The 72,089-nt window shown below is 36.7% G+C and overlaps 1 protein-coding gene across 1 annotated transcript; it reads right to left on the minus strand.

Annotated features, from left to right (window-relative positions):
- Positions 1 to 34,302: 34,302 nt before the first annotated feature.
- On the minus strand, positions 34,303 to 48,061 carry LOC133545562 (uncharacterized). Its single transcript, XM_061891266.1, has 4 exons — positions 47,454 to 48,061; positions 47,324 to 47,371; positions 34,526 to 34,651; positions 34,303 to 34,431 (listed from the first exon to the last, which is right to left on the minus strand). Exons 1-3 carry the CDS (start codon positions 48,016 to 48,018, stop codon positions 34,539 to 34,541), a joined length of 726 nt encoding a protein of 241 aa, XP_061747250.1. The 5' UTR covers positions 48,019 to 48,061; the 3' UTR covers positions 34,303 to 34,431; positions 34,526 to 34,538.
- Positions 48,062 to 72,089: the final 24,028 nt, after the last annotated feature.

The raw sequence follows: 72,089 nt of genomic DNA on the forward strand, positions 1-72,089 counted from the left end.
TAAAAAAATATGTTGTCATATTTACAAGATCTTTGGCAAGTTGTGTTATTTTTTCAGCGGACTTTTAAACCCCGCAAAAATATCCTGTCATATAAACAAGATCTTTGACAAGTTGTGTTATTTTTTCAGCAGATTTTTAAACCCCGCTAAAATATCTTGTCATATATACAAGATCTTTGACAAGTTGTGTTAGTTTTTCAGCAGGCGTTTAAACCCAGCAAAAATATCCTGTCATATAAACAAGATCTTTGACAAGTTGTGTTATTTTTTCAGCAGATTTTTAAACCCCGCAAAATTATCTTGGCATATAATCAAGATATTTGACAAGTTGTGTTATTTTTCCAGCAGGTTTTCAAAACTAGCAAAACTATCCTGTCATATATACAAGATCTTTGACAAGTTGTGTTAGTTTTTCAGCAGGCGTTTAAACCCAGCAAAAAGATCCTGTCATATATACAAGATCTTTGACAAGTTGTGTTTTATTTTTTTCAGCAGATTTTTAAACCCCGCAAAATTATCTTGGCATATAATCAAGATATTTGACAAGTTGTGTTATTTTTCCAGCAGGTTTTCAAAACTAGCAAAACTATCCTGTCATATTTACAAGATCTTTGACAAGTTGTGTTATTTTTTTCTGCAGATTTTTAAACCCAGCAAAAATATGTTGTCAAATAAACAAGATCTTTGAAATGTTGTGTTATTTTTTGAGCAGATTTTTAAACCCAGCTAAAAGATTGTCATATATACACAATCTTTGACAAGTTGAGTTATTTTTTTCAGCAGATGTTTAAACCCTGCAAAAATATCCTGTCCTATAAACAAGATGTTTGACAAGTTTTGTTATTTTTCCAGCAGGTTTTCAAAACTAGCAAAAATATCCTGTCATTTATACAAGATCTTTAACAAGTTGTGTTAGTTTTTCAGGAGGTTTTTAAACCCCGCAAAAATATCTTGTCATATATACAAGATCTTTGACAAGTTGTGTTTTTTTTTAAGCAGATGTTTAAACCATAAAAAAATATGTTGTCATATATACAAGATCTTTGACAAGTTGTGTTATTTTTTCAGCGGACTTTTAAACCCAGCAAAAATATCCTGTCATATAAACAAGATCTTTGAAATGTTGTGTTATTTTTTGAGCAGATTTTTAAACCCAGCTAAAAGATTGTCATATATACACAATCTTTGACAAGTTGAGTTATTTTTTTCAGCAGATTTTTAAACCCTGCAAAAATATCCTGTCCTATAAACAAGATGTTTGACAAGTTTTGTTATTTTTCCAGCAGGTTTTCAAAACTAGCAAAAATATCCTGTCATTTATACAAGATCTTTAACAAGTTGTGTTAGTTTTTCAGCAGGTTTTTAAACCCCGCAAAAATATCTTGTCATATATAAAAGATCTTTGACAAGTTGTGTTATTTTTTCAGCAGGTTTTTAAACCCCGCAAAAATATCTTGTCATATATAAAAGATCTTTGACAAGTTGTGTTATTTTTTCAGCAGGTTTTTAAACCCCGCAAAAATATCTTGTCATATATAAAAGATCTTTGACAAGTTGTGTTATTTTTTCAGCAGGTTTTTAAACCCCGCAAAAATATCTTGTCATATATAAAAGATCTTTGACAAGTTGTGTTATTTTTTCAGCAGGTTTTTAAACCCCGCAAAAATATCTTGTCATATATACAAGATCTTTAACAAGTTGTGTTAGTTTTTCAGCAGGTTTTTAAACCCCGCAAAAATATCTTGTCATATATAAAAGATCTTTGACAAGTTGTGTTATTTTTTCAGCAGGTTTTTAAACCCCGCAAAAATATCTTGTCATATATAAAAGATCTTTGACAAGTTGTGTTATTTTTTCAGCAGATTTTTAAACCCCGCAAAAATATCTTGTCATATATAAAAGATCTTTGACAAGTTGTGTTATTTTTTCAACAGGTTTTTAAACCCCGCAAAAATATCTTGTCATATATAAAAGATCTTTGACAAGTTGTGTTATTTTTTCAGCAGGTTTTTAAACCCCGCAAAAATATCTTGTCATATATAAAAGATCTTTGACAAGTTGTGTTATTTTTTCAGCAGGTTTTTAAACCCAGCAAAAATATCTTGTCATATATAAAAGATCTTTGACAAGTTGTGTTATTTTTTCAACAGGTTTTTAAACCCCGCAAAAATATCTTGTCATATATAAAAGATCTTTGACAAGTTGTGTTATTTTTTCAGCAGGTTTTTAAACCCCGCAAAAATATTTTGTCATATATAAAAGATCTTTGACAAGTTGTGTTATTTTTTCAGCAGGTTTTTAAACCCCGCAAAAATATCTTGTCATATATAAAAGATCTTTGACAAGTTGTGTTATTTTTTCAGCAGGTTTTTAAACCCCGCAAAAATATCTTGTCATATATAAAAGATCTTTGACAAGTTGTGTTATTTTTTCAGCAGGTTTTTAAACCCAGCAAAAATATCTTGTCATATATAAAAGATCTTTGACAAGTTGTGTTATTTTTTCAACAGGTTTTTAAACCCCGCAAAAATATCTTGTCATATATAAAAGATCTTTGACAAGTTGTGTTATTTTTTCAGCAGGTTTTTAAACCCCGCAAAAATATTTTGTCATATATAAAAGATCTTTGACAAGTTGTGTTATTTTTTCAGCAGGTTTTTAAACCCCGCAAAAATATCTTGTCATATATACAAGATCTTTGACAAGTTGTGTTTTTTTTTAAGCAGATGTTTAAACCCAGCAAAAAAATCCTGTCATATATACAAGATCTTTGACAAGTTGTGTTATTTTTTCAGCAGATTTTTAAACCCCGCTAAAATATATTGTCATATATACAAGATCTTTGATAAGTTGTGTTATTTTTTTTCAGCAGATTTTTGAACCCTGCAAAAATATCTTGTCATATAAACAAGATCTTTGACAAGTTGTGTTAGTTTTTCAGCAGGCGTTTAAACCCAGCAAAAAGATCCTGTCATATATACAAGATCTTTGACAAGTTGTGTTTTATTTTTTTCAGCAGATTTTTAAACCCCGCAAAATTATCTTGGCATATAATCAAGATATTTGACAAGTTGTGTTATTTTTCCAGCAGGTTTTCAAAACTAGCAAAACTATCCTGTCATTTATACAAGATCTTTGACAAGTTATGTTAGTTTTTCAGCAGGTTTTTAAACCATAAAAAAAATATGTTGTCATATTTACAAGATCTTTGACAAGTTGTGTTATTTTTTCAGCAGATTTTTAAACCCCGCTAAAATATATTGTCATATATACAAGATCTTTGACAAGTTGTGTTATTTTTTCAGCAGATTTTTAAACCCCGCTAAAATATATTGTCATATATACAAGATCTTTGACAAGTTGTGTTATTTTTTTTCAGCAGATTTTTGAACCCTGCAAAAATATCTTGTCATATATACAAGATCTTTGACAAGTTGTGTTAGTTTTTCAGCAGGCGTTTAAACCCAGCAAAATTATCTTGGCATATAATCAAGATATTTGACAAGTTGTGTTATTTTTCCAGCAGGTTTTCAAAACTAGCAAAACTATCCTGTCATATATACAAGATCTTTGACAAGTTATGTTAGTTTTTCAGCAGGTTTTTAAACCATAAAAAAATATGTTGTCATATTTACAAGATCTTTGACAAGTTGTGTTTTATTTTTTTCAGCAGATTTTTAAACCCCGCAAAATTATCTTGGCATATAATCAAGATATTTGACAAGTTGTGTTATTTTTCCAGCAGGTTTTCAAAACTAGCAAAACTATCCTGTCATATATACAAGATCTTTGACAAGTTATGTTAGTTTTTCAGCAGGTTTTTAAACCATAAAAAAATATGTTGTCATATTTACAAGATCTTTGACAAGTTGTGTTATTTTTTTCTGCAGATTTTTAAACCCAGCAAAAATATGTTGTCAAATAAACAAGATCTTTGAAATGTTGTGTTATTTTTTGAGCAGATTTTTAAACCCAGCTAAAAGATTGTCATATATACACAATCTTTGACAAGTTGAGTTATTTTTTTCAGCAGATGTTTAAACCCTGCAAAAATATCCTGTCCTATAAACAAGATGTTTGACAAGTTTTGTTATTTTTCCAGCAGGTTTTCAAAACTAGCAAAAATATCCTGTCATTTATACAAGATCTTTAACAAGTTGTGTTAGTTTTTCAGGAGGTTTTTAAACCCCGCAAAAATATCTTGTCATATATACAAGATCTTTGACAAGTTGTGTTATTTTTTCAGCAGGTTTTTAAACCCCGCAAAAATATCCTGTCATATATACAAGATCTTTGACAAGTTGTGTTATTTTTTTTCAGCAGATTTTTGAACCCTGCAAAAATATCTTGTCATATATACAAGATCTTTGACAAGTTGTGTTAGTTTTTCAGCAGGCGTTTAAACCCAGCAAAAAGATCCTGTCATATATACAAGATCTTTGACAAGTTGTGTTTTTTTTTAAGCAGATGTTTAAACCATAAAAAAATATGTTGTCATATATACAAGATCTTTGACAAGTTGTGTTATTTTTTTTCAGCAGATTTTTGAACCCTGCAAAAATATCTTGTCATATATACAAGATCTTTGACAAGTTGTGTTATTTTTTTTCAGCAGATTTTTGAACCCTGCAAAAATATCTTGTCATATATACAAGATCTTTGACAAGTTGTGTTAGTTTTTCAGCAGGCGTTTAAACCCAGCAAAAAGATCCTGTCATATATACAAGATCTTTGACAAGTTGTGTTTTATTTTTTTCAGCAGATTTTTAAACCCCGCAAAATTATCTTGGCATATAATCAAGATATTTGACAAGTTGTGTTATTTTTCCAGCAGGTTTTCAAAACTAGCAAAACTATCCTGTCATTTATACAAGATCTTTGACAAGTTATGTTAGTTTTTCAGCAGGTTTTTAAACCATACAAAAATATGTTGTCATATTTACAAGATCTTTGGCAAGTTGTGTTATTTTTTCAGCGGACTTTTAAACCCCGCAAAAATATCCTGTCATATAAACAAGATCTTTGACAAGTTGTGTTATTTTTTCAGCAGATTTTTAAACCCCGCTAAAATATCTTGTCATATATACAAGATCTTTGACAAGTTGTGTTAGTTTTTCAGCAGGCGTTTAAACCCAGCAAAAATATCCTGTCATATAAACAAGATCTTTGACAAGTTGTGTTATTTTTTCAGCAGATTTTTAAACCCCGCTAAAATATCTTGTCATATAAACAAGATCTTTGACAAGTTGTGTTAGTTTTTCAGCAGGCGTTTAAACCCAGCAAAAAGATCCTGTCATATATACAAGATCTTTGACAAGTTGTGTTTTATTTTTTTCAGCAGATTTTTAAACCCCGCAAAATTATCTTGGCATATAATCAAGATATTTGACAAGTTGTGTTATTTTTCCAGCAGGTTTTCAAAACTAGCAAAACTATCCTGTCATATATACAAGATCTTTGACAAGTTATGTTAGTTTTTCAGCAGGTTTTTAAACCATAAAAAAATATGTTGTCATATTTACAAGATCTTTGACAAGTTGTGTTATTTTTTCAGCAGGTTTTTAAACCATAAAAAAATATGTTGTCATATTTACAAGATCTTTGGCAAGTTGTGTTATTTTTTCAGCGGACTTTTAAACCCCGCAAAAATATCCTGTCATATAAACAAGATCTTTGACAAGTTGTGTTATTTTTTCAGCAGATTTTTAAACCCCGCTAAAATATCTTGTCATATATACAAGATCTTTGACAAGTTGTGTTAGTTTTTCAGCAGGCGTTTAAACCCAGCAAAAATATCCTGTCATATAAACAAGATCTTTGACAAGTTGTGTTATTTTTTCAGCAGATTTTTAAACCCCGCTAAAATATCTTGTCATATATACAAGATCTTTGACAAGTTGTGTTAGTTTTTCAGCAGGCGTTTAAACCCAGCAAAAATATCTTGTCATATAAACAAGATCTTTGACAAGTTGTGTTAGTTTTTCAGCAGGCGTTTAAACCCAGCAAAAAGATCCTGTCATATATACAAGATCTTTGACAAGTTGTGTTTTATTTTTTTCAGCAGATTTTTAAACCCCGCAAAATTATCTTGGCATATAATCAAGATATTTGACAAGTTGTGTTATTTTTCCAGCAGGTTTTCAAAACTAGCAAAACTATCCTGTCATTTATACAAGATCTTTGACAAGTTATGTTAGTTTTTCAGCAGGTTTTTAAACCATAAAAAAATATGTTGTCATATTTACAAGATCTTTGGCAAGTTGTGTTATTTTTTCAGCGGACTTTTAAACCCCGCAAAAATATCCTGTCATATAAACAAGATCTTTGACAAGTTGTGTTATTTTTTCAGCAGATTTTTAAACCCCGCTAAAATATCTTGTCATATATACAAGATCTTTGACAAGTTGTGTTAGTTTTTCAGCAGGCGTTTAAACCCAGCAAAAATATCCTGTCATATAAACAAGATCTTTGACAAGTTGTGTTATTTTTTCAGCAGATTTTTAAACCCCGCTAAAATATCTTGTCATATAAACAAGATCTTTGACAAGTTGTGTTAGTTTTTCAGCAGGCGTTTAAACCCAGCAAAAAGATCCTGTCATATATACAAGATCTTTGACAAGTTGTGTTTTATTTTTTTCAGCAGATTTTTAAACCCCGCAAAATTATCTTGGCATATAATCAAGATATTTGACAAGTTGTGTTATTTTTCCAGCAGGTTTTCAAAACTAGCAAAACTATCCTGTCATATTTACAAGATCTTTGACAAGTTGTGTTATTTTTTTCTGCAGATTTTTAAACCCAGCAAAAATATGTTGTCAAATAAACAAGATCTTTGAAATGTTGTGTTATTTTTTGAGCAGATTTTTAAACCCAGCTAAAAGATTGTCATATATACACAATCTTTGACAAGTTGAGTTATTTTTTTCAGCAGATGTTTAAACCCTGCAAAAATATCCTGTCCTATAAACAAGATGTTTGACAAGTTTTGTTATTTTTCCAGCAGGTTTTCAAAACTAGCAAAAATATCCTGTCATTTATACAAGATCTTTAACAAGTTGTGTTAGTTTTTCAGGAGGTTTTTAAACCCCGCAAAAATATCTTGTCATATATACAAGATCTTTGACAAGTTGTGTTTTTTTTTAAGCAGATGTTTAAACCATAAAAAAATATGTTGTCATATATACAAGATCTTTGACAAGTTGTGTTATTTTTTCAGCGGACTTTTAAACCCAGCAAAAATATCCTGTCATATAAACAAGATCTTTGAAATGTTGTGTTATTTTTTGAGCAGATTTTTAAACCCAGCTAAAAGATTGTCATATATACACAATCTTTGACAAGTTGAGTTATTTTTTTCAGCAGATTTTTAAACCCTGCAAAAATATCCTGTCCTATAAACAAGATGTTTGACAAGTTTTGTTATTTTTCCAGCAGGTTTTCAAAACTAGCAAAAATATCCTGTCATTTATACAAGATCTTTAACAAGTTGTGTTAGTTTTTCAGCAGGTTTTTAAACCCCGCAAAAATATCTTGTCATATATAAAAGATCTTTGACAAGTTGTGTTATTTTTTCAGCAGGTTTTTAAACCCCGCAAAAATATCTTGTCATATATAAAAGATCTTTGACAAGTTGTGTTATTTTTTCAGCAGGTTTTTAAACCCCGCAAAAATATCTTGTCATATATAAAAGATCTTTGACAAGTTGTGTTATTTTTTCAGCAGGTTTTTAAACCCCGCAAAAATATCTTGTCATATATAAAAGATCTTTGACAAGTTGTGTTATTTTTTCAGCAGGTTTTTAAACCCCGCAAAAATATCTTGTCATATATACAAGATCTTTAACAAGTTGTGTTAGTTTTTCAGCAGGTTTTTAAACCCCGCAAAAATATCTTGTCATATATAAAAGATCTTTGACAAGTTGTGTTATTTTTTCAGCAGGTTTTTAAACCCCGCAAAAATATCTTGTCATATATAAAAGATCTTTGACAAGTTGTGTTATTTTTTCAGCAGATTTTTAAACCCCGCAAAAATATCTTGTCATATATAAAAGATCTTTGACAAGTTGTGTTATTTTTTCAACAGGTTTTTAAACCCCGCAAAAATATCTTGTCATATATAAAAGATCTTTGACAAGTTGTGTTATTTTTTCAGCAGGTTTTTAAACCCCGCAAAAATATCTTGTCATATATAAAAGATCTTTGACAAGTTGTGTTATTTTTTCAGCAGGTTTTTAAACCCAGCAAAAATATCTTGTCATATATAAAAGATCTTTGACAAGTTGTGTTATTTTTTCAGCAGATTTTTAAACCCCGCAAAAATATCTTGTCATATATAAAAGATCTTTGACAAGTTGTGTTATTTTTTCAACAGGTTTTTAAACCCCGCAAAAATATCTTGTCATATATAAAAGATCTTTGACAAGTTGTGTTATTTTTTCAGCAGGTTTTTAAACCCCGCAAAAATATTTTGTCATATATAAAAGATCTTTGACAAGTTGTGTTATTTTTTCAGCAGGTTTTTAAACCCCGCAAAAATATCTTGTCATATATACAAGATCTTTGACAAGTTGTGTTTTTTTTTAAGCAGATGTTTAAACCCAGCAAAAAAATCCTGTCATATATACAAGATCTTTGACAAGTTGTGTTATTTTTTCAGCAGATTTTTAAACCCCGCTAAAATATATTGTCATATATACAAGATCTTTGATAAGTTGTGTTATTTTTTTTCAGCAGATTTTTGAACCCTGCAAAAATATCTTGTCATATAAACAAGATCTTTGACAAGTTGTGTTAGTTTTTCAGCAGGCGTTTAAACCCAGCAAAAAGATCCTGTCATATATACAAGATCTTTGACAAGTTGTGTTTTATTTTTTTCAGCAGATTTTTAAACCCCGCAAAATTATCTTGGCATATAATCAAGATATTTGACAAGTTGTGTTATTTTTCCAGCAGGTTTTCAAAACTAGCAAAACTATCCTGTCATTTATACAAGATCTTTGACAAGTTATGTTAGTTTTTCAGCAGGTTTTTAAACCATAAAAAAAATATGTTGTCATATTTACAAGATCTTTGACAAGTTGTGTTATTTTTTCAGCAGATTTTTAAACCCCGCTAAAATATATTGTCATATATACAAGATCTTTGACAAGTTGTGTTATTTTTTCAGCAGATTTTTAAACCCCGCTAAAATATATTGTCATATATACAAGATCTTTGACAAGTTGTGTTATTTTTTTTCAGCAGATTTTTAAACCCTGCAAAAATATCTTGTCATATATACAAGATCTTTGACAAGTTGTGTTAGTTTTTCAGCAGGCGTTTAAACCCAGCAAAAAGATCCTGTCATATATACAAGATCTTTGACAAGTTGTGTTTTATTTTTTTCAGCAGATTTTTAAACCCCGCAAAATTATCTTGGCATATAATCAAGATATTTGACAAGTTGTGTTATTTTTCCAGCAGGTTTTCAAAACTAGCAAAACTATCCTGTCATTTATACAAGATCTTTGACAAGTTATGTTAGTTTTTCAGCAGGTTTTTAAACCATAAAAAAATATGTTGTCATATTTACAAGATCTTTGGCAAGTTGTGTTATTTTTTCAGCGGACTTTTAAACCCCGCTAAAATATCTTGTCATATATACAAGATCTTTGACAAGTTGTGTTATTTTTTCAGCAGATTTTTAAACCCCGCTAAAATATCTTGTCATATATACAAGATCTTTGACAAGTTGTGTTAGTTTTTCAGCAGGCGTTTAAACCCAGCAAAAAGATCCTGTCATATATACAAGATCTTTGACAAGTTGTGTTTTATTTTTTTCAGCAGATTTTTAAACCCCGCAAAATTGTCTTGGCATATAATCAAGATATTTGTCAAGTTGTGTTATTTTTCCAGCAGGTTTTCAAAACTAGCAAAACTATCCTGTCATTTATACAAGATCTTTGACAAGTTATGTTAGTTTTTCAGCAGGTTTTTAAACCATAAAAAAATATGTTGTCATATTTACAAGATCTTTGACAAGTTGTGTTATTTTTTTCTGCAGATTTTTAAACCCAGCAAAAATATGTTGTCAAATAAACAAGATCTTTGAAATGTTGTGTTATTTTTTGAGCAGATTTTTAAACCCAGCTAAAAGATTGTCATATATACACAATCTTTGACAAGTTGAGTTATTTTTTTCAGCAGATGTTTAAACCCTGCAAAAATATCCTGTCCTATAAACAAGATGTTTGACAAGTTTTGTTATTTTTCCAGCAGGTTTTCAAAACTAGCAAAAATATCCTGTCATTTATACAAGATCTTTAACAAGTTGTGTTAGTTTTTCAGGAGGTTTTTAAACCCCGCAAAAATATCTTGTCATATATACAAGATCTTTGACAAGTTGTGTTTTTTTTTAAGCAGATGTTTAAACCCTGCAAAAATATCCTGTCATATATACAAGATCTTTGACAAGTTGTGTTAGTTTTTCAGCAGGTTTTTAAACCATAAAAAAATATGTTGTCATATATACAAGATCTTTGACAAGTTGTGTTATTTTTTCAGCGGACTTTTAAACCCAGCAAAAATATCCTGTCATATAAACAAGATCTTTGAAATGTTGTGTTATTTTTTGAGCAGATTTTTAAACCCAGCTAAAAGATTGTCATATATACACAATCTTTGACAAGTTGAGTTATTTTTTTCAGCAGATTTTTAAACCCTGCAAAAATATCCTGTCCTATAAACAAGATGTTTGACAAGTTTTGTTATTTTTCCAGCAGGTTTTCAAAACTAGCAAAAATATCCTGTCATTTATACAAGATCTTTAACAAGTTGTGTTAGTTTTTCAGCAGGTTTTTAAACCCCGCAAAAATATCTTGTCATATATAAAAGATCTTTGACAAGTTGTGTTATTTTTTCAGCAGGTTTTTAAACCCCGCAAAAATATCTTGTCATATATAAAAGATCTTTGACAAGTTGTGTTATTTTTTCAGCAGGTTTTTAAACCCCGCAAAAATATCTTGTCATATATAAAAGATCTTTGACAAGTTGTGTTATTTTTTCAGCAGGTTTTTAAACCCCGCAAAAATATCTTGTCATATATAAAAGATCTTTGACAAGTTGTGTTATTTTTTCAGCAGGTTTTTAAACCCCGCAAAAATATCTTGTCATATATACAAGATCTTTAACAAGTTGTGTTAGTTTTTCAGCAGGTTTTTAAACCCCGCAAAAATATCTTGTCATATATAAAAGATCTTTGACAAGTTGTGTTATTTTTTCAGCAGGTTTTTAAACCCCGCAAAAATATCTTGTCATATATAAAAGATCTTTGACAAGTTGTGTTATTTTTTCAGCAGATTTTTAAACCCCGCAAAAATATCTTGTCATATATAAAAGATCTTTGACAAGTTGTGTTATTTTTTCAACAGGTTTTTAAACCCCGCAAAAATATCTTGTCATATATAAAAGATCTTTGACAAGTTGTGTTATTTTTTCAGCAGGTTTTTAAACCCCGCAAAAATATCTTGTCATATATAAAAGATCTTTGACAAGTTGTGTTATTTTTTCAGCAGGTTTTTAAACCCAGCAAAAATATCTTGTCATATATAAAAGATCTTTGACAAGTTGTGTTATTTTTTCAACAGGTTTTTAAACCCCGCAAAAATATCTTGTCATATATAAAAGATCTTTGACAAGTTGTGTTATTTTTTCAGCAGGTTTTTAAACCCCGCAAAAATATTTTGTCATATATAAAAGATCTTTGACAAGTTGTGTTATTTTTTCAGCAGGTTTTTAAACCCCGCAAAAATATCTTGTCATATATAAAAGATCTTTGACAAGTTGTGTTATTTTTTCAGCAGGTTTTTAAACCCCGCAAAAATATCTTGTCATATATAAAAGATCTTTGACAAGTTGTGTTATTTTTTCAGCAGGTTTTTAAACCCAGCAAAAATATCTTGTCATATATAAAAGATCTTTGACAAGTTGTGTTATTTTTTCAACAGGTTTTTAAACCCCGCAAAAATATCTTGTCATATATAAAAGATCTTTGACAAGTTGTGTTATTTTTTCAGCAGGTTTTTAAACCCCGCAAAAATATTTTGTCATATATAAAAGATCTTTGACAAGTTGTGTTATTTTTTCAGCAGGTTTTTAAACCCCGCAAAAATATCTTGTCATATATACAAGATCTTTGACAAGTTGTGTTTTTTTTTAAGCAGATGTTTAAACCCAGCAAAAAAATCCTGTCATATATACAAGATCTTTGACAAGTTGTGTTATTTTTTCAGCAGATTTTTAAACCCCGCTAAAATATATTGTCATATATACAAGATCTTTGATAAGTTGTGTTATTTTTTTTCAGCAGATTTTTGAACCCTGCAAAAATATCTTGTCATATAAACAAGATCTTTGACAAGTTGTGTTAGTTTTTCAGCAGGCGTTTAAACCCAGCAAAAAGATCCTGTCATATATACAAGATCTTTGACAAGTTGTGTTTTATTTTTTTCAGCAGATTTTTAAACCCCGCAAAATTATCTTGGCATATAATCAAGATATTTGACAAGTTGTGTTATTTTTCCAGCAGGTTTTCAAAACTAGCAAAACTATCCTGTCATTTATACAAGATCTTTGACAAGTTATGTTAGTTTTTCAGCAGGTTTTTAAACCATAAAAAAAATATGTTGTCATATTTACAAGATCTTTGACAAGTTGTGTTATTTTTTCAGCAGATTTTTAAACCCCGCTAAAATATATTGTCATATATACAAGATCTTTGACAAGTTGTGTTATTTTTTCAGCAGATTTTTAAACCCCGCTAAAATATATTGTCATATATACAAGATCTTTGACAAGTTGTGTTATTTTTTTTCAGCAGATTTTTGAACCCTGCAAAAATATCTTGTCATATATACAAGATCTTTGACAAGTTGTGTTAGTTTTTCAGCAGGCGTTTAAACCCAGCAAAATTATCTTGGCATATAATCAAGATATTTGACAAGTTGTGTTATTTTTCCAGCAGGTTTTCAAAACTAGCAAAACTATCCTGTCATATATACAAGATCTTTGACAAGTTATGTTAGTTTTTCAGCAGGTTTTTAAACCATAAAAAAATATGTTGTCATATTTACAAGATCTTTGACAAGTTGTGTTTTATTTTTTTCAGCAGATTTTTAAACCCCGCAAAATTATCTTGGCATATAATCAAGATATTTGACAAGTTGTGTTATTTTTCCAGCAGGTTTTCAAAACTAGCAAAACTATCCTGTCATATATACAAGATCTTTGACAAGTTATGTTAGTTTTTCAGCAGGTTTTTAAACCATAAAAAAATATGTTGTCATATTTACAAGATCTTTGACAAGTTGTGTTATTTTTTTCTGCAGATTTTTAAACCCAGCAAAAATATGTTGTCAAATAAACAAGATCTTTGAAATGTTGTGTTATTTTTTGAGCAGATTTTTAAACCCAGCTAAAAGATTGTCATATATACACAATCTTTGACAAGTTGAGTTATTTTTTTCAGCAGATGTTTAAACCCTGCAAAAATATCCTGTCCTATAAACAAGATGTTTGACAAGTTTTGTTATTTTTCCAGCAGGTTTTCAAAACTAGCAAAAATATCCTGTCATTTATACAAGATCTTTAACAAGTTGTGTTAGTTTTTCAGGAGGTTTTTAAACCCCGCAAAAATATCTTGTCATATATACAAGATCTTTGACAAGTTGTGTTATTTTTTCAGCAGGTTTTTAAACCCCGCAAAAATATCCTGTCATATATACAAGATCTTTGACAAGTTGTGTTATTTTTTTTCAGCAGATTTTTGAACCCTGCAAAAATATCTTGTCATATATACAAGATCTTTGACAAGTTGTGTTAGTTTTTCAGCAGGCGTTTAAACCCAGCAAAAAGATCCTGTCATATATACAAGATCTTTGACAAGTTGTGTTTTTTTTTAAGCAGATGTTTAAACCATAAAAAAATATGTTGTCATATATACAAGATCTTTGACAAGTTGTGTTATTTTTTTTCAGCAGATTTTTGAACCCTGCAAAAATATCTTGTCATATATACAAGATCTTTGACAAGTTGTGTTATTTTTTTTCAGCAGATTTTTGAACCCTGCAAAAATATCTTGTCATATATACAAGATCTTTGACAAGTTGTGTTAGTTTTTCAGCAGGCGTTTAAACCCAGCAAAAAGATCCTGTCATATATACAAGATCTTTGACAAGTTGTGTTTTATTTTTTTCAGCAGATTTTTAAACCCCGCAAAATTATCTTGGCATATAATCAAGATATTTGACAAGTTGTGTTATTTTTCCAGCAGGTTTTCAAAACTAGCAAAACTATCCTGTCATTTATACAAGATCTTTGACAAGTTATGTTAGTTTTTCAGCAGGTTTTTAAACCATACAAAAATATGTTGTCATATTTACAAGATCTTTGGCAAGTTGTGTTATTTTTTCAGCGGACTTTTAAACCCCGCAAAAATATCCTGTCATATAAACAAGATCTTTGACAAGTTGTGTTATTTTTTCAGCAGATTTTTAAACCCCGCTAAAATATCTTGTCATATATACAAGATCTTTGACAAGTTGTGTTAGTTTTTCAGCAGGCGTTTAAACCCAGCAAAAATATCCTGTCATATAAACAAGATCTTTGACAAGTTGTGTTATTTTTTCAGCAGATTTTTAAACCCCGCTAAAATATCTTGTCATATAAACAAGATCTTTGACAAGTTGTGTTAGTTTTTCAGCAGGCGTTTAAACCCAGCAAAAAGATCCTGTCATATATACAAGATCTTTGACAAGTTGTGTTTTATTTTTTTCAGCAGATTTTTAAACCCCGCAAAATTATCTTGGCATATAATCAAGATATTTGACAAGTTGTGTTATTTTTCCAGCAGGTTTTCAAAACTAGCAAAACTATCCTGTCATATATACAAGATCTTTGACAAGTTATGTTAGTTTTTCAGCAGGTTTTTAAACCATAAAAAAATATGTTGTCATATTTACAAGATCTTTGACAAGTTGTGTTATTTTTTCAGCAGGTTTTTAAACCATAAAAAAATATGTTGTCATATTTACAAGATCTTTGGCAAGTTGTGTTATTTTTTCAGCGGACTTTTAAACCCCGCAAAAATATCCTGTCATATAAACAAGATCTTTGACAAGTTGTGTTATTTTTTCAGCAGATTTTTAAACCCCGCTAAAATATCTTGTCATATATACAAGATCTTTGACAAGTTGTGTTAGTTTTTCAGCAGGCGTTTAAACCCAGCAAAAATATCCTGTCATATAAACAAGATCTTTGACAAGTTGTGTTATTTTTTCAGCAGATTTTTAAACCCCGCTAAAATATCTTGTCATATATACAAGATCTTTGACAAGTTGTGTTAGTTTTTCAGCAGGCGTTTAAACCCAGCAAAAATATCTTGTCATATAAACAAGATCTTTGACAAGTTGTGTTAGTTTTTCAGCAGGCGTTTAAACCCAGCAAAAAGATCCTGTCATATATACAAGATCTTTGACAAGTTGTGTTTTATTTTTTTCAGCAGATTTTTAAACCCCGCAAAATTATCTTGGCATATAATCAAGATATTTGACAAGTTGTGTTATTTTTCCAGCAGGTTTTCAAAACTAGCAAAACTATCCTGTCATTTATACAAGATCTTTGACAAGTTATGTTAGTTTTTCAGCAGGTTTTTAAACCATAAAAAAATATGTTGTCATATTTACAAGATCTTTGGCAAGTTGTGTTATTTTTTCAGCGGACTTTTAAACCCCGCAAAAATATCCTGTCATATAAACAAGATCTTTGACAAGTTGTGTTATTTTTTCAGCAGATTTTTAAACCCCGCTAAAATATCTTGTCATATATACAAGATCTTTGACAAGTTGTGTTAGTTTTTCAGCAGGCGTTTAAACCCAGCAAAAATATCCTGTCATATAAACAAGATCTTTGACAAGTTGTGTTATTTTTTCAGCAGATTTTTAAACCCCGCTAAAATATCTTGTCATATAAACAAGATCTTTGACAAGTTGTGTTAGTTTTTCAGCAGGCGTTTAAACCCAGCAAAAAGATCCTGTCATATATACAAGATCTTTGACAAGTTGTGTTTTATTTTTTTCAGCAGATTTTTAAACCCCGCAAAATTATCTTGGCATATAATCAAGATATTTGACAAGTTGTGTTATTTTTCCAGCAGGTTTTCAAAACTAGCAAAACTATCCTGTCATATTTACAAGATCTTTGACAAGTTGTGTTATTTTTTTCTGCAGATTTTTAAACCCAGCAAAAATATGTTGTCAAATAAACAAGATCTTTGAAATGTTGTGTTATTTTTTGAGCAGATTTTTAAACCCAGCTAAAAGATTGTCATATATACACAATCTTTGACAAGTTGAGTTATTTTTTTCAGCAGATGTTTAAACCCTGCAAAAATATCCTGTCCTATAAACAAGATGTTTGACAAGTTTTGTTATTTTTCCAGCAGGTTTTCAAAACTAGCAAAAATATCCTGTCATTTATACAAGATCTTTAACAAGTTGTGTTAGTTTTTCAGGAGGTTTTTAAACCCCGCAAAAATATCTTGTCATATATACAAGATCTTTGACAAGTTGTGTTTTTTTTTAAGCAGATGTTTAAACCATAAAAAAATATGTTGTCATATATACAAGATCTTTGACAAGTTGTGTTATTTTTTCAGCGGACTTTTAAACCCAGCAAAAATATCCTGTCATATAAACAAGATCTTTGAAATGTTGTGTTATTTTTTGAGCAGATTTTTAAACCCAGCTAAAAGATTGTCATATATACACAATCTTTGACAAGTTGAGTTATTTTTTTCAGCAGATTTTTAAACCCTGCAAAAATATCCTGTCCTATAAACAAGATGTTTGACAAGTTTTGTTATTTTTCCAGCAGGTTTTCAAAACTAGCAAAAATATCCTGTCATTTATACAAGATCTTTAACAAGTTGTGTTAGTTTTTCAGCAGGTTTTTAAACCCCGCAAAAATATCTTGTCATATATAAAAGATCTTTGACAAGTTGTGTTATTTTTTCAGCAGGTTTTTAAACCCCGCAAAAATATCTTGTCATATATAAAAGATCTTTGACAAGTTGTGTTATTTTTTCAGCAGGTTTTTAAACCCCGCAAAAATATCTTGTCATATATAAAAGATCTTTGACAAGTTGTGTTATTTTTTCAGCAGGTTTTTAAACCCCGCAAAAATATCTTGTCATATATAAAAGATCTTTGACAAGTTGTGTTATTTTTTCAGCAGGTTTTTAAACCCCGCAAAAATATCTTGTCATATATACAAGATCTTTAACAAGTTGTGTTAGTTTTTCAGCAGGTTTTTAAACCCCGCAAAAATATCTTGTCATATATAAAAGATCTTTGACAAGTTGTGTTATTTTTTCAGCAGGTTTTTAAACCCCGCAAAAATATCTTGTCATATATAAAAGATCTTTGACAAGTTGTGTTATTTTTTCAGCAGATTTTTAAACCCCGCAAAAATATCTTGTCATATATAAAAGATCTTTGACAAGTTGTGTTATTTTTTCAACAGGTTTTTAAACCCCGCAAAAATATCTTGTCATATATAAAAGATCTTTGACAAGTTGTGTTATTTTTTCAGCAGGTTTTTAAACCCCGCAAAAATATCTTGTCATATATAAAAGATCTTTGACAAGTTGTGTTATTTTTTCAGCAGGTTTTTAAACCCAGCAAAAATATCTTGTCATATATAAAAGATCTTTGACAAGTTGTGTTATTTTTTCAGCAGATTTTTAAACCCCGCAAAAATATCTTGTCATATATAAAAGATCTTTGACAAGTTGTGTTATTTTTTCAACAGGTTTTTAAACCCCGCAAAAATATCTTGTCATATATAAAAGATCTTTGACAAGTTGTGTTATTTTTTCAGCAGGTTTTTAAACCCCGCAAAAATATTTTGTCATATATAAAAGATCTTTGACAAGTTGTGTTATTTTTTCAGCAGGTTTTTAAACCCCGCAAAAATATCTTGTCATATATACAAGATCTTTGACAAGTTGTGTTTTTTTTTAAGCAGATGTTTAAACCCAGCAAAAAAATCCTGTCATATATACAAGATCTTTGACAAGTTGTGTTATTTTTTCAGCAGATTTTTAAACCCCGCTAAAATATATTGTCATATATACAAGATCTTTGATAAGTTGTGTTATTTTTTTTCAGCAGATTTTTGAACCCTGCAAAAATATCTTGTCATATAAACAAGATCTTTGACAAGTTGTGTTAGTTTTTCAGCAGGCGTTTAAACCCAGCAAAAAGATCCTGTCATATATACAAGATCTTTGACAAGTTGTGTTTTATTTTTTTCAGCAGATTTTTAAACCCCGCAAAATTATCTTGGCATATAATCAAGATATTTGACAAGTTGTGTTATTTTTCCAGCAGGTTTTCAAAACTAGCAAAACTATCCTGTCATTTATACAAGATCTTTGACAAGTTATGTTAGTTTTTCAGCAGGTTTTTAAACCATAAAAAAAATATGTTGTCATATTTACAAGATCTTTGACAAGTTGTGTTATTTTTTCAGCAGATTTTTAAACCCCGCTAAAATATATTGTCATATATACAAGATCTTTGACAAGTTGTGTTATTTTTTCAGCAGATTTTTAAACCCCGCTAAAATATATTGTCATATATACAAGATCTTTGACAAGTTGTGTTATTTTTTTTCAGCAGATTTTTAAACCCTGCAAAAATATCTTGTCATATATACAAGATCTTTGACAAGTTGTGTTAGTTTTTCAGCAGGCGTTTAAACCCAGCAAAAAGATCCTGTCATATATACAAGATCTTTGACAAGTTGTGTTTTATTTTTTTCAGCAGATTTTTAAACCCCGCAAAATTATCTTGGCATATAATCAAGATATTTGACAAGTTGTGTTATTTTTCCAGCAGGTTTTCAAAACTAGCAAAACTATCCTGTCATTTATACAAGATCTTTGACAAGTTATGTTAGTTTTTCAGCAGGTTTTTAAACCATAAAAAAATATGTTGTCATATTTACAAGATCTTTGGCAAGTTGTGTTATTTTTTCAGCGGACTTTTAAACCCCGCTAAAATATCTTGTCATATATACAAGATCTTTGACAAGTTGTGTTATTTTTTCAGCAGATTTTTAAACCCCGCTAAAATATCTTGTCATATATACAAGATCTTTGACAAGTTGTGTTAGTTTTTCAGCAGGCGTTTAAACCCAGCAAAAAGATCCTGTCATATATACAAGATCTTTGACAAGTTGTGTTTTATTTTTTTCAGCAGATTTTTAAACCCCGCAAAATTGTCTTGGCATATAATCAAGATATTTGTCAAGTTGTGTTATTTTTCCAGCAGGTTTTCAAAACTAGCAAAACTATCCTGTCATTTATACAAGATCTTTGACAAGTTATGTTAGTTTTTCAGCAGGTTTTTAAACCATAAAAAAATATGTTGTCATATTTACAAGATCTTTGACAAGTTGTGTTATTTTTTTCTGCAGATTTTTAAACCCAGCAAAAATATGTTGTCAAATAAACAAGATCTTTGAAATGTTGTGTTATTTTTTGAGCAGATTTTTAAACCCAGCTAAAAGATTGTCATATATACACAATCTTTGACAAGTTGAGTTATTTTTTTCAGCAGATGTTTAAACCCTGCAAAAATATCCTGTCCTATAAACAAGATGTTTGACAAGTTTTGTTATTTTTCCAGCAGGTTTTCAAAACTAGCAAAAATATCCTGTCATTTATACAAGATCTTTAACAAGTTGTGTTAGTTTTTCAGGAGGTTTTTAAACCCCGCAAAAATATCTTGTCATATATACAAGATCTTTGACAAGTTGTGTTTTTTTTTAAGCAGATGTTTAAACCCTGCAAAAATATCCTGTCATATATACAAGATCTTTGACAAGTTGTGTTAGTTTTTCAGCAGGTTTTTAAACCATAAAAAAATATGTTGTCATATATACAAGATCTTTGACAAGTTGTGTTATTTTTTCAGCGGACTTTTAAACCCAGCAAAAATATCCTGTCATATAAACAAGATCTTTGAAATGTTGTGTTATTTTTTGAGCAGATTTTTAAACCCAGCTAAAAGATTGTCATATATACACAATCTTTGACAAGTTGAGTTATTTTTTTCAGCAGATTTTTAAACCCTGCAAAAATATCCTGTCCTATAAACAAGATGTTTGACAAGTTTTGTTATTTTTCCAGCAGGTTTTCAAAACTAGCAAAAATATCCTGTCATTTATACAAGATCTTTAACAAGTTGTGTTAGTTTTTCAGCAGGTTTTTAAACCCCGCAAAAATATCTTGTCATATATAAAAGATCTTTGACAAGTTGTGTTATTTTTTCAGCAGGTTTTTAAACCCCGCAAAAATATCTTGTCATATATAAAAGATCTTTGACAAGTTGTGTTATTTTTTCAGCAGATTTTTAAACCCCGCAAAAATATCTTGTCATATATAAAAGATCTTTGACAAGTTGTGTTATTTTTTCAACAGGTTTTTAAACCCCGCAAAAATATCTTGTCATATATAAAAGATCTTTGACAAGTTGTGTTATTTTTTCAGCAGGTTTTTAAACCCCGCAAAAATATCTTGTCATATATAAAAGATCTTTGACAAGTTGTGTTATTTTTTCAGCAGGTTTTTAAACCCAGCAAAAATATCTTGTCATATATAAAAGATCTTTGACAAGTTGTGTTATTTTTTCAGCAGATTTTTAAACCCCGCAAAAATATCTTGTCATATATAAAAGATCTTTGACAAGTTGTGTTATTTTTTCAACAGGTTTTTAAACCCCGCAAAAATATCTTGTCATATATAAAAGATCTTTGACAAGTTATGTTATTTTTTCAGCAGGTTTTTAAACCCCGCAAAAATATCTTGTCATATATAAAAGATCTTTGACAAGTTGTGTTATTTTTTCAGCAGGTTTTTAAACCCCGCAAAAATATCTTGTCATATATAAAAGATCTTTGACAAGTTGTGTTATTTTTTCAGCAGGTTTTTAAACCCCGCAAAAATATCTTGTCATATATACAAGATCTTTGACAAGTTGTGTTTTTTTTTAAGCAGATGTTTAAACCCAGCAAAAAAATCCTGTCATATATACAAGATCTTTGACAAGTTATGTTAGTTTTTCAGCAGGTTTTTAAACCATAAAAAAATATGTTGTCATATATACAAGATCTTTGACAAGTTGTGTTATTTTTTCAGCAGATTTTTAAACCCCGCTAAAATATATTGTCATATATACAAGATCTTTGATAAGTTGTGTTATTTTTTTTCAGCAGATTTTTGAACCCTGCAAAAATATCTTGTCATATAAACAAGATCTTTGACAAGTTGTGTTAGTTTTTCAGCAGGCGTTTAAACCCAGCAAAAAGATCCTGTCATATATACAAGATCTTTGACAAGTTGTGTTTTATTTTTTTCAGCAGATTTTTAAACCCCGCAAAATTATCTTGGCATATAATCAAGATATTTGACAAGTTGTGTTATTTTTCCAGCAGGTTTTCAAAACTAGCAAAACTATCCTGTCATTTATACAAGATCTTTGACAAGTTATGTTAGTTTTTCAGCAGGTTTTTAAACCATAAAAAAAATATGTTGTCATATTTACAAGATCTTTGACAAGTTGTGTTATTTTTTCAGCAGATTTTTAAACCCCGCAAAAATATCCTGTCCTATAAACAAGATCTTTGACAAGTTGTGTTATTTTTTCAGCAGATTTTTAAACCCCGCTAAAATATATTGTCATATATACAAGATCTTTGATAAGTTGTGTTATTTTTTTTCAGCAGATTTTTGAACCCTGCAAAAATATCTTGTCATATAAACAAGATCTTTGACAAGTTGTGTTAGTTTTTCAGCAGGCGTTTAAACCCAGCAAAAAGATCCTGTCATATATACAAGATCTTTGACAAGTTATGTTTTTTTTTTCGGTAGATTTTTAAACCCCGCAAAAATATCTTGTCATATATACAAGATCTTTGACAAGTTGTGTTATTTTTTCAGCAGATTTCTAAACCCTGCAAAAATATCTTGTCATATATACAAGATCTTTGACAAGTTGTGTTAGTTTTTCAGCAGGCGTTTAAACCCAGCAAAAAGATCCTGTCATATATACAAGATCTTTGACAAGTTGTGTTTTATTTTTTTCAGCAGATTTTTAAACCCCGCAAAATTGTCTTGGCATATAATCAAGATATTTGACAAGTTGTGTTATTTTTCCAGCAGGTTTTCAAAACTAGCAAAACTATCCTGTCATTTATACAAGATCTTTGACAAGTTATGTTAGTTTTTCAGCAGGTTTTTAAACCATAAAAAAATATGTTGTCATATTTACAAGATCTTTGACAAGTTGTGTTATTTTTTTCTGCAGATTTTTAAACCCAGCAAAAATATGTTGTCAAATAAACAAGATCTTTGAAATGTTGTGTTATTTTTTGAGCAGATTTTTAAACCCAGCTAAAAGATTGTCATATATATACACAATCTTTGACAAGTTGAGTTATTTTTTTCAGCAGATGTTTAAACCCTGCAAAAATATCCTGTCCTATAAACAAGATGTTTGACAAGTTTTGTTATTTTTCCAGCAGGTTTTCAAAACTAGCAAAAATATCCTGTCATTTATACAAGATCTTTAACAAGTTGTGTTAGTTTTTCAGGAGGTTTTTAAACCCCGCAAAAATATATTGTCATATATACAAGATCTTTGACAAGTTGTGTTATTTTTTCAGCAGGTTTTTAAACCCCGCAAAAATATCCTGTCATATATACAAGATCTTTGACAAGTTGTGTTTTTTTTTAAGCAGATGTTTAAACCCAGCAAAAAAATCCTGTCATATATACAAGATCTTTGATAAGTTGTGTTATTTTTTTTCAGCAGATTTTTGAACCCTGCAAAAATATCTTGTCATATATACAAGATCTTTGACAAGTTGTGTTTTTTTTTAAGCAGATGTTTAAACCCAGCAAAAAAATCCTGTCATTTATACAAGATCTTTGACAAGTTATGTTAGTTTTTCAGCAGGTTTTTAAACCATAAAAAAATATGTTGTCATATATACAAGATCTTTGGCAAGTTGTGTTATTTTTTCAGCGGACTTTTAAACCCCGCAAAAATATCCTGTCATATAAACAAGATCTTTGACAAGTTGTGTTAGTTTTTCAGCAGATTTTTAAACCCTGCAAAAATATCCTGTCCTATAAACAAGATGTTTGACAAGTTTTGTTATTTTTCCAGCAGGTTTTCAAAACTAGCAAAAATATCCTGTCATTTATACAAGATCTTTAACAAGTTGTGTTAGTTTTTCAGCAGGTTTTTAAACCCCGCAAAAATATCTTGTCATATATAAAAGATCTTTGACAAGTTGTGTTATTTTTTCAGCAGGTTTTTAAACCCCGCAAAAATATCTTGTCATATATAAAAGATCTTTGACAAGTTGTGTTATTTTTTCAGCAGGTTTTTAAACCCCGCAAAAATATCTTGTCATATATAAAAGATCTTTGACAAGTTGTGTTATTTTTTCAGCAGGTTTTTAAACCCCGCAAAAATATCTTGTCATATATACAAGATCTTTGACAAGTTGTGTTATTTTTTCAGCAGGTTTTTAAACCCCGCAAAAATATCTTGTCATATATACAAGATCTTTGACAAGTTGTGTTTTTTTTTAAGCAGATGTTTAAACCCAGCAAAAAAATCCTGTCATATATACAAGATCTTTGACAAGTTATGTTAGTTTTTCAGCAGGTTTTTAAACCATAAAAAAATATGTTGTCATATATACAAGATCTTTGACAAGTTGTGTTATTTTTTCAGCAGATTTTTAAACCCCGCTAAAATATATTGTCATATATACAAGATCTTTGATAAGTTGTGTTATTTTTTTTCAGCAGATTTTTGAACCCTGCAAAAATATCTTGTCATATATACAAGATCTTTGACAAGTTGTGTTTTTTTTTAAGCAGATGTTTAAACCCAGCAAAAAAATCCTGTCATTTATACAAGATCTTTGACAAGTTATGTTAGTTTTTCAGCAGGTTTTTAAACCATAAAAAAATATGTTGTCATATATACAAGATCTTTGGCAAGTTGTGTTATTTTTTCAGCGGACTTTTAAACCCCGCAAAAATATCCTGTCATATTTACAAGATCTTTGACAAGTTGTGTTATTTTTTTCTGCAGATTTTTAAACCCAGCAAAAATATGTTGTCAAATAAACAAGATCTTTGAAATGTTGTGTTATTTTTTGAGCAGATTTTTAAACCCAGCTAAAAGATTGTCATATATACACAATCTTTGACAAGTTGAGTTATTTTTTTCAGCAGATTTTTAAACCCTGCAAAAATATCCTGTCCTATAAACAAGATGTTTGACAAGTTTTGTTATTTTTCCAGCAGGTTTTCAAAACTAGCAAAAATATCTTGTCATATATACAAGATCTTTAACAAGTTGTGTTAGTTTTTCAGCAGGTTTTTAAACCCCGCAAAAATATCTTGTCATATATAAAAGATCTTTGACAAGTTGTGTTATTTTTTCAGCAGGTTTTTAAACCCCGCAAAAATATCTTGTCATATATAAAAGATCTTTGACAAGTTGTGTTATTTTTTCAGCAGGTTTTTAAACCCCGCAAAAATATCTTGTCATATATAAAAGATCTTTGACAAGTTGTGTTATTTTTTCAGCAGACTTTTAAACCCCGCAAAAATATCTTGTCATATATAAAAGATCTTTGACAAGTTGTGTTATTTTTTCAACAGGTTTTTAAACCCCGCAAAAATATCTTGTCATATATAAAAGATCTTTGACAAGTTGTGTTATTTTTTCAGCAGACTTTTAAACCCCGCAAAAATATCTTGTCATATATAAAAGATCTTTGACAAGTTGTGTTATTTTTTCAGCAGGTTTTTAAACCCCGCAAAAATATCTTGTCATATATAAAAGATCTTTGACAAGTTGTGTTATTTTTTCAGCAGACTTTTAAACCCCGCAAAAATATCTTGTCATATATAAAAGATCTTTGACAAGTTGTGTTATTTTTTCAGCAGGTTTTTAAACCCCGCAAAAATATCTTGTCATATATAAAAGATCTTTGACAAGTTGTGTTATTTTTTCAGCAGGTTTTTAAACCCCGCAAAAATATCTTGTCATATATACAAGATCTTTGACAAGTTGTGTTATTTTTTCAGCAGGTTTTTAAACCCCGCAAAAATATCTTGTCATATATACAAGATCTTTGACAAGTTGTGTTTTTTTTTCAGCAGATGTTTAAACCCTGCAAAAAAATCCTGTCATATATGTTACGACTGGTTGGCATAGTGATGCCAAATTTGTCCCTTCGTGGATGCGTCGACATGAACACAGCAACGGTAAGTTTAAATGATTTATTAAACTTAACAAAAGCAGGCTGTGAACAAAAACACTGGAGCTAACAGACAAAATAAACCAAGGGCGTTAGCATAAAAGCTAGGAATAGAAAACAGAATGTTAGGACTTGGCATGGCTGCAGTTGTGTGACCTCAAGTATGCAAGAATCCAGGAGAGCAGAAAGCAGGTAAGATGATTTTAATTTCATCAAAGTAAAAGATATAAACAGAAAGCAGTCTTGCATGGAGATGTTCCCAACATGGTTTTAACTTCGAGCACTGAGGAGTGCTCGAGTGAAACATAAATAGACCTATGTTGATTGACAGCAGCTGAGGACCGCTGCCAATCAACAGCAAGTGAGAGAAAAACAGTGCTCAGCTGAGTGAACAGGAAGTACAACAAAATAAGAGCACTGAACAGGAAACAAAGCACAAAACACGAAAAACCAACAGAAAGCAAGTGACAGACCGTCAGACAGAAAAACTATACTTGGCACGAAGGCACACAAAAAGGAAAAACAATCAGCGTGAGAGCTGGAACAAAACAAAGGCTTAGCGTGAAAAGCTAGCGAGAATATACATACGTGTAGCAGACAGTCATGAATGTTGCTCGAAGGTAAATTAGAGTCCCAGAAAGAATAACGAAAAGGGGCCAGCTTAAATAAGGGAGTTGATTAGAAGAAACAGGTGTGCGTGGATAATAAGTGGCAGGTGAACTAATGAGCTACCATGGTGACACTAAACAGGAAATAAAGACGTCAAACAACAGAGTGATACAACAATGGAACAATAAGCAACAATATGTGGATCACAACAATATATACATAATCTTTGACAAGTTGTGTGTTTTTTCATCAGGTTTTTAAAACCAACAAAAATATCCTGTCATTTATACAAGATCTTTGACAAGTTGTGTTATTTTTTCATCAGGTTTTTAAAACCAACAAAAATATCCTGTCATATATACAAGATCTTTGACAAGTTGTGTTATTTTTTCATCTGGTTTTTAAACCCAGCAAAAACTATCCTGTCATATATACATAATCTTTGACAAGTTGTGTGTTTTTTCATCAGGTTTTTAAACCCAGCAAAACTATCCTGTCATATATACAAGATCTTTGACAAGTTGTGTTATTTTTTCATCAGGTTTTTAAAACCAACAAAAATATCCTGTCATATATACAAGATCTTTGACAAGTTGTGTTATTTTTTCATCAGGTTTTTAAACCCAGCAAAAAAAATCCTGTCATATATACATGATCTTTGACAAGTTGTGTGTTTTTTCATCAGGTTTTTAAAACTAGCAAAACTATCCTGTCATATATACAAGATCTTTGACAAGTTGTGTTAGTTTATCAGCAGGTTTTCAAACCTCACAAAAATATCTTGTCATATATACAAGATATTTGACAAGTTGTGTTATTTGTTCAGCAGGTGTTTAAAACCAACAAAAATATCCTGTCATATATACAAGATCTTTGACAAGTTGTGTTATTTTTTCATCAGGTTTTTAAACCCAGCAAAAAATATCCTGTCATATATACAAGATCTTTGACAAGTTGTGTTTTTTCATCAGGTTTTTAAACCCAGCAAAACTATCCTGTCATATATACAAGATCTTTGACAAGTTGTGTTATTTTTTCATCAGGTTTTTAAAACCAACAAAAATATCCTGTCATATATACAAGATCTTTGACAAGTTGTGTTATTTTTTCATCAGGTTTTTAAACCCAGCAAAAAAAATCCTGTCATATATACAAGATCTTTGACAAGTTGTGTTTTTTCATCAGGTTTTTAAAACTAGCAAAACTATCCTGTCATATATACAAGATCTTTGACAAGTTGTGTGTTTTTTCATCAGGTTTTTAAACCCAGCAAAACTATCCTGTCATATATACAAGATCTTTGACAAGTTGTGTTATTTTTTCATCAGGTTTTTAAAACCAACAAAAATATCCTGTCATATATACATGATCTTTGACAAGTTGTGTTATTTTTTCATCAGGTTTTTAAAACCAACAAAACTATCCTGTCATATATACAAGATCTTTGACAAGTTGTGTTATTTTTTCATCAGGTTTTTAAACCCAGCAAAAAAAATCCTGTCATATATACATGATCTTTGACAAGTTGTGTGTTTTTTCATCAGGTTTTTAAAACTAGCAAAACTATCCTGTCATATATACAAGATCTTTGACAAGTTGTGTTAGTTTATCAGCAGGTTTTCAAACCTCACAAAAATATCTTGTCATATATACAAGATCTTTGACAAGTTGTGTTATTTGTTCAGCAGGTGTTTAAACCCAGCAAAAAGATCCTGTCATATATACAAGATCTTTGAAAAGTTTTGTTGTTTTTTCAGCAGATTTTTAAATCCCGCTAAAATATCTTGTCATATATACAAGATCTTTGACAAGTTGTTATTTTTTCAGCAGATTTTTGAACCCAGCAAAAAAAATCCTGTCATATATACATAATCTTTGACAAGTTGTGTGTTTTTTCATCAGGTTTTTAAAACCAACAAAAATATCCTGTCATATATATACAAGATCTTTGACAAGTTGTGTGTTTTTTCATCAGGTTTTTAAAACTAGCAAAACTATCCTGTCATACATACAAGATCTTTGACAAGTCGTGTTAGTTTATCAGCAGGTTTTCAAACCTCACAAAAATATCTTGTCATATATACAAGATCTTTGACAAGTTGTGTTATTTGTTCAGCAGGTGTTTAAACCCAGCAAAAAGATCCTGTCATATATACAAGATCTTGACAAGTTTTGTTGTTTTTTCAGCAGGTTTTCAAAACTAGCAAAAATATCCTGTCATTTATACAAGATCTTTGACAAGTTGTGTCATTTTTTTCAGCAGATTTTTAAACCCTGCAAAAAGATACTGTCATATATACAAGATCTTTGACAAGTTGTGTTATTTTTTTTCAGCAGGTTTTTAAAAGTAGCAAACATATCCTGTCATATATACAAGATCTTTGACAAGTTGTGTTATTTTTTCAGCAGGTTTTTAAACCCAGCAAAAAGATCCTGTCATATATACAAGATCTTTGACAAGTTGTGTTTCTTTTTCAGCAGATGTTTAAACCCAGCAAAAAAATCCTGTCATATATACATAATCTTTGACAAGTTGTGTGTTTTTTCATCAGGTTTTTAAACCCAGCAAAAAGATCCTGTCACATATAGAGATGGCATAAATCCCAAATAAAAAGTATGAATATAAAAACTCTAACCCATTTTTAAGCCTTTTTGGGGTCATTAATGTCTCAGAAAAACGCATAGCTGAACTCGTAATCAGGGTTTAAACGTAATCTTTGTCAACCAAAGCCTGATTAATTCACTGCACAACCGTGTGTTTGTGCATGCGTGCATAGGTGTGTGTTTGTGTCATCCAAACAAATACTCCAGGTCAGCATAACAGTCGATTCTAAGTGTTACGACAAGGCACAATTCTCTGTTGACCAATCAACAGCAACCAAAGTAGTGATGCATCTATCATATCCACAATCATATGAAACTGAAAGCTTTGTGTTTTCTTGCAAAATGAATACATGAAGGACAACTTCCTAATCAAGATCGAAACGTGACACAAACCCGATACGGGATACATGGAAAACGTAATTACACAAATGAATAAGTATAAGCGTAAAGACATGTTTACTAAAATAGAATACATTTAGGTACATTCAGGAACTTTACTATGTTTTATGGCGAGTGCTGATGTTAGCACACTGATGTTTCCAAACACGAGTTGAGTTTCTATTTTGGTTTCATCTGACCACATGACATTCTCCAAATCCTCTGCTGTATCATCCATGTATCCATTTTGGTATAAACTCAACTCGTCGCTATTGGAGGAAGAATACAGAGTTGCATCCCAAGAACACCATACCTACTGTGAGGCATGGGGGTGGAAACATCATGCTTTGGGGCTGTTTTTCTGCTAAGGGGACAGGACCATTGATCGGTGTTAAGGAAAGAATGAATGGGGCCATGTATCGTGAGATTTTGAGCCAAAACCTCCTTCCATCAGTGTTTTGAATGGTTGACCAAATACTTATTTTCCACCACAATTTACATATAAATTATTTTAAAATTCCTACAATGTGAATTCCTGGATTTTTTTTTTACATTCTGTCTCTTACAGTTGAAGTGTACCTATGCTGAACATTACAGACCTCTGTCATCATTTTAAGGGGCAGAACTTGCACAATCGCTGGCTGACTAAATACTTTTTGCCCCACTGTATGTGTCCTCTTTTTTGGATTTCAGAATATTGTCAGCCTATTTTAAAATCATGCTAAGTTAGCACACTAGCATAGCTATGTGTCCTTTATCCTAACATTACACTTTAACTTAATAGTATTAGACTTCCTTTTTATTGTCATCCAAATTTGAACTTTACAGTACAGATAAGAACAACTTTTTTTTGCATTAGCTCAGACATAAATAGAAAACTCTACAGATATATTGCAATTTTGCATATGCATCCACATTTATAGATGTATGTTATATTGTCTTTTAATTCCAGCGAGTTAATCCTAAGAAGCAACACTAGCATAGCTATGTGAGTTACATGCTAACATCATACTTTAACATCATGAGAAGTTACCAACACTAGCATAGCTATTTAAGCTATACTAAAATCACATTTTAACATCATGCTAGATTAGCAACACTTGCATAGCTTTGTGAGCTTCATGCTATCTGTAGGTTTACACGGCTTACCACTTCGTGGCTGAGTTGCTGTTCTTCCCAGACTCTTCCATTTTCTTATTATAAAGCAGACAGTTGACTTTGGTATATTTAGTAGCGAGGAAATTTCACGACAGGATTTGTTGCACAGGTGGCATCCTATGACAGTTCCACGCTGGAAATCACTGAGCTCTTGAGAGCGGCCCATTCTTTCACAATTGTAGAAACAGTCCCCTAAGTGCTTGACTTTCATCATCGGCGGTCACTCGAACGAGTATGACTATCCTTCTGGTAGGGGTGTATCCCTTTATAGAGGATGCCTATGCGTGACTTAACGTGGGGACACTGGTGCACAGACAGAATCCTTAACAGAATCGGGTCAGGGTCCAGTGGCATGGAGTCCAAGACGACTGGGGACCTTTTTCTGCTGCATCCTTCTCCTGCCGTTGAGGTCTTCACCGTATCCTTGGCTAGGGGGGCAGTCAGGTACTAGGCCTTTGCCAAGGGCCACCTGGGGTCATACTTGCCACCCTTGAGACCTCCGATTTCAGGAGGTGGGGGCGGGGAGTGTTTGGGGGCGTGGTTAAGAGGGGAGGAGTATATTTACCTCTAGATTCACAGATTCACCAAGTCAAGTATTTCATATCTATCTATATATATATATGTGTGGGAAAAATCACAAGACTATTTCATCTCTACAGAACTGTTTCATGAGGGTTCCCTCAAATCTCCTGATGATTGAGGGAACCCCTCATGAAACAGTTCTGTAGAGATGAAATAGTCTTGTGATTTTTCCCACACATACATATTGCGCTCCACCACGGTATAGCACTATTCTTTAGATAATCCAATTAAGACATTTATATATATATATATATATATGTTGTTATATATAGATATATATATATATATATATATATATATATACTTTCAGTTAATTCTAGCTATATATATATACAGTATATAATCTCCTGACGATTGAGGGAACCCCTCATGAAACAGTTCTGTAGAGATGTTGTCCTGTGATTTTTCCCACACGGACATATATCGCGCTCTACCATTGTATCGAGCACTATTCTTTGGATAATCTCAGACATATATATATATATACCGTATTTCCTTGAATTGCCGCAGGGCATATAGTATGCGCCTGCCTTGAATTACTGCCGGGTCAAACTCGCTTCCCAAAATAATTAGCGCATGCTTAGTATTACCGCCTGGTCAAACACGTGACGTCACGAGTGACACTTCCCCTGACATCATTTTCAAAATGGAGGAGGCTGATTTCAATACCGCTAATTTGAAATCGCATAAAGGGAAGAAGATTAAGAGCTATTCAGTAGGATTTAAGGTCCAAACTTACATCACACTCAAATTTTTACTGCATACCTTTGGTAAGTGGCGGAGTGAGAAGAAGTTTAAAAATAATTTGCGCATGCTTATTTTTTACCGCATGCCTTTGGTAAGCGCAGGAGTGAGAAGAGGTTTTAAATTAATTAGCTCCCCCGGCGGCAATTCAAGGAAATACGGTATATATATATATATATATATATATATATATATATGTCTGAGATTATCCAGAGAATAGTGCTCGATACAATGGTAGAGCGCAATATATGTCCGTGAGGGAAAAATCACAAGACTACATCTCTACAGAACTGTTTCATGAGGGGTTCCCTCATGAAACAGTTGTTTGCATATCCTGAAAATATGCAAACAAAACTGTTTAGATAATTGATACTTCAAACTTGCATAAGTAAATCTTAAGGAATACAACACAACTTGGCTTCTGAGAGCTTCAAAATGTAATGAATAAAATGCTGAAGTTGTTGATAAACAAGCAATTATTTTAATAATTAAATATGGTAATTTTAAATGAATATTTATGATCACTTAAAATTATTTCAAATTGTTTATTTTAATGTATAATTATATGGCTGGATGTAATTAGGAGTCAGAAAAAATATAAATAGAAATACAATTACTTTTGATGTTGTTAGCAAAATATAGTAAAAATGTATTCAGTGGTTTTGTTTTGAAAATTAATATATTTATTTTTAGGTAAGATAAACATATTAATACAATTTATCTCTAATCTGGATGATTAAGTTCTTGTCACCCTGTCTCTTCCCCAAGGATGGCTCCATGAGCTGGGCAAACGCCTGGAGATGCCCTACGTCGGTGGTCCCCAACCTTTTTCTAACTGCGGACCGGTCAACGCTTAAAAATTTGTCCCACGGACCGGGACGGAGGGGTTGGTATTTTATTTAAATTTTTTTCATAAAGAAATACAATCATGTGTGCTTACGGACTGTATCCCTGCAGACTGTATTGATCTATATTGATATATAATTTGTTGTGTTTTTTATGTTGATTAAATAAAATTTAAAAAAAAAAATATATATATATATATATATATATTAGAGATGCGCGGTTTGCGGTCTCATCCCCGGAGTCCGCGGATAAACCGCGGGTTGGGCGGGTGACATGACGAAAAAATAGATTTTAGTTAGATTCGGTCGGGTGGCGGTTAAACCATCCGGAAATATTTGATAAACATGGTTCTGGGATCGGTATCCTTTACCATTCGAAGAGCCATTTAAGACCTGTGTCACAAAGCGAAGAAGTCAATAGGAGACGCTAATATTCTCTAGAATGACTGCCAGCAGTCACCCAGATAATAAGTATTAGGGCGTGCTATGAAGCCATTGGCTTTGTCGCCTTCTACATCATACACGATCTGCTTGTCAGTCCAGCAACATCATGTGTGTGGCTTCCGCAGCAACACGCACACGACTGCAAGGCATACTGGGTGACACAGAGTACACCAATGGTTGTGATATAAACAATTTTAACACTCTTAGTAATATGCGCCACGCTGTGAAGCCACACCAAACAAGATTGACAAACACATTTCGGGAGAACATCCTCCCAGTAACACAACATAAACGAAACACAACAAATACCCAGAATCCTTTGTATCCATGACAATTCCTGACTATTTTATACACCCCGCTAGCAGCAAACCCAGCCCCCCCCCCCTCCGTGAGTCGGTAAGGTGGGCAGGGTTGGGGGGGTGGGGGTGTAAAATATATTCAGGAAGTCTCACGGATACGAAGGATTCTGGGTATTTGTTGTGTTGCGTTTATGTTGTGTTATTGTGAGGATGTTCTCCCAAAATGTGTTTGTCAATCTTGTTTGGTGTGGGCTTCACAGTGTGGCGCATATTAGTAAGTGTTAAAGTTGTTTATATCACAACCGTCAGTGTACTCTGTATCACCCAGTATGCCTTTCAATCTTGTACGTTTGATTGCGGAAGCTGCACACAACATGTTGCCGGACTAGCAATCGGTTTGTACATGTTGATGAAGGTGTCAAAGGCAATGGCTTCACAGCACGCCCATATTCTTGTCAACAGGATGAACGCCATTGGATATTCGCGAGAACGTTAGCTGCTCCCATTGTCTTCATTACTCTGTGAAACAGGTTTAAATAGCTCTGTGAGTGGAAAAGGTGGCCGACCTCTGATGTATTTCAGCGGGCGGGTGGCGGGCGGTTGCGGTTCTGATTAAATGTTGGTTCAGGTGGACGGCGGGTTGATGACGACTTTGGTGATGCGGTTGCGGATGATATAATTGCCTATCTGCGCATCTCTAATATATATATATATTTTTTTTATTTTTTTTTTGTGCGACCAATCTGTCCGCGTGGTTGGGGACCACTGTCCTACATCAACAACAACACGGTCGGCGGCCCGTCGGTGCGCAGCTCGTACATCGCCGCCCTCTACTTCACCCTCAGCAGCCTGACCGGCGTCGGCTTTGGCAACGTGTGCGCCAACAAGACCCCGAGAAGATCTTCTCCATCTGCACGATGCTCATCGGCGGTATGCCGGACGCCTCGTATAGAATAAGTGATTGGGGAAAGAACGCTGTTTATATTGTGGGAAAGCGGACGTGAAAAAAGGCTGTCCTCACTCAGGTCCGCTTGGAGCTGGAGGGGGCGTGAAATCGGGAGATTTTTGGGACAATATTTGTCCCGGGAGGTTTTCGGGAGAGACGCTGAACTTCGGGAGTCTCCCGGAAAATCCGGAAGGGTTGGAAAGTATGAACATGCTTGCATATCACAAAGGATACAAACAATTTTATCTCTTGTTCAATTACTCAATTTATTAATAAATCCCAGCAGAACTACTTGCTGCTGCTGTCCGCCTGAAGTGGCCAAGAAAGTCGCGTCAAAGGGTGTCGAACTCATTTTAAATGGGGGGCCACATGGGGAAAAATGTACTCCCAAGTGGGCCGGACTGGTAAAACCACGACAAGATAACTTACGGGCCCTGAAAAAAAAAAACGAGGACAATCAGAATGAGTGAGATGTACACAAATATGTGAATGCCTCAGTAGAGTTTTGTGTGTTAATCCTGCTGCTACCTGATTTGGACGTCTAATTTTTGGGCTTTTTGGGCGGCGGCATCTTATCGCCCGTGTCCTGGCTGGTGCCTTCGCCAGGATCATCTGTCTCGCGCTCTCTGGGAACTTGAGCTGTGGGAACTTGAGCTGTGGAGAACAAAAAGTTATCACAAAAAAATGTTTGAAGAGTATGAAAAGAAGGATAGCCTTGTCACCGATTCTGTTCATAACTTTTATGGACAGAATTTCTAGGCGCAGTCAAGGCGTTAAGGGGTTCCGGTTTGGTGACCGCAGGATTAGGTCTCTGCTTTTTGCAGATGATGTGGTCCTGATGGCTTCATCTGACCGGGATCTTCAGCTCTCACTGGATTGGTTCGCACGACCGGAAAGAGAATCAGCACCTCCAAGTCCGAGTCCATGGTTCTCGCCCGGAAAAGGGTGGAATGCCATCTCCGGGTTGGGGCGGGAGACCCTGCCCCAAGTGGAGGAGTTCAAGTACCTAGGAGTCTTGTTCACGAGTGGGGGAAGAGTGGATCGTGGGATCGACAGGCGGATCGGTGCGGCGTCTTCAGTAATGCGGACGTTGTACCGATCCGTTGTGGTGAAGGAGCTGAGCCGGAAGGCAAAGCTCTCAATTTACCGGTCGATTTACGTTCCCATCCTCACCTATGGTCATGAGCTTTGGGTCATGACCGAAATGATCAGATCACGGGTACAGGTGGCCGAAATGAGTTTCCTCCGCCGTGTGGCGGGTCTCTCCCTTAGAGATAGGGTGAGAAGCTCTGCCATCCGGGAGGAACTCAAAGTAAAGCCGCTGCTCCTTCACATCGAGAGGAGCCAGATGAGGTGGTTCGGGCATCTAGTCAGGATGCCACCCGAACGCCTCCCTAGGAAGGTGTTTAGGGCACGTCCAACCGGTAGGAGGCCACAGGGAAGACCCAGGACACGTTGGGAAGACTATGTCTCCCGGCTGGCCTGGGAACGCCTAGGGATCCCCCGGGAAGAGCTAGACGAAGTGGCTGGGGAGAGGGAAGTCTGGGTTTCCCTGCTTAGGCTGTTGCCCCCGCAACCCGACCTCGGATAAACGGAAGAAGATGGATGGATGGATGGATGGAGTATGAAAAGAATTACTCACGGGCGGCTGTCGGCACTTTCAAAGTTGTGTTAGGTAAGAAATAGAAATACAAGTTAGTTAAAGGCCTACTGAAACCCACTACTACCAGTGTTAATTTTGACAGCAAAATTTGATTTAGTCATGGTCTTTTGACTAAAATGTAATTTAGTTTTAGTCATGATTTATAGTTATTTAAATTGTTTTAGTTTTAGTCGACGAAATATCATAAGATTATATTCGACGAAAACTACAGTAGATTTAGTCGACTAAAGGGTAATATGTAAATTTTCCCAAAACAGCGGAAAAATCACCGATACAAGTCGTATTTTGATGAAAATCATGTCTCAAATTTAGTATTTCACGAGTAAGCCGTGTAATAAACGGGATAACGTCGAGTGAGTTGTATGTTGTGGAAAACGCTTTCCTGTGTGTGGATTTCGGGGTGATTGGACTGTAAATGTCGCTTCAAGTTTGTTGTGTTTTTCCCCCTAATCCTCGCGCTGCATTTCTTACACTGCGTCTTGTTATCTTTGACGTCAAATATAAAATTTCCCCATATGTCCTCTCTCCTCTTCCTCCCCGGCGTTGACATGTTGTCTTCTGCAACGCATTCTCAAACGCAAACTACGTTTACGTAACTTCCTTACCACGTCGCTCTGATTGGTTCTCTCCCCAACTCCTCCCGCCTCTTCCTAACGAAATGAGTTCCGATTGGATTTCGTCTCTGGCAGACATTTTCGTCTCGTTGACGAATATGTCAATACACCTCGTCATCGTCTTAATCCATGTAAATTATTTTTTATTTAGTTATTCCCTCGTTTTAGTCAGAAAAAAAAGGATGACGATGACTATGACGAAAATTAACACTGACTATTACTGATAGTTTATATATCAATGATGACATTGCAACACATGCCAATACGGCTTTTTTATTTGACTAAATTACAATTTTAAATTTCCCGGGAGTTTCGTCTTAGAAACGTCGTGTAATGATGACGTGTACGCGTGACGTCACAGGGTTTTAGGAAGTGTGAACGCTACGCACACACACAGCTAAAAGTCGTTTGCTTTAACGGCATAATTAGACAGTATTTTGGACATCTGTGTTGCTGAATCTTTTGCAATTTGTTCAATTAATATTGAAGAAGTCACAGTAGAAAGATGGAGTTGGGAAGCTTTAGCCTTTAGCCACACAAACACATGGTGATTCCTTGTTTAAAATTCCCGGAGATGAAAATTTACTACGGATCACGGCGCGGTCAAGCAGACATGGATCCAGACCGAATGTCAACCAGCAGGTTTGTGGTTAAAAAGTCAGTTCTTACCGGATAAAAGCTGAGCTTGTGTCGTCCATAGCGCTCCCATCCAAAGGCAAAACGTAGTAACTCACTTCTAGCTGATTTTGAGAAAACCAATCTTTCTTGATGCTGTCTCACAAAGATCAACAAAGTCATCAAACGTATAGATGTTTTCTTGAGCTTTCATTTTCTTGCCGATTGAGCCATGGATTGAATCTGCTCTCATGAATGTGTGCCCTTTCTCTGGATATTTTATCACAATCTCGGGTGGGCCCCATTCTGCGTTTGCGCATTGGGCAAGTGTCCAGTTTTTATTTTGACCTCCACAGTTATCTGGCCAAAAGAGTATGCAAGGGGAAGAATCAAGAACAATACATTTAATGAAGGTGCTTGCAACGTCCTGGGCCAATCTTCCAAATATCCCCTGGTGCCATAATATCACATAATCAGGTTGACCGCCGGGCCCCATTCGTGCAAATATCTCATTAAAGACAATAAGGCGACTGAGAAAGAAGCTCCGATTGGTCCCTTGAGATACTAGGTGTTTCTGTTGTATCTACGCGGTTATGTGGTAGTTGCTAGGTCCTGCCATGCGCGTAACAGCTTACTTACGGAACAAATTACAATATCGCATACACTTTTGTAAAGCATATCACCTAGTAACTCCAAAATTATTATCAGCTCAGTTTTGACCAAAATTGCCTTTGGACGGGAGAGCTGCCGTCGACTCGCCTGAGACACTGGGCGTCAACACCCGGCCGTGGCCACACCCCTCCGACTTTAAGGTACTATTTAACTCACTAAAACACTAGCAACACAATAGAAAAATAAGGCATTTCCCAGAATTATCCTAGTAAATGTCTTTAAAAATATCGGAATACGTCCCAATGCTATCGCGTTTTTTTTTTTTCTAGTCCGTCGCTATCAATATCCTCAAACACGAATCTTTCATCCTCGCTCAAATTAATGGGGAAATTGTCGTTTTCTCGGTCCGAAAAACTGTTTTTGTTGGAGACTCCCGTTAAAATCAATGTGATATGTGAGGAGCCATCAACATGTGACGTCATCTTCTGCGACTTCCGGTGAGTACCATTTTATCGTCGATTTTCTCTACTAAATCCTTTCAGCAAAAATATGGCAATATCGCGAAATGATCAAGTATGACACATAGAATGGACCTGCTATCCCCGTTTAAATAAGAAAATCTCATTTCAGGAGGCCTTTAAAGGCCTACTGAAAGCCACTACTACCAACCACGCAGTCTGATAGTTTATATATCAATGATGAAATATTAACATTGCAACACATGCCAATACGGCCTTTTTAGTTTACTACTCGCGGAATGATGACGCGTGTTTGTGACGTCTCGGGTTATAGCGGACATATTAGCTGTCAAGTCAAAAGACAGAGCAGAAAAAAAACACCACTGATTTGCAGAGCACACTCCAGGCCTGAAGGGGCAACAGTGAGAGCTGAGGGCTGAACATCTCCACCTGCTTCCACCAGATTGGCTTGATTGAGTTCACCTGTTCACCTGCTCAGAGCACATGCGTAAAATGTTTGAGCTTCAGTCAGTCAGCCCTTTTGACATGCTGCTGACAGGAAGGAAGACAGCTCTTGTGTGGACTCAGAAGACGCAACTAGTGACAAAACCAAAGGAAAGAAGTGTTTGTTTGGACTGAGGGGAATGTTTAAAGAAAATAATTTCACGGAAGAAAATGTTTAAATGAGATAATTTCACGGATGTTTACACATTGTTTAAGTTGACTGAAAGTCAATTTAAAAGTTATCAGTGATGTTTAAGTTTATTCTTGGATTGTTTGAATTTAATTTCATTCATATTATTGGAAATGTTTAAGTTTATTCTTAAACTTAGTCCCTATCAGTGGAAATGAATTGTGTTTGGATTGATTTAAAAAGAAAGCAAAGCATTTATTTTGATGTATGTTTATGAAACACTAATGTGTTCTTTTATTTTCTGTTTGATTTAGGTTATCAAACTAATCGCCCTAATCGCCTATCCTACTATCCCACTAATCGGCTATTCTACAATTCAGCTAATCAACCCACCACTAATCAACTATTCTACTATTTAACTACCGACTATTCGACTATTCATTCCTTTCATCCATTCATTTACGCCGAAACTCAGTTTATTTGACTGCTTCAAATCAAATATCAATAAATCACAAGGAAAGAAGATTGAGTTGTCCCTTTGTGTCCTTTTTGAGTCCCACTGGCCCTTTCAAGTTTGGGCACGGCTGCAAAAAACAAAACCTGAAGAACTTGACAGTTGATAACCATCCTGCGTGGCAGTGAAGACGAGGATTAGCGGCCTGGAGTCAAAGAAACTGCTGTCGCAAAGGGAGGTATAACTTAAAACTGCACCATGGCAAGTGAAGCTCTTGGGAAAACAGTCAAGCAACTGAAGCAAGAAAGGACCGTAGCCAAAAGTTTCTTCACCAAGCAAGCCAACTACCTCAGCAGGGCTGCAGGTAGCTTGATAAAGAAGGAACTACAAGAAGAGTTCTGCAAGCTTTCCAATCTGGCGAGGGATGTTGGTGAAGCAAACGATGACTACGAGACCGGCCTACTGGTGGACATCGAGGCGAAGTCTGATGAAAATGAAGAAATGAAACTGGATATGCAGCAGCAAAAAGACATACAAAAAACCACAGATGAGTGTGAAGCAAGACTGGATGAAGTCCGGAAAAAAGTTCAGCACAACCTTTGGTCGAGATATGGTGAGGACGAAGTCAACTCTGCAATAAATGAGGCAGGGACCGCCAGTGAAGATCTCCGGGGAATGCCTGTGACTGCAATCAACAGAGACGGATATGAGCTGCAGTGGATTGGAGTAAAATCATCGGTCAAAGATGCAATCACAAGCGTGACTGAGTGGGAAAGGTGGATCCCAGATGACCAAAGGCCAAGGCTGGAAGGCAGAGTTAAGGACCTGAGGGCGCTCAGCAATGTCCTCGAGGCCAGAAGGGCCGAATTCCTAACAGCACAAAGAAGTGCAGAGGAAGGAAGAAGAGGAAGTGAACCCCAGCTCCAACCAACTCCACAGCCAGTGCTGAAAATCAAACCCACCAGTCTACCCAGGTTCCATGGATGCAAAAGGAACTTCCATCAATGGCGTAGCGACTGGGAGAAACTGCAAAGACAGGGAGAACCGACCGGCTCCATTGAAGTGAAGAAGTTTCAGCTCCTGGACAGTCTTGATGAGCGGATAAGCAGAGAACTACGCCTGTCAACATACAAAGATGCAGAAGACATGTTCAGAGTGCTTGAAAACAGGTATGGCAAGGAAATAGTTGAAGAACTGGAGAAGATTCCTGCTTTAAAGTCAAGGAAAGTGATTGACTTGATTCAAAAGGTGGAAAAGGCCCTGGATGACCTGACAGTCCTGGGAAACATCGGCGCCATCAAAAACCCTCTTGTGATCAAGTCAATAGAAAGTAAGCTGCCGGATAACATAAAGAGGGACTGGCTCATATTAATGGTCAACCCAAGAAGCAAAGTGACGGCAGACAATCACTTCGACAGCCTCCTCAAATTCCTGAAGACCCAAGAAGAAAGCCTGGAGAGGCTAGAGCAGCTTGGTGTAAGTGAAAGGTCTGAGAAGAAACCTACTTACATGGAAAACAAGTTTGCCTCGACCAGATTCACAGGGAAAGCCGGATGCGTTGTCTGTGGAGATGAAAGGCACCAGGAGAATCTCTTCTTTTGCAAGCGGTTCAAAGAACTGAACCCTGGCGACAAAGTGAAAGCTGTGGAAAAGATAGGAGCATGCAAAAGGTGCCTAAATTGTCATGAAGAGGAGGAGGAGTGTACAGATACTTACCTGTGCAGGAACAGGGACTGCAGGAATTCCTCAGGCCATCATTTCTTTCTTTGCCTAAAGGGAGACCCCAAAAGAAGAGAATCCGGGAAAGGAGGAAGACCCAACGTCAGAAGACAAGTGCTTACCGAGGAGCAAGAAGAGCTGATGTCTGAGCTCACCCCAGAGATGGCTGAAAAGTTCAGGAAGGCATTCACCAATGTGGCTGTGAAGACCTACTGTGCTGGAAAGATCCAACCTGGAGTGATGGATGCAAATACACGTGAGTTACCAGTAATTCTGATGCTGTTGGAACTAACTAGCAATGCAGGACAGAAAATTCGAACCCTCATTGACCTGGCATCGGACACCAACTACATCACTCACAGAGCTGCCAGAAGACTCGACCTGCAAAATGAAAAGGTCACCCTTGTTGTCCAAGGAGTTGGAGGAATGACCATGAAGGTAAAGACCCGAAGATATTTACTAAAGGTGAGAGTGAAGACGCCCACAGGCACGGAGAGAGCTCACGAGCTTGTATGCTATGGCTTGGATGAAATTGCCAAAGTGCACAGTGAAATCAAATCTCACCAAATCAGGAAGTTCTTTCCAGACATCAACCTAGAGGATCTGAAGAGACCAAAGCATATTGAGCTTCTCATCAGCCACCGTGAAGGAAGACTCGCTCCACAAAGATTAAAGGTAATTGGGGACCTGGTCCTTTGGGAAAGTACATTAGGAATGACTGTTGGAGGAGCACATCCAAACCTCTTTGAAGAAGTGGATGTGGCTATGCATAGATCCAAAACACACTTTGCCCGGTCAATGAGAACTACAGCAGTGAAATATCAGGAAATTGCTGAAACCAAGATGACATCTGGCAGAGAGTTCTTAAGACTGGTGGAAATGGGACAGCATTGGAGCCGCCTGCGAACCCAAGTGTGGGGGATGCCGGTGCGGTAACTGTCAACCAGGAAGAAAAGAGATGACTCTAAAAGAGGAAAAAGAGCTGGAAATCATAAGGAAAGGCCTCACTTATGTCAAAGCAGATGCACATAGTGACGAACCACACTGGGACATGAAATATCCCTGGATTGAATATCCAACCTCGCTGCCCAACAACAGGAGTGCAGTTCTGGCCACTTTCCTGCGAACAGAGAAACAGCTCAAGAAAGAACCAGAGTGGCGAGTGGCATACACAGCTCAAGTCCATGAGATGGTGGCAAGGAAAGCGGCAAAGAAACTCACCAAAGAGACCATTGCCGGCTGGCAAGGACCAGTGTGGTACGTCAGCCACTTGGTGGCGCCAAACCCACATTCAGTTACAACACCTGTGCGATTGGTATGGAACAGCAGCCAGAGGTTCCAAGGAAGCAGCATGAATGATCTCCTGCTGAAAGGGCCTGATGTCCTCAATCCCATCCGAGCAGTTCTACTCAGGTTTAGAAGAGGAGTCCATGCTGCTCTTGGTGACATTAAAAAAATTTATAATTCTGTGTGGCTAGAAGACCTGGAGATGCACCTCCACAGATTCCTCTGGAGAGACACTGAGGATGGGGAAATTGAAGAATATGCCATCACCAGAGTCAACATCGGTGATCGACCAGCAGGGTGCATCGCACAACTTGCCATGAGAGAGACAGCCAAGCTGCCCATGTTTGCTCACCTGAAAGAGGAATGCAGGATCGCGGAAGAGGACGCGACGCGTATGTTGATGATCTGTTGACATCCCATAATGACCTGGAACACCTAAAGGAAAACACAAGAAGAGTGGAGGAAATCCTAAAGTCAGGCGGGTTCTTTCTCAGGCCAAAGTGGGAGGCGGGAATCTGAAGCAAGAGAGCCAAAATCCTCATCAGACAGGATCCTCTTTCTCCCAAATCAGATGAGTGAAGATGAAAACAAAGCCCTTGGTGTTGGATACCTTGTTGGAAATGACAGACTCTACCTCATGACCTCCATCCATTTCTCAAGAAGGAAGAAGAAGATGAGAATGGGCCAAAATCTCCTGGTGGAAGAGGTGAGAGGAAAAACTCCAGATCCACTGACAAGAAGACAACTGCTTAGCCAGGTAGCTAGCCTGTACGACCCAATAGGTCTTGTCACACCTGCTAAGCAGAAAGGTGCCATTCTTGTCAGGAAAGCTTTTCAAGAAGCAGTTGGGAGCAAAGCTCTGACCAGAGACACCTGGGACAAACCTTTGCCTGGAAAGTTGAGAGAAGAAGCTATCTCACTGTTTGAGGAATACACGCGCCTCAGCCAAATAACCTTCCACAGAAGCCTCACACCAGCCAATCAGATTGGAAAACCCTGGGGAATAACCTTCTCTGATGGAAGTGACAGAGGCTATGAAGCTGTGGTGTACCTCAGATGGGAGACTGAAGAAGGCATTCAAGTCAGACTGACAGAGTCCAAAGCCAAGCTCACACCCATCGACCAGAAAGGAGAGGCAGTGAAAGCTGAGATCTGTGGTGCTGTCTTTGCTACACGGCTCAGAAGGTATATTGAGAGACACAGTCGGATGGAAATGGAATGTTGGCTCCATCTGCTGGACAGTCAAACTGTCCTGGGACCAATCCAAAGAGAGAGCTATGGATATCAGACATTCTTCGCAAACAGAATTGGAGAGATCCAGAAGTCCACGTCTAGTGAAGATTGGAGATGGATTCCAGGAGACCTGAATATCGCTGATCTCATAACAAGAGGAGCATCACCAGAGGACCTAAAAAAAAGAATCTGTGTGGCAGGAGGGACCAGAGTTTCTAAAACACCCTGTGGATGAGTGGCCGACAAAGTCAGCCAAAGAGGTTGCTGCGAATGCCAAAGCGAGCATTGACAAGCTTCAAAGGAAGTCTTTCACAGCAGTGGTAACCAGAGCACAGGCAAAGAGAAACTACAGTGATGTCCCATCTATTGCAGAAAAAACTCCAAGACCTACTCATGTTAGAAATGACCACAGTTCTTGTGAACTAGAGTCCAAGATCCAAATCCAAAGACCACCTGCTGGTTCTGCTGTGCAAAGAATCCTGGACATAAAGGTATTCAGCAGCCTGACCAAGCTGATCCGAGTCATTGCCTGGGTATGGAGAGCAGTCAGGAAGTGGCGAGCTCTGATCAAACGCTCAGCCTCAAGTAAGCTAAAATGTTAGCAAACATTACCACACATGTGCAAGCAAGCAGTACTCACTGCCATCGAGTGTGAAGATGTGCTCAGGGATCTTTTTCTTGCAGCCCAAGAAGGCATAACCTTTCAGGACACCACATTGAATAGACTTTCTGTGTTCAGAGAGGAACAGACTGGACTTCTGCTCTGTGGAGGAAGATGTCAGATTTTTAATGAAGAAAAATCAGCAGTGCCAATCATACCGTATGATGCGTGGGTATCCACTCTCCTTGCCCAAGAAGCACACAATGCTAACCATGAAGAGATTGCAGGAACACTCCTTCGGATGAGGAAAATAGCATGGGTGGTAAAAGGTTGTAAAGTGGCTCAAAAGATTGTGAACAACTGTGTTGCATGCAGAAAAGCCAGAGTGAAAAGATGCCAGCAAATCATGAGTGACCTTCCACCTGAGCGTATAACACCAGCTAATCCCTTTCAGTACACAACAGTGGACCTCTTTGGACCTTATGAAGTGAAGGATGAGGTGAGAAAGAAAGTGAAACTCAAAGTCTGGGGAATAGTCTTCTGCTGCATGGGTTCCAGAGCCATACACACTGATGTTGTCAGTGACCAGTCAGCTGAAGGCTTCCTGCTGGCCTACCAGCGGTTCACAGCACTGAGAGGGCACCCAAAAAAGCTGTGGCCAGATCCTGGGAAAAACTTAAAGAGCTCTATTTGTTCCTTAACCAGCTGGAAAAGTAAAATATTGAGAGTGAAGCCTCCAGGAATGGCACAGAATGGAACTGGAAAAGCCACCCCACAGACTCACCTCACAGGAATGGAGCTGCAGAGGCGGTGGTGCGCACTGTGAAATGGGCCCTGCACAATCTGGGAGGTGAAGGTGTCTTCACATGGAGTGAGTTCCAAACTTTTTTGTATTTAGCCTCCAACCTTGCCAATGAGAGACCCATTGACGCCAGGACCCAAAGCCGGGAAGACTATGTGGAATACATCAGTCCAAATTCACTTCTGCTTGGACGGGCTGGACCCAAAGGAGATCCAGCTAGCTTCAGTTTGAAGGCTACCCCTACAAGATACTGAAGGCCATACAAACAGAAGTTGACTGATTCTGGAAGAAGTGGAGTCAGCTTGCTGGACCTAACCTCTTTGTGAGATCCAAGTGGCACACTGCCCACAGAAATGTGGCTGTTGGAGATGTTGTCTGGATGGCTGACCAGAACGCCCTAAGGGCACAATACCGGCTTGCCAGAGTGACCAAAGTAAACGCTGACAGCAAGGGCATCGTGAGAGATGTGCACATCAGGACTTTTCCCAGCTACCCAGTCTCCTCTACAAAACCTGCTGCAAAGAAGGGAAAGCAGCGCTCAAGTCAAATCCCGGCCACCATTCTTCACAGAGACGTCAGACGGACCATTGTTTTAATACCAGTTGAAGAACAAGAACATCAGCAAACTGAAGGTAAACTTGCCCGAACAGATGATGGTGTGACCTCCTTGGGTTTAAACAACCAAGAGGTCAAGTGGGAGGTGTCAAGTCAAAAGACAGAGCAGAAAAAAAAACACCACTGATTTGCAGAGCACACTCCAGGCCTGAAGGGGCAACAGTGAGAGCTGAGGGCTGAACATCTCCACCTGCTTCCACCAGATTGGCTTGATTGAGTTCACCTGTTCACCTGCTCAGAGCACATGCGTAAAATGTTTGAGCTTCAGTCAGTCAGCCCTTTTGACATGCTGCTGACAGGAAGGAAGACAGCTCTTGTGTGGACTCAGAAGACGCAACTAGTGACAAAACCAAAGGAAAGAAGTGTTTGTTTGGACTGAGGGGAATGTTTAAAGAAAATAATTTCACGGAAGAAAATGTTTAAATGAGATAATTTCACTGATGTTTACACATTGTTTAAGTTGACTGAAAGTAAATTTGAAAGTTATCAGTGATGTTTAAGTTTATTCTTGGATTGTTTGAATTTAATTTCATTCATATTATTGGAAATGTTTAAGTTTATTCTTAAACTTAGTCCCTATCAGTGGAAATGAATTGTGTTTGGATTGATTTAAAAAGAAAGCAAAGCATTTATTTTGATGTATGTTTATGAAACACTAATGTGTTCTTTTATTTTCTGTTTGATTTAGGTTATCAAACTAATCGCCCTAATCGCCTATCCTACTATCCCACTAATCGGCTATTCTACAATTCAGCTAATCAACCCACCACTAATCAACTATTCTACTATTTAACCTCCGACTATTCGACTATTCATTCATTTCATCCATTCATTTACGCCGAAACCCAGTTTATTTGACTGCTTCAAATCAAATATCAATAAATCACAAGGAAAGAAGATTGAGTTGTCCCTTTGTGTCCTTTTTGAGTCCCACTGGCCCTTTCAAGTTTGGGCACGGCTGCAAAAAAAAAAACCTGAAGAACTTGACATTAGCCCAGCACCACACACGGCTAAAAGTCGTCTCTTTTCATCGCATAATTACACAGTAATTTGGACATCTGTGTTGCTGAATCTTTTGCAGTTTGTTCAATTAATAATGGAGACTATAAAGAATAATGCTGTTGGTGGAAAGCGGTGGATTGCAGCTGCCTTTAGCACCGAAACACAGCCTGTGTTCTTTGTTTGTTGTGAAGCTTCAACACAGAGCGGTCAAGCGAACATGTTTCTCTACGTCAACCAGCAAGTTTTTGGATGGGAAATTTGTGATATTAAGTTGGCTCTTACCGGAGACTTCAGTGAGTTATGCGACTTCCTTCTGCAGCCCAAAAAGGCAGCTGTGATCTTGGCTCCTTCATTGGCTTCTCTGAGAGACACTGGCGTTCACCGCAGCCATCCGACTTTCAGGTATGACTTTACAATCTCACTAAAACACTATTAAAACAATATGCAGATAAGGGATCTTCCAGAATTATTTTAGTAAATTTGTCTAATTACATCTGAAACGGTCCTACTGTCGCCGCCTGGAGCTGTCGCCTTTTCTTTTTTTTTGCACTTCACTCTAACTTTCCTAATCCACGAATCTTTCATCCTCGCTCAAATTAATGGGGAAATTGTCGCTTTCTCGGTCAGAATAGCTCTTGCTGCTGGAGGCTCACATTATAAACAATGTGAGGATGTGAGGAGCTCTACAACCCGGGACTTCACGCGCACATCGTCTGCTACTTCCGGTAAAGGCAAGGCTTTTTTATTAGCGACCAAAAGTTGCGAACTTTATCGTCGAGGTTCTCTACTAAATCGTATCAGCAAAAATATGGCAATATCGCAAAATGATCAAGTATGACACATAGAATGGACCTGCTATCCCCGTTTAAATAAGAAAATCTCATTTCAGTAGGCCTTTAAAGGTAAAATACAGAAACACAAGTTTCCGAGAAGGTAAGATACACAGTTAAGGTAAGATACAGAAATATAAGTTACATATATCAGGCTACTCAAGGAGCTGATGTTGACTTCTCATACCTTTTTTCTTGAGCCCCTGCTCGAATTTATTTTTCCACAAGAACTCCACTGCAAGAGAAGGCTTAAACTTAAAAACAATAAACTTAAAAACAATATTATCATGTTAGATGGTAGAATCTACCTTCCTTACATTTTTTTTTTATATCTTTGTGTTTTGCATCCTCAATCGCCATCTGGGCGAGGTATGCGGCCTCTCGCTTCTCCATTAGGGCAAGTTTTGCGGCCTTTTCCTCCTCCGACTTGTTCTTGATTAAGGCGAGGCGTGCGACCTTTTCCTTCTCGTGGTCGAGGAAACGTGCGGCCTTTTGCTGCTCCATGTGGGTCCTCATCTGGGCGAGGCGTGAGGCCTTTTCCTGTCCCATCTGGGCCTCGATCTGGGCGAAGCGTGAGGCCTTTTTCTGCCGCATCTGGGTCTCGAACAGGGCTAGGCGTGAGGCCCTTTCCATTTCCATATTTATCGCTGTCTGGGCGAGGGCTGCGGCCTTTTTCTTCTCTATTTCTATCTCTAGCAGGGCGAGGGCTGTGGCCTTTTCCTTGTCATACAGGTCGCTGAATACGGCCAGTACTTTATTCATCCACAAGATTTCTGCAGCCTTTTGAGTCTCCATCTCAGTGTCTATTTGGCTGAGTCGTGCAGCCTTTTCCTCCTTCATGTGGGCCTTTTGCAACTCCATTTGGGCCATTTGCAACTCCATATGGGTATCTTTTAACTCCAACTGGGCGAGGAGTCCGGTCCCTTTCTTCATCTCGCACACACACACACACAAACACACAAACACACACACACACACACACACACACACACACACACACACACACACACACACACACACACACACACAAATCATACTGTAATTTCTGATGTTGAACATGACACTGAGTTTGTGTTTTTCTGACACAATATTTAGTCTGTAAAAATGCCCCACATTCTGCTGTATATGTGTGCCTGCTTCCCTTTTTTAAGGAAGACTTTAAACATGTGGAAGTTGCTCAACATCAATCAATCAATCAATGTTTATTTATATAGCCCTAAATCACAAATGTCTCAAAGGACTGTACAAACCACTACGACTACGACATCCTCGGAAGAACCCACATAAGGGCAAGGAGAACTCACACCCAGTGGGACGCCAGTGACAATGATGACTATGAGAACCTTGGAGAGGACCTTTAAATGGGTGTATTTTGGCGAATTAAACACCTTTCTGTTTTTATCGCTCTTTTTGCGATGACGTCAGAACGTGACGTCACCGAGGTGATACAGCCGCCATTTTCATTTCCTCGAACACATTGCAAACACCGGGTCTCAGCACTGTTATTTTCGATTATTTTTTGGAACCTTGGAAACATCATGCCTCGTCGGTGTGTTGTCGGAGGGTGTAACAACACTAACAGGGAGGGATTCAAGTTGCACAACTGGCTCGAAGATACGAAAGTGACAGACATGGCACAGAGATGTATGGATAACCTGCAGATGCATTTGCAACGATAAAGTCAACGAAATCACAAAGGTGAGTTTTGTTGATGTTGTTGACTTATGTGCTAATCAGACATAATTGGTCGCGGCGTGACTGCCAGCTAATCAATGCTAACATGCTATTTACCGGCGGTGCTAAAGCAGACATGGCACAGAGATGTATGAATAACCTGCAGATGCATTTGCAACTATAAAGTCAACGAAATCACAAAGGTGAGTTTTGTTGATGTTGACTGCCAGCTAATCGATGCTAACATGCTACGCTAATCGATGCTAACATGCTATTTACCGGCGGTGCTAAAGCAGACATGCCACAGAGATGTATGGATAACCTGCAGATGCATTTGCAACTATATTACGTTTCCTTCCACCCACATTTAATGCGAAAAAAAAACACTTACCAATCGAAGGATTTAAGTTGCTCCAGTGTCACAAGATGCGAAAGTCCTGATCGTTTGGTCCGCACATTTTACCGGCGATGCTAACGCAGCTATTCGGCCATGCTATGGCTATGAATAGCGTCAATAGCTATTCGCTCAATAGGTTCAGTTTCTTCTTCAATACTTTCATACTCCAACCATCTGTTTCAATACATGCGTAATCTGTTGAATCGCTTAAGCCGCTGAAATCCGAGTCTGAATCCGAGCTTATGTCGCTATATCTTGCTGTGCTATCCGCCATTGTTCGTATTGGCATGATGTCACCGGAAAATGAACAGCGTCTTGGCAGAGAGCGAAAAAAAGGCACTTTAAAGCTTTTTTTTAGGGATATTCCGGGACCGGTAAAATTTTGAAAAAAACTTCAAAAAATACAACAAGCCACTGGGAACTGATTTTTATTGTTTTTAACCCTTTTGAAATTGTGATAATGTTCCCCTTTAAAGTCACATCTTCAGTGCACAGGAAGCCAGTGCAGGTGAGCCAGTATAGGCGAAATATGATCAAACTTTCTTGTCAAAAGTCTAGCAGCCGCATTTTGTACCAACTGTAATCGTTTAATGCTAGACATGGGGAGAGTCGAAAATAATACGTTACAGTAGTCGAGACGAGACGTAACAAACGCATGGATAATGATCTCCGCGTCGTTAGTGGACAAAATGTCCACATGAGTGGAAGACATTCCTCAAATGCAGTAGAAAAGCCTAAAAGCTAAATACACAATAAAAGCACTCACAATAGGACTGAGAAAAAAAAAGGAAACCATTTAATATGACTCTCCATCTCTATGGCAGGCATCTGTCGCTTCATCCTGGACAATATTCATGACAAATTTTTGCTTTGTTTTAAAGATGTGATATTTGGTTTTTCACTGTATGAAAAAAAAATTGAAAAGGAATTTTACCTTTGCAACCTCATTATACTATTGGCTAAGTTTTATATTTATACATGTAAGTTTCTCAATACCCAACCTGTCGTTGGTGCCTTTAAAAAAGGTTTAGAACTCTACATTAAAACACTACCTCTAACAACCAAAAAGTTGTGAAAACGATGATGCTGTGTTCCAAATTTAAGTTATTTACTGAAATTGAGTGAGCCTTTGCACTTTGTTTATTTTATATATACTATTTTTTGCATTCTATTTTAGTTACTTTGAATTTTCAACCCCCTGGCGCTGTTTTGTACGTTTTTTTATACTGTTTTGTACTGTTTTTGTACTTACTTTGTTTATCATTTTCAACTGTTTGTAAATGTTGAAATTTATAAATAAAGATTATTAAAAAAAAGTGTGCAGTTAATCATGTGACCGCCTGGCTCTGTTTGATTGGTGAAACTGAGTCAAATGTCAACAGTGAGAGACAGAATGTGAAAAAAAAATCCAGGAATTCACAATGTAGGAATTTCAAATAATTTATTTGTAAATTATGGTGGAAAATAAGTAGTTGGTCAACCATTCAAAGCTCTCACTGATGGAAGGAGGTTTTGGCTTAAAATCTCACGATACATGGCCCCATTCATTCTTTCCTTAACACGGATCAATCGTCCTGTCCCCTTAGCAGAAAAACAGCCCCAAAGCATGATGTTTCCACCCCCATGCTTCACAGTAGGTATGGTGTTCTTGGGATGCAACTCAGTATTCTTCTTCCTCCAAACACGACAAGTTGAGTTTATACCAAAAAGTTGTATTTTGGTTTCATCTGACCACATGACATTCTCCCAATCCTCTGCTGTATCATCCATGTATCCATTTTGGTATCAACTCAACTCCTCGTGTTTGGAGGAAGAAGAATACTGAGTTGCATCCCAAGAACACCAAACCTACTGTGAAGCATGGGGGTGGAAACATCATGCTTTGAGTCTGTTTTTCTGCTAAGGGGACAGGACGATTGATCCGTGTTAAGGAAAGAATGAATGGGGCCATGTATCGTGAAATTTTGTGCCAAAACCTCCTTCCATCAGTGAGAGCTTTGAATGGTTGACCAAATCCTTATTTTCCACCATAATTTACAAATAAATTATTTAAAATTCCTTCAATGTGAATTCCTGGATTTTTTTTCACATTCTGTCTCTCACAGTTGAAGTGTACCTATGATGAAAATTACAGACCTCTGTCATCATTTGAAGTGGGAGAACTTGCACAATGGCTGGCTGACTAAATACTTTTTTGCCCCACTGTAAATATACTCAAGTTCAAGTCAAAGTATGTTGCATTAAAACTACTCTTAGAAGTACAATTTATCCCAAAAGTTACTCAAGTAGATGTAACGGAGTAAATGGACCGCGTTACTACCCACCTCTGGTTTTCAGTAACTAACGCAACACTGGCGATGAGGTGGCGACTTGTCTAGGGTGTACACCGCCTTCTGCCCGATTGTAGCTGAGATAGGCTCCAGCAACCCCCGCGACCCCGAAGGGAATAAGCGGTAGAAAATGGATGGGTATATAATTCTTATGGTGAAGGCAACACATGGTGTATGTGTTTAAAATAGCTATTAACTATCAAAATGACTATATGGTGTATGTGTTTAAAATAGCTATTAACTATCAAAATGACTATATGGTGTATGTGTTTAAAATAGCTATTAACTATCAAAATGACTATGTTTCACAGGCTGACGCAAATCTTTGTTGATAGAAATGTTGAAACGTAACATGTATTTTACACATATTTGTAAAATTTGAAAACATTAGTAAAACGGAGGCTTCTCTGAGGGTGAGATCACTCCTGGAAATTTCTTATAATGGCCAAAGGTATGGATGTGTTTGTCTTAGTTAAAGGAAACGGCAGGCTGTCTTCCTCTAATGCAGGGGTCACCAACCTTTTTGAAACCAAGAGCTACTTCTTGGGTACTGATTAATGCGAAGGGCTACCAGTTTGATACACACTTAAACAAATTGCCAGAAATAGCCAATTTGCCCAATTTACCTTTAATAAATAAATCTATATATCCATATAAAAATGGGTATTTCTGTCCGTCATTTCGTCATACATTTTTTTTCCTTTTACGGAAGGTTTTTTGTAGAGAATAAATGATGAAAAAAAACCTTAATTGAACGGTTTAAAAGAGGAGAAAACACACAAAAAATTAAAATTAAATTTTCAAACATAGTTTGTCTTCAGTTTCGACTCTTTAAAATTCCAAATTCAAAGAAAATTTTTTTGAAAAACTAGGTAATTCGAATCTTTTTGAAATGTGTTAAAAAATAATTCATAGAACATTAGTAATTTTTCCTGATTAAGGTTAATTTTTGAATTTTGATGTTTTAAATAGGTTAAAATCCAATCTGCACTTTGTTAGAATATATAACAAATTGAACCAAGCTATATTTCGAACCAAGCTATATTTCTAACAAAGACAAATCATTATTTCTTATAAATTTTCCAGAAGAAAAATTTGAAAAGAAATTCAAAATATTTTGAAATAAGATTTAAATTTGATTCTACAGATTTTCTAGATTTGCCAGAATATATATTTTTTATTTTAATCATAATAAGTTTGAAGAAATATTCCACAAATATTCTTTGTCGAAAAAACAGAAGCTAAAATGAAGAATTAAATTCAAATGTATTTATTATTCTTTACAATAAAACAAATACATTTACTTGAACATTGATTAAAATTGTTAGGAAAGAAGAGGAAGGAATTTAAAAGGTAAAAAGGTATATGTGTTTAAAAATCCTAAAATCATTTTTAAGGTTGTATTTTTTCTCAAAAATTTCTGAAAGTTATAAATAGCAAAGTAAAAAAATAAATGAATTTATTTAAGCAAGTGAAGACCGAGTCTTTCAAATATTTTCTTGGATTTTCAAATTCTATTTGAGTTTTGTCTCTCTTAGAATTAAAAATGTCAAGCAAATCGATACCAGCTTGCTAGAATGAATGAAATTTTAAAAAATCAAGGCAGCTCACTGGTTAGTGCTGCTATTTGAGCTATTTTTAGAACAGGCCAGCGGGCACCGCTTTGGTGACCCCTGCTCTAAATGAATGGATGCATTACTACCTTTGGCAAGCTAGGTAATGTTTGCTGTGGTCTATAAGGACATGTCACACAAACAACTATCAGACATGCAGCCAGTATTACGTACAGATAATGTGTCATGAGACATGCAAATATAAATCAATACAGTGAGCATAAGAGTAAAGGATATTAAATGAGCTCAAACATAGCTACAAAGCAGGCATGACGATGCAATATGCACATGTAGCTAGCCTTAATAGCATGTTAGCATCGATTAGCTTGCAGTGACCAAATATGCCTGATTAGCACTCCACACAAGTCAATAACATCAAAAAAGCTCACGTTTGTACATTCACACACAGCATGAAACGTTTTTTTGGACAAAATGACACAAAGAAGGAGTGGCATGAAACACGTCTTACTCTGGCTGCTTCAGAAAAAGTTCTACACGTAGAAAGACGTCGGTGCGTTCAGGGACCGCAGAAACTGTCGGACAAAAGGCTTCTCATCGGTGAATTTGGTTTAATATTCATTTCTATTCATTTATTCATTTACTTCAGGCAATGACATAAATAAGTACAAAATTGACAACACATAATAATATAAATTAATATAGTGCAAAAGGTAATGTATATAGTATGTAATGCATGGTTGTCCAATTTGGCCTGAAAGGGAGTGGGAAGAAGGTAATTTATTTAATCCCACCCCCAGTTCTCCATTCAGTGATTAATCACATGAGTTGCAGTCTTACTTTGTTCAAGGATTATTTAATACAGATGTTGTATCATAGTGGCATTATTACCACAGGTAACAATAATTATTCCACAGGTAACAATAATTATTACACTAACAATAATATGTATCAACAATGTAGGAACAATAAATATACCGTATACTATAAGTCGCAGTTTTTTTCATAGTTTTGCCAGGGGTGCGACTTGTACTCAGGAGCGACTTATGTGTGACCTTATTAACACATTACCGTAAAATATCAAATATTATTATTTAGCTTATTCACGTAAGAGACTAGACCAGGGGTGTCAAACTCAAATACAGAGTGGGCCAAATTTTAAACGGAACAAAGCCGCGGGCCAAGGTTGAACAAATTAACCTTTTAATTGGGACCCAAACAAGTTTTGCATTAAATATTGAACAAGCAAGGCTTATATAACTTCAGTGACATGCAAAATCCAGTTTCAAATAATAATAATAATAATAATTTTTAAAAAATCAATGCATATCAAATAAAATTTAAATACAAATGTCATGCCTTTTTTTCTATTTGCAATCTTCTGAGGTAAATATCAAATTTTTTCCACAGGCTATTACATTTGAAAATAAAATAACAATAATGAATGAACCAAACATTAAAGCCTTGAAGTAGCAAGAGAAAATGCATGAATAAAACGTTAATTATTGGTCAGTTTGCTGGAATTTTCCTGGAAGACTTAGTGCTGCAAGGGGTTCTGGGTATTTGTGCTGTTGTGTTACGGTGCGGATGTTCACCCAAAATGTGTTTGTCATTTTTGTTTGGTGTGGGTTCACAGTGAGGCGCATATTTGTAACAATGCTAAAGTTGTTTATACGGCCACCCTCAGTGTGACCTGCATGGCTGTTGACCAAGTATGCCTTGCATTCACTTGTGCGTGTGTGTGTGTATGTAAAAGCCACAAATATTATGACAGGCTGTTAGTATGGAGGAAATGCGGACGTGACGACAGGTTGTAGAGAACGCTAAAGGCAGTCCTTAAATGTACGCCCCCAATATAGTTGTCCAAGTGGAAATCGGTCGAAATTCGAGAGAATGGTTGCCCCGGGAGATTTTCGGGAGGGGCACTGAACTTCGGGACTCTACCGAGAAAATTAGGAGGGTTGGCAAGTATGAGTATTAGCGGTGAATGCGGTGTTACAGCGGCACCAACGCTGTATAACACCGGGGGGCCAGTCTAATGCTAAATTGATATTGCCTCAAGGGCCAAATTAAATTACACGGCGGGGCAGAGTTTGACACCCATGGACTAGACGTATAAGATTTCATGGTATTTAGCGATTAGGAGTGACGGATTGTTTGGTAAATGTAAAGCATGTTCTATATGTTATAGTTATTTGAATGACTCTTACCAGGCACCTTCTCAGTTGGTTATTTATGCCTCATATAACGTACACTTATTCAGCCTGTTGTTCACTAGTCTTTATTTATCTTAAATTGCCTTTCAAATGTCTATTCTTGGTGTTGGGTTTTATCAAATAAGTTTCCCCCAAAAATGCGACTTATACTCCAGTGCGACTTATAAATGTTTTTTTCCTTCTTTATTATGCATTTTCGGCAGATGCGATTTATACTCCGGAGCGATTTATACTCAACAATGGCAACAATATTTATTCCTATACAATTATGATCATAACGCAAGTTATCATCGATTGATATTGCAGTCACTTTGTTTAGCAATATCAAAAAATAGTCAATACGACTTGCCTGGTTTTGTCTTCTCCATGCATACCGTACTAACTTAGGATATTTGAATCTCCAGATATCAATTAAATCAAATGCATCCAACACATTTTGAATCTTTTGTAAAGATTGAGGATGATAATCCATTGAAAAATTCCCTTTTCGGTGCAGAACTTTATCCAAAGCAACATTAAAGTCCCCCACAGTACTAATTTCCCCTTGTTGTTCTTGCAACATGTCACTTATTTCTTCAAAAAAGGAAGGTTCATCAACATTTGGCCCATGCAGATTCAAAACACACATCTTTTGACCCTGAATAATCATGTTTGTGTGTATGCTTCACTGATGAGAGTATTCGGTGAACATCGATTTGTCCTACTAATTTCTGCGGTTCTCGAACTCACCATAGTATGGACTGTGACGCAACAGTTTGTTTAGATGTAAACTCTTCAACTCCTTTGTCTCATTTTGTCCACCAAACATTTTAGACTGTGCGTGAATGCTGTTGTTGACTTGTTGGAGCGCTAATCAGGCATATTTGGTCAGTGCATGACTGCAAGCTAATCAATGCTAACATGCTATTTAGGCTAACTTTATGTACGTAATATTCCTCTAGACAGCTGGGAGATACAGGCGGAGAACCGAAATGTCTGGCGTCAAGCGGTTAGACGGGGTATTGCAGAGAATGATTTGAAGAGAAGCCAGCTCGCAGAGGAGAAGAGAGACAGGAAGAAACGTACTGCAAATGCCTTCGCACAGCAGGAGCGGGACGAAGTCTCTACATGTGTTTGCACTAAGTGCAACATGGACCGTCACTCATGAATTTGCTTGTACAGGCCAGGGGCGTTGCCAGACAATTTTCACTGGGGCACGGGCCCCAGTGTTGATCTGCAGTGCCCCAGTAAAAATTTCACCAATAAAAAAAAAACGCTTCAGAGTTTTAAGTCTACATAACATAGACAACAGCGCACATACTACTTAGCATGGTAATTGATTGCTACTATATTCACTCCACGTAACAATGAGCACATGGCTACTTACCATGGTAATTTATTCACGTGTGGATCGAGACTTCAGTTGAGAGAGAGAGAGAGAGAGAGAGAGAGAGAGAGAGAGAGAGAGAGGGGGTATGCAAATCACTGTTCAGGTAGGTAACGTTAGCCAACAACAATTTGTTAATTATATTATTTGGATTTGGATTTGACTCAATCTGTAATTCCTAGATGGATATCAGAAAGTTATTCGCCCGCAGCACGGCAGAAGCAGCGGGAATGAGAGATGTAAGTGAAGTCCTAGCTAGCTAGGCAACATCATTGTCTTAAGTTGATGCTAAGTTAGCTAACGTTATTCCTTGTATCAAGACAAACATTCATTTGCTGTACGAGCTGTCGGGGGAATTTCCAATGAACATGAAACATAATGTTGGTTATTGTCTGCTGGTTCTGCATCAAAGATGATTTGGAGTCAGCATGTGTGAGTTGAGTGCTTCTCAAATGGTTTATCTTCAGGAAGAAAAACATTTTTCCATATCATCAAGTCGTGAGCCAAATTTTTAAATCATTCAAGTTTATTTCACAGAAAAATAGCACAGTAGACTTGTCCTGTTAATCGCTGTGACTTTGACTAAAATAATCTTGTTTTGTCAGCAGAAAAATGGCTACAGCTAAAGCATCTGCTTTTGTTTCCAGAAAAAATAGTAACATTTCTGTATTTGTTTTCAGAAAGATGGCTGAAAATATCAGGTTTTGTTGCCCCATTTAGATTTTTTAAAAATATATTTCCATGTCTGTCCTGAATCCTCCTCAGACTTGTTAGTCAGGTTTGCCTTTTGCTAAAATACTCACTAATAGTCACTAGAAAAATGGCTAAAAATATCTGGTTTTGTTGCCACAATTGGATTTTTTTCTCCCTAAACTTTTTTTCTTTTTCTTGCACACATCTGACTGCGACTCACTGAAAATGACACACAATCCACTTTTATGTCACGACCCAGCAGTTGGGAACCACTGGTCAACTGTATAACAGTTACTGTAATATTTCGAGGTCTGTCCAGAGTGATTGACCATTTTGCAAAAATGGAAAACGAGACGTTACAGTTTACTTCTCAGAAAATGATTCCCTGAACAGACACACAACAGTTGTTCATTTATTCTACTACTGTGGCTGTATTGTTTTGTGTATATTTGATAGTTTTGTGTATCTGAAATAGGATTAACCACATTGCCATCAATGGAAATTAAATAATATAAAAGAACCCAGAGATGTAGGAGTGCTTTATTTTTTGTTTTAGTTTAGTAGATGTTAAATTTGCAGGTGATTACTGCAATATATATTTCAAAAAGATTCATTGCTCTTCCTTTTTGCTTTTACCAGTAGCAGTTTAGAAGTCTGGAGTAAAAAAGTGCACAAGTAGGTCAAATGCATTAGTTCATTTCAGGTGGTTCATCAAAGATCCATACTGATATGATTTCATAGTTTAAAGCACTATTTATGTATTTTTTATGATAAATAAGTGCTAAAAATGTTTTTGCTTGCGCGCTTTGCCCACTCACATGAATTATTTGTCCCCCAGGTGTGCCCCAGTACAGTATTAGGTCTAGTGACGCCCCTGGTACAGCCATACTAGGCGTTGTTAACAAACATGAAAGACCTACTGAAAGCCACTACTAGCGACCACACAGTCTGATAGTTTATATATCAATGATGAAATATTAACATTGCAACACATGCCAATACGGCCGCTTTAGTTTACTAAATTGCAATTTTAAATTTCCCGCGAAGTGTCCTGTTGAAAACGTCGCGGTATGATGGCGCCTATGATAACGCGTGCGTTTGACGTCACCGGTTGTAGCGGACATTTTTTTCCAGCCCGATCCAAGCTATAAGTAGTCTGCTTTAACCGCATAATTACACAGTATTCCGGACATCTGTGTTGCTGAATCTTTTGCAATTTTTTCAATTAATAATGGAGAAGTCAAAGTAGAAAGATGGAGGTGGGAAGCTTTTAGCCTTTAGCAACACAAACACAGCAGGTGATTCTTGTTTAAATTTCCCGAAGGTGAAGCTTTACTATGGAACAGAGCGGTCAAGCGAACATGGATCCCGACCACATGTCAACCGGCAGGTTTCGGTGAGAAAACTGTGGTAATAAGTCGCCTCTTACCGTAGTTATGAGCGGAGCTTGAGTCCTACTGCAGCAGCGGACTATTACCTCCTCCCACCGGAGACACTGGCGGTCACCACACTCGTGGTCACACCCCTCCGACTTTCAGGTACCATATAATCTCACTAAAACACTAGTAACACAAAAGGGAGATAAGGGATTTTCCAGAATTATCCTAATAAATGTGTCTAATAACATCTGAATCGCTCTCACTGCCCTCGCCTTTTCTTATTTCATTGTTATTTTTTATTTTTATTTTTTTCTAGTCCTTCACTCTCACTATCCTCATCCACAAATCTTTCGTCCTCGCTCAAATTAATGGGGAAATTGTCGCAGCCTCAGTCCGAATAGCTCTTGCTGCTGGAGGCTCACATTATAAACAATGTGAGGAGCTCTACAACTCGTGACGTCACGCGCACATCGTCTGCTACTTCCGGTAAAGGCAAGGCTTTTTTACTGGCGACCAAAAGCTGCAAACTTTACCGTCGATCTTCTCTACTAAATCCTTTCAGCAAAAATATGGCAATATCGCGAATTGATCAAGTATGACACATAGAATGGACCTGCTATCCCCTTTTAAATAAGAAAATCTCATTTCAGTAGGCCTTTAATGTACCGTATCAACAAAACATAAAGTTAAAATGTGAAAATTATAATTAAATAAGTGCATTTTATAATTACAACACTCATTATAACTGAAAAGACATTACTAATAATTGAATAGAATAGGATGACTAAACTATTTAAGAAAAACAATAAACTATTAATGATCAAAGTACCATTACAAAATACAAATAACAAAAAAAATAAAATAAAAATAAGATTTAAAAAAATAAACATAAAATCGAAATAAGTGTCTGACCCAAGGCCGTAAATTAGCATGGTCATCTGTGACTAAGCTGCCAAAGAAGAAGTATGTACATATTGCATCATTATGCCTCATTTGTAGCTATATTTGAGCTTATTTAATATTTACTTTTATCCTCTTTGAATATAATTTAGTTTTGGCATGTCTCATGACCCATTTCAGACAGCCTGCCATTTCCTTTAACTTGGACACACACACATCTATACCTTAGGCTAGGGTGTCAAACTCAAATACAGAGTGGCCAAAATTTAAAACTGAACAAAGCCGCGAGCCGAGGTTGAACAAATTAACCTTTTAATAGGGAACCAAGCACGTTTTTCATTGAATATTGAACAAGCAAGGCTTATATAACTTTATAGTGACATGCAAAATTGAGTTTCAAATAATAATAACAATAATTAAAAATTATCAATGGCATAAAAAATCAAACTTAAATAAACATTGAATGCCTCTTTTGTATTTGCAGCCTTCTGAGGTAAATATCAACATGAACTTTTTCCAGAGGCTAATACATTTGAAAATAAAATAACAATGAATAAATCAACCATCAGCCATTTTTTAATGTCGGGCTCAGGTGGGCGGGGTTAGGGGGATTTGTTGGTAGCGGGAGGGGGGGGGGGGGTGGGTATATTGTAGTGGTCCGGAAGAGCTAGTGCTGCAAGGAGTTCTGGGTATTTGTTCTGTTGTGTTATGTTGTGTTACAGTGCGGATGTTCTCCCGAAATGTGTTGGTCATTCTTGTTTGGTGTGGGTTCACAGTGTGGCGCATATTTGTAACAGTGTTAAAGCTGTTTATATGCCCACCCTCAGTGTGACCTGTATGCTGTTGATCAAATATGCCTTGCATTTACTTACATGTGTGTAAAAGCCACATATATTACGTGACTGGGCTGGCATGCTGTTTGTGAGGAGGGAAAACAGACTTGACGACAGGTTGCAGGGGACGCTAAAGGCAGTGCCTTTAAGGCACACCCCCAATATCGTTGTCCGGGGGGAATTCGGGAGAATGGTTGCACCGGGAGATTTTCGGCAGGGGCACTGAAATTCGAGAGTCTCCCGGGAAATCGGTGAATGCGGTGTTACAGCGGCACCGCTGTATAGCACCGGCGGGCCAGCTCTAATGTTAATTTGATATTACCTGAAAGGCCAAATGAATTACACGGCGGGCCAGAGTTTGACACCTATGCCTTAGGCCATTAAAAGCCAGTCATTTGCAGGAGTTATCTCACCTTCTGAGTAGCCTCTGATTTACTACTAGTTTCTAATGTTGTAAAAATGTGTAGAATAAATATCATATTTCAACATTTCTGTCAATGAAGATTTGCTTCAGCCTGCGACACATAGTCATTTTGATAGTAGGCTATTATAGCTAATATAGACACTGTGTTGCCTTCATTATAAGACTTATATACGGCTTTTCGTTTTTTGCGGCTCCAGACAGATTAGTTTTTGTATATTTTTGGTCCAATAAGGCTCTTTCAACGTTTTGGGTTGGCGACCCTGCCCTAGTGAGACTGACAACAAAATTCTCCACTACGTTTAAGACTGTCAGGACTTGGACATTGGGATAGTTTGTTTTTACCAACGCAAAGGAAAATTGGCACGAGCGAGACGTGAATGTGAGTACATATTTTTTTATTACTAACACTAACAAACTACAACTAAAGGCAAACAAATGGTGTGCACAATGGCGGAGAACAGACTTGACTACTGAAAACAAAACTAAACAACTGTGACATAACTAAACCAAAAACTTACTTGACATGAGCAGGAGGTATAAACAGCATGGCTTGGCATGAATTGGGTTTAGGGATATGTAAAGTTGCCAGGCTGATTACCTGGTAACTGTGGCTTAAATAATGGCTATGATCATTACGAACCGGTGTGAGGGCTCAGGACAGGGGCGTGACATGAGGGCAAGGTGAAAATTAATGAGTTGGCATGGTAACAAAGCAAACAAGGAAGTGCAAAAGCGGGAAACAAGTGTCCGAAAAATAAAACCAAGCATGACAAAAACGAAACATGATCTCATGGGCGTGACAAAGACGTGCTGCAAAGACTGTAGTTTTGGTGCAGGTGCAGACGATCGGATTAGAAATGCTATTATTAGCAAATGCACATCGAGCTATGTTGGCCGTAAACTGCTGGAAGAAGGACATGGTTTGGTGCTCACTCGCACACTTGAACTGGCGGCACAATGTGTGCTAATTGAGGGACAAATGGCGGAAATGTCTGGGAAAGGGGAGAGAGCAGAGGCGTCTGTGAACCGCGTCACACAGAAAGGAGGGAAATATCAGAATAAAGGACAAAGAAAAGCAGGCATGGCACCGGTGTGGACATGCTGACCACTTCGGGAGGGATCCTAAATGTCCCGCACGCGTCAAACATACCGCAAGTTTAACGGTAAAGACCATTTTGCCCAACAATGCAAAACAAAAGGTACAACAGGAAAATAAAAAGTGCATAACAGAGATAGAGCAACATGACTATGCTTTTATGCTAAATGACACTGACAGGTCAGAGAGGCTTAACATGAATAGGATTGGATAGGATAGGATAGGATAGGATAGGTCTTTATTGTACAAGTACAACGAAACTTTGTTTTCAGCACAAACCTGTTCAAGATTAGAAAAATAAAAAGTGTTACGGGTTACAGAACAAGAACGCTGATGGGTCGCCATAACGCGCCCCGTAAAAGACGGGAAAAAGGTCAACGCTGGGGAAGGATGAGTGAAAAAACACAATCTAGACTGGGCTCCTAAGGGGGCCCAGTCTGGAGTGGGGAAAAAACCTCCATAGCAAAGCAGATATACATATTACAACATACATCTCGAGATATCTAGCAACAGAAGGAAGGTAGTTCAAGGTCATGGTGGTAGGCCACAGCTCTTTAGGCGCTGACCTTCCATTCATCACCCCTACGGGATTTGCGTCAAGGGCGTTGGGTTGGGGGGGGGGGGGGGGGGGGGGGGGGGGGGGGGGGGGGGGGGGGTGGCGTGCTATTTGTTTGTGGATTTTTTGTGATTGTGTGTGTAAGCCCGCAGTGTGTCTCTGTCCGCGGCATTGATGTATTTTGCAGTCGCTAGTCCAAAGGTCAACAACAACAGGTGTGTGTCCATAAGAGACAAGAAGGGAGTTTGGTTGTGTCTTTGCTGCAGTGACCTTCGGGAGAGTCTCGAAGTCAGGGAAACAATACATGTCTAGACTGTGTCTAGATATGCGTCAGGCAAACCTTGCAATCATCAGAGAGAGATACCCTATTCCAACAGTGGATGAACTGCTACAGGGGATGAATGGAGCAAACTGGACTTAAAGTGGGGCTACCACCAACTCCAAATGACCCAAGAATCGCGTGGATACAAAAAAATTATCTTCGGCGTGTCTTCAGCCAGCGAACAGTACCAGTTGCAAAGCTGCGTCATCAACACTCGAGAATAAAACTACTTTTTTTTTTTTTTAAGTAATCATTTCTTATTTCAAGCATGTAAAGTCATGACACAATTGTGTCTCACATTAAAACAGATGACAGCCAAATGGACTTTGCAGTTTTATTTTCAATGAAACAATAGAAAACATATTAATTAATATTCTTTTTTTTTTTTCTACCAAGAATATAATTATCTTAAGGTATTTTGGGGTTTTAATTTTCCTGAAGGAACTCTCCTGAAGGAATCAATAAAGTACTATCTATCCATCTATCTATTAGTACAGTTGGCACAGTACAGTAAACTGACAGTTAATATTTAAACATTTAACAATTTTGAACCTGTTACTAATATTGATACTGTTGTTGATAATATTCATTTTTGTCTCACTCCTTTTAGATTGTTCCGTGTCATGTTTGTGTGTCCTCAATTGTTCTGTTTATTGCTAATCTCTATTGCGGAACACCCCAGAAGCCACCACAGTGTATATGTTTCTTTTAGTTTTTATTCATACTGCTTGTATCCACTGCTTTAATGTGTTTAATGTCCTTTGATGTTTAATGTTTCCCTCTTAAACACATATGAGATGGAGGTGTTCTATGGCTATGTTGTTTTTGTTATCAGTTGTTGTTTTTTTCTCCCTTGGCCTCAGTCTGGACCCCCTATCCAAGGCCCAGGCTCAGACCGATTTATTTATTTTATTTTATTTCATTTTAATCTTCTCTTTTTTCCTCCCTGTTTACCTGTATCTCATCTTTTTTGTAAGGGGCGCTGGAAGCCAGCAGACCCGTCAGCGATCCTGTTCTGTCCCCCTGCAATGTTTGTCTAAATCTTGAATGGGATTGTGCTGAAAATTTGAATTTTCCTAAAGGAATAAATAAAGTACTATCTAATCTAATCTAATCTGAAAGTTGCTGGGTCGGGTTTGGTTTTGGAATTGGATTGCATTATTATGGTATTGTTGTGTATTGTTTTGTTAAACAATTTTGAATAGTTTATGCACATTCAGATAAATTCCTCAAAATTACAATTAAAACATTTCGGGCGGGGGGCCGGGCTGCATATATGCGCAGCAATTGACTGAAAGAGCATGCACTTTGCGCGATGATGTCATGTTATGGATGGAAAAACGCATTTTTAGACAATATGATTTGCCTGAGCGGCTAGGAGACCCTGAGATTATTAACAAGTGCTTGCCTTGTTGCCTTTCCATTAAGAACAATACATTTGTTTTTAGTATAAAGTTTTCTGGTTTCAAGAAATGTAATGCCAAGCGCATATCATCATGTCAAGATATTGGCACTAGCATTTACTTCAATTGAGCCAAAAGGTCTCATATTTTTTTTTCTACCAAGAATATAATTATCTTAAGGTATTTTGGGGTTCATTGAGGTTAGCGAATTTTGCTTGTTTTGGAAAGTCTTGACAAGCCAAATGTTCTTGTTCTATTGGCAGATCATTTTGCTTAGTTCATATAAAATGCCCCTTATGTTTGCAATTATTTTTTCTTGTTGTTGAACACTGACTTTTTGCAGTGTGGACATACTTGTTTCTGGGGGGGCATATTTGGGAGGGGGTGTTTTCTCTCTGTCTCTGTCTTGTCTCTCTCTCTGTGTCCGTCTGCGTGTCTGTGTCTGTCTCTTGTCTGTCACTGTCTGTGTCTCTGTCTGTGTTTGTGTCTGTCTGTCTGTCTGTCTGTCTCTCTCTGTGTGTCTGTCTGTGTCTGTCTCTGTCTTTCTGTGTCTGTGTCCTGTCTGTCTCTCTCTGTGTGTCTGTCTGTGTCTGTCTCTGTCTTTCTGTGTCTGTGTCCTGTCTGTCTCTCTCTGTGTCCTGTCTGTCTCTCTCTGTGTCCTGTTTGTCTCTCTCTGTGTCTGTTTGTCTCTCTCTGTCCATCTCTCTCTCTCTGTCTGTCTGTGTCTGTCTGTCTCTGTCTCTCTGTCTATCTCTCTGTCTCTCTGTCTGTCTGTCTGTCTGTCTGTCCGGCTGTCTCTCTCTGTCTGTACGGCTGTCTCTCTACCAGTCTGTCTGTCTGTGTCTGTCTGTCTCTCTGCCAGTCTGTCTCTCTCTCTCTCTGTACGTCTGTGTGTCTGTCTTTCTCTGTCTCTCTCCGTCTCTCTCTCTCTATTTTTTATAATTTGCTTGCACATATATTACCTTTTGGTTTTTGATGAATGTAACCACGGGAGGGAAAGGCTGTCTATATAACAGCTTTAATGGCTAACAGTACTTATGGCCTCATCATTTCCCCAAAGAAACTTATTGTCCACAGTTGAAGTCACGCTCCACAGGCCGGATTGTAAACAACTTGCGTATACATTTTCCTTGCCTATTTTACATGTCCTATAGTCGCAGAAATAGAAAAGCATTTCTGTAGATTACTGTCTTTTACAACCACCACCACCACCAAAAAAGGTATAAGGTATTATAAAGTACAAATCAAATGGCAATAGTGCGTAGACTAAGTATGCAGGAAGTAGTCTTTGCCATTGAGGTAATGTTTCAGTCTTGTATGTTGTTGCGCCCTACAAAGTGTTTGTACTGCAAGTATTGTATTCATGACACAGCAGATGTTTCATGTTAAACATGCATTGTACGTTTCATTACCCAATTTGGAGGTTTCGAAATCACCGAATGCAGCGTATCGTGCACCTCCCACATCTCCACCTTCATTTTCGCTTGTTCTCCTCTGCTGTCCTCAGACGCTCAGCAAACTTGTGTGGGCTCCAAGTGATGGGCAAGATAACTGGAAAATGTAAGATGCAAGTTAGTCTCCATGAAATGTAGCTAAGCTACAGGGGAAGCTGTCTCCAGAGAATTGTCGCAAGCCACACGGCAAAAGTAGCGAGCATCAACACTACATCAATAACAATCAACACAGGACTCTATTGGAAGGTGGACAGGATCAATAACAGCTTCCACAGAGGCAAAAATTACCGTTACCTGACCAAAGGAAAAGTCAACAATGTCATATAAAAGACTATATACCAAGCAAACATTATGATGTCAATTCCGGACTACTTTGAACCCTGCGGCTTTCAAGACGGTTTAACTCATTCATGGATTATTCTCTAGAATAGCCATTATAAAAAGAGTGAATACACCGAGGTGTTGTTTTACTGTTTGTGCTATGGCACCATTTTTTTAGGTGGGGGGGATAGAGGTGGGCGGGCTTTGGTGGTAGCGGGGGTGTATATTGTAGCGTCCCGGAATAGTTAGTGCTGTTTTGTTCTGTTTACGTTGTGTTACGGTGAGGATGTTCTCCCGAAATGTGTTTGTCATTCTTGTTTGGTGTGGGTTCACAGTGTGGCGCATATTTGTACAGTGTAATAAGTTGTTTATACGGCCACCCTCAGTGTGACCTGTATGGCTGTTGACCAAGTATGCCGTGCATTCACTTATGTGCGTGTAAAAGCAGCAGGTATTATGTGAATGGGCCGGCACGTATGGAGGAAAAGCGGACGCGACGGCAGTGCCTTTAAAGCACGCACGCCCCCAATATTGTTGTCCGTGTGGAAATCGGGAGAAATTCAGGAGAATGGTTGCCCCAGGAGATTTTCGGGAGAGGCACTAAAATTCGCGAGTCTCCCGGACAAATCGGGAGAGTTGTCAAGTATGCCGTGGATCGATTGGTACCGGGCCGCACAATAATTTTTCAATTATTCTTTTTTTAATTGAATTTATTAATCAATCCAACAAAACAATACACAACAATACCATAATGATGCAACCAAATTCTAAAACCAACATTCAGAATAGCAATAAACAAAGCAATTGAGAGCACTATTGGTGAAGAATTGATCCATTTTTTAACAACAGCACCCACCCCCCCAACCGGTCCGTGGGACAAATTTTCAAGCGTTACAAAAAGGTTGGGGACCACTGTTATAAGCGAATATGAGTGTATTATTATTAATATTATGAGTTGTTAGAATAAAAAAACAATTTTTTTTGACTGTAGTTTTAAAGATCCAGCAGCTGACAATCAAACATTTGCTGAGTAGGCAAATACTGAGAGCATTGCTTACTTGGTCTTTAGAGTTCTTTTCCAGTCCATTCAAAGACTTGCACTTCACATCTTCGTATTTATTATGAAATGTGCAGACTTTGAGCATTTTGTAATGTTCTGAATTTGGAAGACTATACTTGGACATAATGAAAGTTGTTTTTTATTCCAGCAATGATATTTACAAGGTGAAACTAACACAGTGTTCCCTCGCTACAACACGTTTCACTTTACACGGCCTCGCTATTACACGGATCTTTGTTGTGTGTGCAGTTTTTTACGCTTTGTTTCTTACAGCACATGATTGCGCATTGTGTTCTGTGTCCTGATTGGCAAAGGGACTGTAGACCATTGTCAATCAGTCTTTTATGCCATGTGTGTCCTGTACACTGCAGAATGCCTTGTCTTACAGTCCACTTATTTGGGACTTTTGTTTTACTGTCAACTACTTTTAGGACTTTTGTCCGCCTGCACTTGAAATGTCTGAGAATACGGTAGAGGACATTTTAGAAAACCAACGCCAGGAGCTTGTCCTGGTGTTATTTCACAGCACATCTATTACAGGATAGGTTGCTAACATTGAACCAAAGAATGGCTTATTGTACTTGCACCAGACATGAATACATAAGAAACAACAACAAATATACATATCATATTAACATAGAAGAATCCCAGATCTAGAAATGACATACCTTTGTCCTTCTCGCTTTACAATTTCATTCCTGTAATTCTGTTCCACGGAGTGAAGGACAACTCCCTTCCTATTTGCTTATGCATGTCATATGATGTCATATTAGCATGAAGGACATCAAACATGTCCCACTTGCATTAGGACGTAAAGTAAAGTAGATTGGTGAAAGATGCTTATGATCATACAATATTACATCATTAGTAACATATGGGTATCATAGTCTTAAAAGACTACTAAGCGACAGATTATCAACCACAACCAGGTTGTGGATAATTGGAAGGCCTTGGACGGAGTAGACATTTCCAGTCTCCCTTCTGATATTTTAGCCTTGATATTGCACCACACATTTTCATTGGTCTGGACTACAGGCAGTAGACATGCGCGGATAGGCAATTATATCATCCGCAACCGCATCACCAAAGTCGTCATCCACCCGCCGTCCACACGAACCAACATTTTATCAGGACCGTACCCGCCCGCCAACCGCTTGCTGAAATACATCAGAGGTCGGCCGCCTTTACCACTCACAGAGCTATTTAAACCTGTTTCACAGAGTAATGAAGTTAATTGGAGCCGCCAACGTTTTCGCGACTATCCAATAGCGTTCAACCTGGTGACAAGAATATGGGCGTGCTGTGAAGCCATTGCCTTTGATACCTTCAACAACATGTACGAACCGATTGTTGGTCCGGCAACATGTGTGCAGCTTATGCAATTACACATACAAGATTGAAAGGCATACTGGGTGATACAGAGTACACTGATGGTTGTGATATAAATAACTTAAACACTTACTAATATGCGCCACGCTGTGAAGCCACGCAATACAAGATTGACAAACACATTTCGGGAGAACATCCTCACAGTAACACAACATAAATGCAACACAACAAATACCCAGAATCCTTTATATCCGTGACAGTTCCTGAATATATTTTACACCCCCGCGACCCCAACCCCGCCCACCTTACCGACGCACGGGGGGTGGCGGGGTTTGCTGCTAGCGGGGTGTATAAAATAATCAGGGAGTGTCATGAATACAAAGGATTCTGGGTATTTGTTGTGTTGCGTTTATGTTGTGTTACTGTGAGGATGTTCTCCCGAAATGTGTTTGTCAATCTTGTTTGGTGTGGCTTCACAGCGTGGCGCAAATTACTAAGAGTGTTAAGATAGTTTATATCACAACCATTAGTGTACTCTGTGTCACCCAGTATGCCTTGCAGTCGTGTGTGTGTTGCCGCGGAAGCCACACACTACATGATGCTGGACTGACAAGCTGAACGTACATGTTGTAGAAGGCGACAAAGCCAATGGCTTCGTAGCACGCCCTAATACTTATTGTCTTGGTGACTGCCGGTAGTCATTCAAGAGAATAATAGCGTCTCCTATTGTCTTCTTCGCTTTATGACACGGGTCTTAAATGGCTCTTTGAATGGCAAAAGGTTACCGATCCCAGAACCATGTGTATCAAATATTTCCGGGTGGTTCAACCGCCACCCGTCCGAATCTAATTAAAATAAATTTTTTCGTCATGTCAACCGCCCGACCCGCGGTTTATCCGTGGACTCCGCAGATGAGACTGCAAACCGCGCATCTCTAACAGGCAGGCCAGTCTAGTACCCGCACTCTTTTACTATGAAGCCACGCTGTTGTAACACTGGCTTGGCATTGTCCTGCTGAAATAGGCAGGAGCGTCCATGATAACGTTGCTTGGATGGCAACATATGTTGCTCCAAAAGCTGTATGTACCTTTCAGCATCGATGGTGCCTTCACAGATGTGTAAGTTACCCGTGCCTTGCCCACACAGTCAATCAATCAATGTTTATTTATATAGCCCCAAATCACAAATGTCTCAAAGGACTGTACAAACCACTACGACTACGACATCCTCGGAAGAACCCACATAAGGGCAAAGAAAACTCACACCCAGTGGGCAAGGAGAATTCACACCCAGTGGGACGCCAGTGACAATGATGACTATGAGAACCTTGGAGAGGACCTCAAATGTGGGCAACTCCCCCCCTTCTAGGGGACCGAAAGTAATGGATGTGGAGCGGGTCTAACACGATACTGTGAAAGTTCAATCCATTGTGGCTCCAACACAGCCGCGAGAGTTCAGCTCAAAGCGGATCCAAGACAGCAGTGAGAGTCCCGTCCACAGGAAACCATCCCAAGCGGAGTCGGATCAGCAGCGTAGAGATGTCCCCAACCGATACACAGGCGAGCGGTCCATCCTGGGTCCCGACTCTGAACAGCCAGTACTTCATCCATGGTCATCGGACCGGACCCCCTCCACAAGGGAGGGGGAGAAAAAAGAAAAGAAGCGGCAGATCAACTGGTCTAAAAAGGAGGTCTATTTAAAGGCTAGAGTAAACAAATGAGTTTTAAGGTGAGACTTAAATGCTTCTATTGAGGCAGCATCTCGAACTGTTACCGGGAGGGCATTCCAGAGTACTGGAGCCCGAACGGAAAACGCTCTATAGCCCGCAGACTTTTTTTGGGCTCTAGGAATCACTAATAAGCCGGAGTCTTTTGAACGCAGATTTCTTGCCGGGACATACGGTACAATACAATCGTCAAGATAGGATGGAGCTAGACCGTGTAGTATTTTATACTTAAGTAGTAAAACCTTAAAGTCACATCTTGAGTGCACATGAAACCAGAGCAGGTGAGCCAGTATAGGTATATATGTATGTATATATGTATATAAAGGTATATACAGTATAGGTATATATGTATGTATATATGTATATAAAGGTATATACAGTATAGGTATATATGTATGTATATATGTATATAAAGGTATATACAGTATAGGTATATATGTATGTATATATGTATATAAAGGTATATACAGTATAGGTATATATGTATGTATATATGTATATAAAGGTATATACAGTATAGGTATATATGTATGTATATATGTATATAAAGGTATATACAGTATATATGTATGTATATATGTATATAAAGGTATATACAGTATATATGTATGTATATATGTATATAAAGGTATATACAGTATATATGTATGTATATATGTATATAAAGGTATATACAGTATAGGTATATATGTATGTATATATGTATATAAAGGTATATACAGTATATATGTATGTATATATGTATATAAAGGTATATACAGTATATATGTATGTATATATGTATATAAAGGTATATACAGTATAGGCGTAATATGATCAAACTTTCTTGTTCTTGTCAAAAGTCTAGCAGCCGCATTTTGTACCAACTGTAATCTTTTAATGCTAGACATGGGGAGACCCCAAAATAATACGTTACAGTAATCGAGACAAGGAACGCCTCCTGAAAACTTGCTCTTGCGATGTTATGGGTCACGTGATATGGTGGCGACACTGACGTCGGATTAGAAGTCGGACACGAAGTTTCAACTCCAAACGTATCACGTTAGGTAGCCAGCTGCAGCGCAAGAGGCAACGTGAAGAAGTCCAATTAACTACTCAATTAGAGGCGGAGAGAATCGCAGCCATTGTCAACGCCGTTTACAGTGCCAGCGACAAAAGGCATCAAAAGGAGGGAGTCTCACGGCAAAGTGCATGTTGTCAGAAAGGTAGGATTTTTGTTATTATCATTGTTCAGATAGTTAACAGGAATGTTTTCACTACCTCATGTGATTTTGTATTACTTTATTTCAGTTTTTTTACGGTGTTTGACGGTGTTGAACATGTGTAGAAACGCAATAAAGGAAGTCGACAAACATCAGTTGAAGCCTTACGTTAATCTGACCAAGAGAATAAGTTTGGGAGCAGCTACGGGTATGGTGGTTGCTACGATTTTTAAAGGGGAACATTATCACAATTTCAAAAGGGTTGAAAACAATAAAAATCCGTTCCCAGTGGCATGTTGTATTTTTTGAATTTTTTTTCAACATTTCACCGGTGCCGGAATATCCCTAAAAAAAACCATTAAAGTGCTTGATTTTCGCTATTTGCGATGCGACTATCCATTTCCCTGTGACGTCATACAGTGCTGCCAATGTAAACAAACAATGGCTGATACCACAGCAAGATATAGCGACATTAGCTCGGATTCAGGCTCGAATTTCAGTGGCTTAAGCGATTCAACAGATTACGCATGTATTGAAACGGATGGTTGGAGTATGAAAGTATTGAAGAAGAAACTGAAGCTATTGAGCGAATAGCTATTGACGCTATTCATAGCCATAGCATGGCCGAATAGCTGCGTTAGCATCGCCGGTAAAATGAGCGGACCAAACGATCAGGACTTTCGCGTCTCGTGACACTGGAG

Source organism: Nerophis ophidion, linkage group LG28 (assembly GCF_033978795.1).
Source record: "Nerophis ophidion isolate RoL-2023_Sa linkage group LG28, RoL_Noph_v1.0, whole genome shotgun sequence".
NCBI lineage: Eukaryota > Metazoa > Chordata > Actinopteri > Syngnathiformes > Syngnathidae > Nerophis > Nerophis ophidion.

Excerpts from the sequence above, each read along its gene's own strand:
- LOC133545562 (XM_061891266.1), bottom strand. The coding sequence starts at position 48,018 with ATGGAGTTGCAAATGGCCCAAATGGAGTTGCAAAAGGCCCACATGAAG. Across the intron at positions 47,372-47,453 it reads CAAAGATATAAAAAAAAAAT|TGGAGTTCTTGTGGAAAAAT; the intron begins GTAAGGAAGGTA and ends CTTCTCTTGCAG. Across the intron at positions 34,652-47,323 it reads GCAGGGGCTCAAGAAAAAAG|CTCAAGTTCCCACAGCTCAA; the intron begins GTATGAGAAGTC and ends TGTTCTCCACAG.